The following is a 72,089-nucleotide window of genomic DNA, read 5'->3' on the forward strand; positions in this document are numbered from 1 at the left end:
TTTTCACTTTAAAGAGGGCAGCTTTACATACTTTACTAATATAAGGGCAGGCGCCTTTAAAGGGGTGGTAAAGTTTCCTGTTTTTTCACCTTAATGCATCCTATGCTTGCTTTTCAGAGGGTAAGCGCTGCTGCCTGTCTGAAAAAGACCTAAGGGTTTTTATTTTTTTCCCACATGTGGATTATTTAAGTTTTTTTTTTTTCATATTATGACAAGTTTATTTTATTTTTTTAACCTCACTAACAAGTTAACTACTTCTTATTAAAAGCAATTGCATGTTATTTTGCTGAATATTGTTATAAAGCTAAAATAATATAGGTGCTTCAATTCGTATTATTGATAATGGGCTAGTCCTAAGTTTTCAAACTGTGTGCTTTTTTTTTTGGTGAAGCATGTTTGAAAACTGAAGGAAATAAGGACTACGTGGACAAGCGCCACAGTTGTGTACATCAGCTATTTATCAAATAACGAACAGCGATTAGCAAAATGTTGAACTACATGTGCATTTTCAGGATAGCTGTATGAGGCTGACATTAAGAGATACATGATCTCCTCTCTGGTTCTCTCTGGCCTTTGTCCAGTGGAAGTTTATGTTAAAGAGCAGAATATATTGCCCAGATACATAAACACAAATTGCACAGTGTCATTGGTGTATCTTTCTAGTTTGTCAAATGTGGTTAATTAGCATGATAGATGAATTAATGCATTAGGCTACCCATTTCTCTTCTTCTCTTTTCCTCATTATGGATATTACTAAAAAACATAAGGAAAAAATACTTTTTTTTGTATAGTCTGCCAAGAAGGAAAGTTTTGCTTTTCCATAGTAGAAAAAGAAAGCAAGTACATCAAACTGTAAAATATTTGGAATTGAATATCTAATTATTGGATATAAACCAAATAAAGGAAAGTACTGAGATAAATATGTAGGGTGTCAATGCTGGCCTTTCCTTCTGAATATTATAGATGTTTGGCTCTCATGCTGATCCACTAGAAATTGTACATTCTGAATAGACATGTGCACCGCCGAAAAAAAAAAAATGTTTTTGTTTCATTAGTTTTTTTGCTTTTTTCGGAAATTCGGGAAATTCGAAAATTCGGAATTTGGAAATTTGGAGATTTGGAATTTCAAATTTCCGATTTAGGAATTTCCGATTTTCGAATTAACGATTTTCGAATTTTCAAATTTCAAAATTCGGATATTTCCGAATTTCGGAAAAATTCGGAAATTTCGGAATTAACTAAATAGCGAATTCGGAACTAAACAAATTGCACATGTGTAAATTCTGAAAGACACTGGTCTGAACAAGCGTAAAGATCAGGAGGTTTGACTCACTCTGGCCTTACTTGCTGCATTTGTTTCAGGTCAGTGTCTCAATGTGTTGAAGACAGAGGCAGCCAGGCCACTAGCATTTTTAAGAGGAGGTCAATGATAAAAACATACATGTTTCCCTTACTTTAAACTTTTAAATTCTATGCTAATTCTATATTATGAATGTGTCTGACTTATGCCACGTACACACGATCGGTTAAACCGATGAGAATGGTCTGATGGACCGTTTTTATCGTTTAAAATCGATCGTGTGTGTGTGCCATCGGTTATTTAACCATCGGTTAAAAAAAGCCAACTTGTTTTAAATTTAACCAATGGATTCCTAACCGATAGTAAAAAAACGATCGTTAGTAGGCACGACCATCGGTTAAAAATCCACGCATGCTCAGAATAAAGTCGACGCATGCTTGGAAGCATTGAGGTTCGTTTTTTTCAGCACGTCGTTGTGTTTTACGTCACCGCGTTCTGACACGGTCGTTTTTTTAACCGATGTGGTGTAGGCGCGACGGACCATCAGTCAGCTTCATCGGTTAACTGATGAAAGCAGTCCATCGGTCCGTTCTGATCGGATGGACTGATCGTGTGTACGCGGCATAATACACCTTACTAACTCATCTGTGACTGCTGCTCCTCTCTGCCGATCCCTTCACTGGCTTCTCCTACCCCACCGTATAAAATTCTAAATGCTAACCACAACATACAAGGCCTAGGCAAGAATTAAAGCGGAACTTCAGGAATTTTTTCATCTTTCCATCTATTAAATCTTCTGCGCTTGTTGTTTTAACTTTGGATAGTAAAACATTATTTTCTGCCAGTAAATACCTTATACAGCCCACTTCCTATTTCTTCTCTGGTAAAAAGCCTTCGCTTATGACATCATCCACAGCTCTCTCTCTCACTCTTGTGAGAGTTTGCCAGAAAGGGAAGGGACGGGTGAGTCATAAGAGGGCCAATGAGAGCTGCAAAGCTGGAGGTGTGTCTGTGTAAATTCAGGAAGTGATTAGGCAGCAGTTTTAGCTGCCCACAGTTAAAATGATTGCAGCCAGACTTAGTGGAGGGGGATTTCTGCAGCATATTTGGCAAGTACAGAATCACAGTATATATAAAATAATATGCAAAGTGGTTGGAGGGAAGCTTCAGAATGGCAAAGATGTTTTTATTACAATGTATGTGAGCAGACTGCAGTTCCTCTTTAAGTTTGTACAAGAACAAATAGACAAATACTCCCAGAACCCAGTGGTCTTATCAGAGGGACCGCTAAAACAGTGACACATGCACAGTCCAATGCCAGATGGATGTAGCCCTCCTCAGATAGGGGTATCCAGTGTGGAACTACTAAAACAGGGAAGGCACAAGCACCTAGTGCATTACCCAATTAAAAAGGTATTTATTAAAATGAGAAAAAAAAAACACAATAAAATGCATACTCACAAAAGTGCAAAGGTTTACAGCATATAGATGGAAGGATGCCATGAGGTAGAAAGTGCAAGTGCTTCTACAACCTCGCATTAAGCATGCTGACGTGCTTTGGGGCGCATCCCCTTCTTCAGAGCTGGGCTCTGAACAATGAAGTTTGTGTCCCCCCCCTCCCAGATTCTGCATGTGCACCGATGTGCCGCAGGGAGTGAGCCGTGCATCACAGCTGTGCAGGCATGAGTTTCCCCACACATGCGCAAAGACTGCTATTATAAAAGTTACAAAACTTTTGATGTTTGTGCATGGGCAGGAAATCTCCTGCACGTGCATAGATGTGTTTAGGAGCTGTGCGAGGACCCGAAGGCTGGGTAGAGCCCTTTGGCACATCTGTGCACATGCCATATTGGCGGCCCTGGAAGGGAGGCAGAGCCACTAAACAGAAAATCCCACTTAGGGCTAGTTTACACTTGCTTCAAAACAAGACTTTGGACACGCTTTCTTAAAGCTCTCTGAATGCCAGTCAAAGCCCCTGTCACTAAATAAAATGGTTAGCTTACAGTCCTGTTTAACCACTTAAGCCCTGGACCATTTTGTTGCTAAAGGACCAGGCCACTTTTTGCGATTTGGCACTGCGCTGCTTTAACTGACAATTGCGTGGTCGTGCGACGTGGCTTCCAAACAAAATGTACGCCTTTTCCCCCCCACAAATAGAGCTTTCTTTTGGTGGTATTTGATCACCTCTGCGGTTTTTATTTTTTGCGCTATAAACAAAAATAGAGCGTCAATTTTGAAAAAAATACAATATTTTTTACTTTTTGCTTTGATAAATATCCCCAAAAATATATAAAAACATTTTTTTTCCCCAGTTTAGGCCGATACGTATTCTTGTTCATATTTTTGGTAAAAAAAAAAGGCAATAAGCTTTTATTGATTGGTTTGTGCAAAAGTTTTATGGTATTTTTATTAATAATTTTTTTTTACTAGTAATGGCGGCGATTATCGATTTTTATCATGACTGCGACATTATGGCGGGCAAATTTGACACCATTTTGGGACCATTGTAGTTTTTACAGCGAACAGTGCTATACAAATGCACTGTTTACTGTGAAAATGACAGTGGCAATGAAGGGGTTAACCTGTAGGGGGCGCTGCAAGAATTATGTGTTCCCTAAGAAGTTATTCTTACTGTGTGGGGGCATGGCTTGGCGTGTGACGTCACTGATCGTCGTTCCCTATGACAGGGAACAGACGATCAGTGACACTCTCACTATGAAGAACGGGGGAAGGTTTGTTTACACTTACACTTAGCTCTGTGACCCAATCGCGGGACACCGGCGACGATCAGGTCCGCGGGTCAAACGGGCGTGGTCACGGAGCTCAGGACCGGGTCGCGAGCGCGCCACCGGTGGCACTCGCGACCCACGGCTGGGCATCTTAAAGGGGACGTTCCTGTACGTCATTTTGCCCAGCCGTGCCATTCTGCCAACGTATATCGGCGTTTACGGTCCTTAAGTGGTAAAACCTTGCTTTTGCTTTGCTTTGCTTTGGCTTCCGTTTAAAAATGATACCCCATGTGTTTCAAAGGGTCTTCAAATCCTCCATAGAAGTATACGACAATGCTCCCTTGAAGCACCTGAAGCTTTTGAGGGGCTTTAATTCAGCATTAGCTTCACTTTGCTCTGGAGTTGTTGCAGGTATGAGATATGAAAACACACACAAGGCATCTGCCAAAGCTTCAAAAGAAAATCACCAAAGCATCATCTAGGCATCATTGAAGCCTCATTGAAGCACCATCGAAGCATTATTGATGCACCACCGAAGCATCATTGAAGCCTCAAAAACACATTAAAAAAGCATGTTAAAGTGGTAGGTGCTTTAATGTGTAATAAAGTTGAAGCTGTGAAAAATTGATCCCTTAGGGCTAGTTTACACTTGCTTCAAAACATGGCTTTGGACACGCTTTGTTAAAGCTCTCTGAATGCCAGTCAAAGCCCCTGTCACTAAATAAAATGGTTAGCTTACAGTCCTGTTTACACTTTTGCTTTGCTTTGGCTTCACTTCAAAAATGATACGTCGCTTTAGTGGTGCTTCAAAGCATCTTCAAAGCCTCCATAGAACTTTATGACAAAGCTCACTTGAAGCTCGCTTGAAGCACCTGCGGCTTTTGAGAGGCTTTAATTCAGCTTTAGCTTTGCTTTGTTTTGGAGAAATTGCAGGTATGAGATATCAACACACACACACCCAGGGCATCTGCTTCAACAAAACTTCAAAAGAGCACCCCCAAAGCATCGAAAACACATCATAAAGTCATGATGAAGCAGAAGGCGCTTTAATGCATGATGAAGCCGAAGCAAGCCCTTAAAAGAGTTGAGAATCTGCATTCAATAAGTTGTCCAATTGTGGGGAAAACAAATCCTTGTTTATTTACTTCATATGCACATAAGTGGGTATTGAAAGTGAACACAGCTACAATGTATTAGGTGAAGATGAATTTGTATAACCTAAAGTCAAAAAGTTTTTTTAGTTTTAGGTAGAGTGAAGAGGGATTAGCACACCTGTCAGTTTTCTATCACTGTATTCACCCTCTCTATGTGTCCTGTTTACAATCATGAACAAAAGTGAAAGTAACAGAAAATAGGACATTTTGGGATGACCTCAGAACAGAATTAGTAGAGATATTTTCCAATGGTGACAACAGTCATAGTGACCCTGGTGACAACCAGGGATACTCTCATTCTAGGAGGATTTTTTCTCACTTCCTGTTTGGCTATGGGACAGGAAGTGAAGAGAAATCTTCCCAACTGGACACAGATGGCAAAAATAAACCTGACAGGGGTTATAGCCCTCCCTTACTATATCTGAATTGAAAAATGTTTTCGCTTTTAGTTCTACATTAAATCAACACTAAAGCTAAGACCATGTGTGGCTGAACCTAACCAAAAGCTTTATGCCAAGTGCTTAGAAAACAACAATATTAGGAGAGAATGGTAATCAGTCTGAAAATGGTTTATCATACACAGGTTGTCTGCCAGCTAATTTGCCTGCTCTGGCATTTAGTCTTTCGCCCTCCTCCCTTTCCCTCCCTTCATAATTATTTTTCTTTTAAAGGAAAACTATACTTGGATTTCAGAACATTTTAGTTTAGTTTGTTTTTAAGTTCTTAAACTGGTGTTTTATACTTTTTATTTACTATGTATACACTGTAAAATCATTATTTTCAAGATAACCATTATTGCAGGATGGTATTACAGCGCACTCAAGAGCATACAGAACACAAGGAAGCGGTTTGCTACTAGACTATCTGTCTCTCCAAGAGAACATTTTGGGGGAGTCACCCAGAGTCGGGGGGTAGAGGAGGTCGCTCTTCAATCTTCATTCAGTGGTGAATGCATGCCATCTGAGCTTGAGCAATGGTTTTCAGCAAAGCGGTTAAAGCAGTAATAAACCCAAAACCAAAAATGTTATATATTGCAGCTTACTAATCATTAGATGTGGTGGCTGTATCAGTTTTCTCCTGGTGATCTGGCCAGAGATAGTGCCCCCAGTCTCGATGAATGAACACAAGGGGCACCTTTGGACAGCGGCATTGTCAGTCTTGGGGAAGGAAGTGTTAGATGGACTAGCAGTTTTAAATACACTAGCAAACTGAAACCAAATTTTAGCGAATACTTTATAAGCAGTTACAGCAAACAGTTTTTTCCTTTTGAGATAAATGTAAAAAAAAAATGTGATCATTGTAAGCACCCCTACCAGTGTTAAATGGCTTGTCTCGTCCCTGTAACTGATATATTATGGTGGAAAGCTTTTTCTTTTGACTTAGGCCCCTTTCACACGTGCGGACCGTATGTCCGCTTTTTCATCTATCCGTTTGTGGATGAAAAAGGGACATACATTGATCCCTATGAGATTTTTCCTTCCGTCTGCGGATCGGATTGGGTGAACACGGACATACGGTCCTTGTTCATCCGATCCCCCCATAGGGGAGAGCCGAGAAAAGACAGGGCGGTCCCTGCACAGAGTGCGGGGACCGCCCTGTCATCCGCCAGGTCAGCGGGGATTAATGGAGCGATCCCCGCTGAGCAAACGGAGCATACGGAGGCGGATCATTACTGATCCGCCCCGTGTCAAAGGGGCCATACTGGCTGGATGACCAGATGAAAATCTAAGAAATGGTAAGTTGCAATATAATAAATATACTGTATGTAAATATGTGAAAAGCTCCACATGCTGGCTGTAAAGAATAAATATGATGTTTACAGAGCGATTCTCTGTAACAGCGCTGACCAATCTGATTCGCTCTGATCCATCCCGGAATCACTGCAAAATGAAGGAGGAGGAGAAGATTTCAAATCCCCAGAATGATACTCTGCCTGCATGGGCACTGACAACTCATCACCCATGGAGGTACAGCAAAAAATACCCAATCATGTGCAAGGAAAATAAATAAAAAAGGCCAAATTTGTGCTTTTACATAAATGGATGATTAAAGTCAGCACAGCTTCACTTTATTCACTAAGCTAAGTGCTCCAATCACATCTGCATGATTTGAGATTGCGATTTGACAAGCCAAATCACAGCCTATTGCCAGCAACGGCACTGTCCCAATCAGTGTGACGCCGACTTTGCGGCACTGCAACGATTTCCAAAAGTAGTTCCCACACTACTTTTGGCAACTTCGGGGCAATTTCAAAAGACATCTGGGCATGAACCCTCCCAGATGTCTTTCAAATCGCCCCCGAACTTGCACTGAAATGCGGGTTTAAAATTGTGCAAGTTCAGCTGAACTCACACGATTTCAAACCCGTGTTCAGTGTGAGCGTGCTCTAAAACCTCAAAATTTGTTAGTGATTTGCACTGCACATATCTTAGTGTTTCCACGACTGGTGCATTACTAGTGTCCTTGCTGCATAATAACCCTCTACAAACCCATATATAATCTTACCACTAAATTAACCACATGACACCTTCTGGATTAATGGCCAACAAAGGCCCCTTTATTAATTCCAAAAGATAACATATAAAATAAACTTTATAAAAATAACCATTTTTAATAAATATATATATATCTTTAAATAAATATATATATTTAACCATAACAAATTTTTTAACCCAAACAAACCATTATTCTCAACTGCTGCGTAATAGGTTCCTGAGAGAAGGTAAAGAATGCTATGTCATCGGCTGTCCTCCATCACAAAAGTATTCTGGCCTCTAGCCGTGATCCCACCAGCTCCGAGACAATGACTTGATCCTTCATTTCACTCTTCAGCCCGATTGACCAATAGCCCGCTTAACCAGATAGGGAAGGTGCCCATCCCGAGACAGGCCCCAACTCCTACCAACCATCTCTGATATATACATATAATATATATCTACCAACCACCAACCGACCCTCAGGAACCCCAGACCCATGCCAACGCCACCTGAAACAAAAAGACACATGAAAAACAAATACCCATAACAGACAACTTCCAACAGGGAGGGAGGGAAAATCAGTCTGTGTGTTACCTCTTCCTCAGATGGCGCCAGACTATCGGGAACAATTCCAGCAGCATCAAATTCCTAATCAACGCCGACCCTGCCAATTCCTCAGGCCACTGACCAGCGCACCAACTTCCCCTGAAAGAAACCTACCAATCCAGCTAAAAAGTAAAAAGTAAAAGCTCCAACTCACTCACCTGCACCACCGGACCCAGCCACAACGATTTACCATTGTACTGCTCTAAAAACGAGTCCCACACCTTCAAGTCCTCCCTGTGCTCCCGGCCCAAACGCACAAAGTGATGTGGGGCCTTGACCCCTGCCATGGCCACTGCCAACCGTCTGCAAAAAACTCTCCCCATCGGCATGATGCGACAGGCAAAGTTGAGCTTTCCCAAAGGACTGCAAGTCCCGCAACTTCACTTTTGCACCCCGCGGCGCCAACGCCACTGACTCGCGCAAATCCTCCAGCTTGTCCGTTGGAAGCTGGCATTCCATCCTCTCTGTATCAATGATGATCCCCAAAAATTTCAACTCCGTCACCGGACCTTCTGTTTTGTCCTGCGCAAGTGGAACGCCGAACACTTTGAAAACATGCTGAATGGTGGACAACAAAATAAGGCAAGTCCGGTCATTTGGCGGACCTATCACCAAGAAATCTTCCAGATAATGCAAAATTGAAGCCAAACCCGACAAATCCCGGACCACCCATACCAAAAACGAACCGAACAATTCAGCAGCAAGAGCCTCCGAACTTACAGAAACCCTCATTAAACTGCCAACAGAACCCCTTCTGCTTTCCGGCCGTTGGTGAAGAGGCTTGGGCACCCCTGGCCCCACCCAGAAAGGGCTGCGGCACTACCCTGGCCTGAGTCATGAGCCTCATCCACAAGCCAATGTCCTTCTGGTCCCATCTCATAGATGGTCTCACCACCTTCCGCTGTCTAAACTGCTCATCATAACGCAGCCACGCCCCCCCAATACACCCTCTGCGCCTCACTGATGGCGTCTATATAGCAAAACAAACCTGTACAATTCTCCGGTGCCTTTTCCCCAATGACACCCGCCAAAATGTAAAAGGTCTGTGCCCAATTGGCAAACGTCTGTCGAATAAGGCAAAACCGCTTCTCCTCCTCCTCCTTCTTGCTCTCCTCAGGCTTCACCTTATCCAAGTTGAACTTCTCGAGAGGAAGCAACGAGAATATCTCAACAAACTCCCCCTTCCAAATTCTCTCCTTCACTTCCGACTTCAAGTGAGACCCCAGGGGTGCTTCGTAGCAAATATAAACCTCACACCGAGCCGTGTCAGCCAACCTAACACGGTCCACAGTAAGTCCTGACGCTGCACCCGTAACCGTACTCACCTGAGATGTTCTCGGCACTGCCGGTGAAACAACACTCGCCCCGACACTCCCTGAAGCCTTGGACGCCACCGGGGGGGGGAAGGGGGACATCTCCTGGCTACTCGTACTCACCTGGAAAGCCACCGGGGGGAACCACACTCGCCGCCACACTCACAGGAGCTGTGGACGGCACAGGAGGGATCGACACCGCCTGGCTAACCCCACTCAACTGGGAAATGCCTCCCACGACCGGATTCAGCACACTAACCGACCCTGAAGAAGCAGGCCCCGCTGTGGGAGGAGCCAACCACGCTGCCACGGGTGGTACCGTGGTGGCGGGAGGCACGCCTGCCCCCCTGCTCGCCATGGCCGTGTGAAATCCATCAGACTTTAGTCCAAAGTACAAGCACGCATGCTCAGAACCAATGTTAAAACCAACTAGCAATAGCAGAAGTTGACCAAAGGTTGACAGTAGAGAGCAGAAAAGAGCTGAAAAAACACATGATTTTGGGAAAGTTTGTTGAAAAAGTCCTGCCATGTGTATGCATACCAAGTTCACAAACAAACGCCCTTCAAACAAAAATCCACAGAAAAGTTTGTTTGAAGTCCGACCGCGTGTATGAGGCTTTACCCTAAGCTTAGGGAGCAATTTGCATGAAGCATATGGACTCTGTAAAGCCCCATACACAAGATCTGACTTTTTGCCAACAAACTTCAAAATGAGCAAGTTTTCAAAAGAATCCAACCGTGTGTACGCTCCATCGAACAAACTTTTTTGGTTTTCATCGGACAAAAGTTTGCTCTTGTCAGGTCACCCGTAGCCAGATGACAAGTGCACCCCGTAGGGGTCAGGGATGCACCACAGGGTGGTGAATCCTATGGCCGACTACTGCTAGCAGAGACGAAGCGTGAACCTAAGATCACCCAGGGCGCGGAGTCTAAGACCCAGTATTGTATTCACCAGAGCCTTTGATGGTAAGGATGGTCTTGGCCGCTACTGGGTCCAGGTCGCATCCCCGAGATTCCTCAAGTCACACTCCGCAGGGAGAAGGGGGAAGCAGCCAGCAGAACAAACAGTGGTGATGGACAGGCCGAGGTCAGGGCAACAGGCAGACAAGGATAACCGTGGAACATGCAAATAGTCAGGGGCACAGGCAGACAGGGAAGTCGGGGACAAGCCAAAACGGTACACGGAAGATGATCGTAGCACTCTGCAACCAGGAACTAGCAATACACTGCAGACAGGAACTGAGCATTGGAACACTGTTGAACAGCACTGCAGACCTGTAGAGCAACGGTTAATATAGGCTTCCTGGGATGGACTAGGGTGGAGCCATACAGGAAGAGGAAGTGATAAAAAGGGGAACCAGAGCAGGATCTGCCTCTAATGAACACATGGAGATCAGGTAGGCAGACAGGCTTGATGCATATTCATGACAGTACCCTCCCTCTTAAGGCCCCTCCCCCTCCCCCTCCCCAGCCTGGAGCCAGGGCTAAAGGGGAATCCCAGAAGAAACCTCTTCGACAAATGGGGCGCAAAGATCTCAGATGCAGAAATCCAAGACGCCTCCTCAGGACCAAATCCTCTCCAAAGCACAAGGTACTGAAGAACGCCTCTGCGGAGACGAGAATCCAGATATGCCGAGACCGAATGAGAAGAAGCACCAAAACGAAGGGACACAGGAAGAAAAAGACGAGAAGGTGAAGGAGATATTTCTGGATCCAATACTCCACCTTCCAGATGTATTGAACCCGAGCGTTTCTCGGGGCGAAGAGGGCAAGTGTCACGAAAATGACTTTTGCCCCCACAGTATAGACACAGGCCTAGAGTTCTGCGCCTGGCACGTTCCTCAGGGGATAGCCTGGTCCGACCCAGCTGCATGGGTTCCTCAGTTGGCAAGGGATGCTCCACGGGTCGAAGAGAGGGGAGCTCAGGCTGACTAAGGGCCAAGGAATGTTGGCGTCGCTTTTCTAGGGTCCTTTCCTGAAAGCGAATATCGATCTGATTACACAAGGAGATCACTCCGCAGGGAGAAGGGGGAAGCAGCCAGCAGAACAAACAGTGGTGATGGACAGGCCGAGGTCAGGGCAACAGGCAGACAAGGATAACCGTGGAACATGCAAATAGTCAGGGGCACAGGCAGACAGGGAAGTCGGGGACAAGCCAAAACGGTACACGGAAGATGATCGTAGCACTCTGCAACCAGGAACTAGCAATACACTGCAGACAGGAACTGAGCATTGGAACACTGTTGAACAGCACTGCAGACCTGTAGAGCAACGGTTAATATAGGCTTCCTGGGATGGACTAGGGTGGAGCCATACAGGAAGAGGAAGTGATAAAAAGGGGAACCAGAGCAGGATCTGCCTCTAATGAACACATGGAGATCAGGTAGGCAGACAGGCTTGATGCATATTCATGACAGCTCTGCAAACGGACAAACTTTTCGGCCCACCTATGGTTTAAAGACCTATCGTGTGTACAGAAATCCATCGGATTTTTGTCCGAAGTACAAATACGCATGCCCAGAACCAGTGTTAAAATCAAGCAACAATAGCAGAAGTTGACCAAAGGGTGGTGGTATAGAGCAGAAAAACCACGTGATGTTGGGAAAGTTTGCAGAAAAGTCCTGCCGTGGGTGTGCCCGGCCAACTCCCTTTGGACAAAAATCCACAGAAAAGTTTGTTTGAAGTCCGACCGTGTGTACGAGGTTTAAGATGGGAAGCGGGGGCGGTAAAAAGAGGTACAGTAGCTGAGTTTTACAGCGCGCCCCCCCCAACCCTCCAGATGCTCACCCAAATTGTAACAATACACACAGACAGGGCTGTACACATGGTGTGGCAATGCTTTGCTTCATGGCCACAACATTTTTATCTCAGAGGTTTGAAAGGCACCCACTGATTTAGATAGGGCTACATTGCAACCAAAATGTAAAATTAATGTTTGACAATTATTAATAATAATAATAATAATAATAATAATAAAGCAATCAGGATGCAACAATAGCGCCTCCTGAACGTCTATCATCCCCTGTTATACAGCCCTTTGAAAAACAATCTACAGCACACTGTATTTCAGAGGGCTGTATGATGTAAAAGAAAGAAGTCTAAAAAGGTCTTCTGAACAACAGGGTTTAGGACCGGTGATCTGCCGATATGGTTCCGGCTAACGAGAAAGTTCCTTCAAGGACTGCGCAGGCGCAATCCTTGCCGACGGAAATCTCTGAACCTCGGCCGGCATCCAGGGCGACGTGGAATTTGAGGAAAGTGGCCAGTCGGCCTCACGTCCTCGCTTCGCTCGGATGGCTCGCTCCGTTCGCTCGGCCTCCTGGCTCTTTTTTTTACATCCTCCAATCCACGGGGATGTTAAAGAATGAGCCTGGATGCCGGCCGAGGTTCTGAGATTTCTGTCGGCCAGGATTGCGCCTGCGCAGTCCTTAAAGGAACTTTCTCGTTAGGGGAACCTTAACGACAAGTCACCGGCATGTATTTACATCACATTATAATTATAGAAATAAATAGGACATACAGTAGCTTGCAAATAACACAACACAGCCATTGCATAGTCTGTAATCAGATGGCTTGACCATTATCTTTATATACTCTAAAATGAATTTGCCAAGGTTAAAGCTACTGTTGTTGAATCAATAAAAAACAAGATTATGTTACACAATACATAATCCAATAGGCAAAAGATTGAATTGCAACACAGTAAGTGGGAACATGAGTTACCCTTACAAACGCATACACATACATATACATCAATTACAATACATTCCTTTACTTAGTACATGACAAGCAATTCCACTGAAAATTCTCTCTGAGATGTTATAGAAACATCAGTCATTTCTTATGGCAAACAGTCTTTCCTCCCACTGACCACAGCAGTTTGGCATTAAAAGCATTAGAACATTAACCCTTGCTGACCTCATTTTTTACATTGTACATTAGACTTTTCTAAGTGGTTTTAATCTGTGAGATATACAGTGGTGGTGTTCAGTGGCAAAGTAATTGTCATAAGGATTGAGTGAAGTACATGGATGAGTGATAAGATGTAATATGCAAGAGATGGAAATTCATCATCATGTAGTTAGAGATGTTACATTAGGCTATGTATCGTAACATGTATCGTGGGTTCTCATTGCTGAACTGTCAAGCTGTTGCCAAAACAATTGGGGAAATACAACTTTTTTCAACTCAAGAAAAAAAGCTAAACTTATCAATGAAAGGCTGTCATTACAAAACAGTAAACACAATATGGATTGATAATCTCAAAACCCCTTTTTTATCATTTTTTTTATTATTTTTGGTTGTTATTATTTATATATATTTTTTGCTATTGGAATTTTCTCCTGTTGTGGTACGATAAGAGTTTTTAAGCTGTGAACTTGTCAATTTGATATTGAAAAAAGGCAAATGACCTGTTGTCAATTTGATATGTTAAGTGTCTATTAAGCCTCATATACACGGTAGGACTTCAAACAAACTTTTCTTGTGGATTCTTGTTTGAAGGGAGTTGGCTGGGCACAACCATAGCATACACACGGCAGGACTTTTCTGCAAACTTTATAAAAACTTTCCCAACCTCACGTGGTTTTTCTGCTCTTTTCTGCTCTCTACCGCCACCCTTTGGTCAACTTCTGCTATTGTTGGTTGAATTTAACATTGGTTCTGAGCATGCGTGTTTGTACTTCGGAAAAAAGTCTGATGGATTGCTGTACACAGGATAGGACTTTGCACCGTAGGACTTTTGTGGCCGAAAAGTTTGTCCGTTTGCAGAGCGAACTTTTGTCCGATGAAAACCGAAAACGTTTGTCCAATGGAGCGTACACACGGTCGGATTTTGAAGTTTGTTGTCAAAAAGTCCTACCGTGTGTATGGGGCTTTAGTCTATGGAAGGTATTGGAGGGAGGTTCATTTTATTTTATAATATTGGCTTTGTTGCTTACTGATAGATGTTTTTATAATTAGTTTGGTATAATAAAATGTATTGCTTTTATTTGTTTGTTCTTGCTGGCCACTTAAAAGTCCATTTTGCTCTCCTCTTTTTTGACTATGTTTTGCTGAGAGAATGTTGAATTTTCTAACAATAGAAATGTTAGGGGTAATTTATTTTAGTAGAACTATAGGCAAAACTTATTTTTTCCATTTTGGATAGAACAAGGGAAGGTTATAACACTTGTCAGATTTTTTGTTTAGCCATCTTTGTCTTATTGTTTCATAACCAAACAGGAAGTGAGAGGAAATCCCTGTAAATTAAGAACATTTCTAGGGGGCCCTCAGGTCACCAGAATTAGTGTCAACATTACAGTGGCGGCTGGTGCTCAAAATTTTTGAGGGCGCAAACAAACTGAAAAATTATGAAATCCCTTAAATCCCTTTAGTAAATCCCTTAAATCCTTTTGGTAAATATGAATAAAAGGAAGTGAAAATGAAGTAAATTCTGAAATACTGTATAACCACTAGTCAGCTGGAGGAATAGGTTAATTATGCGAATATGAATATGATTATGTTATTATAATGATGTACGGAAAATGTCTTGAGATTTACCTTCCTTTTTTTGTTACCTTTTTCATCTTGTTGAAATAAAGAAAAGTTTAAAAAAATTATTCTGAAACCCCATCAATTGCAGCCTCACGATGCCTTCAAACGCAGCCATTGTGCCATCAAACACAACCACTGTGCCCATCAAACGCAGCCACTTTGCCCATCAAACGCAGCCACCGTGCCATCAAATGCAGCCACTGTGCCCATCAAACGCTGCCACTTTGCCCATCAAACGCAGCCACTGTGCCCATCAAACGCAGCCACTGTGCCCATCAAATGCAGCCACTGTGCCCATCAAACGCCGCCACTGTGGCCATCAAACGCTGCCACTGTGCCCATCAAACGCCGCCACTTTGCCCATCAAACGCAGCCACTGTGCCCATCAAACGCTGCCACTGTGCCCATCAAACGCGGCCACTGTGCCCATCAAATGCTGCCACTGTGCCCATCAAATGCTGCCATTGTGCCCATCAAATGCTGCCACTGTGTCCATCAAATGCTGCCATTGTGCCCATCAAATGCTGCCACTGTGTCCATCAAATGCAGCCACTGTGCCCATAAAAAACCACCACTGTGCCTATCAAATGCCGCCACTTTGCCCATCAAACACAGCCACTGTGCCACTGTGTTAAAATAAATCCGCGCAAGTATATTTAAAAACATCAGTGACAGCAAAAGTATTTGGTATGGTTGAAGGTGATCAGTGGACAGCTGCCTCTACTAATTGCTTCCAAAGTCTGATGCCTGGAAACGATGTGACGTTCGTAGCGTGTTCTACCGGTTTCGACGTGTGACTTCATCTGGAACACAACGAAAACCAGATGAAGTCACACGACGAAACCGGTAGAACACGCTACGAACGTCACATCGTTTCCAGGCTTCAGACTTTTGTCAACATTATATGCCATACTGTTTTTGTCTACATGTGAGTACCCATTTTTTGTTTATTTAAATAAAGTATAAAACGATACTACACTATCTGGGGCTCCTTTCACACCTATGTATGGGCTATTACTGGACTAACATCATCAGCGCAGGGGGACGAGTAAAGGCCAGAGGGCTACAAAGTGGCCTATACTGTGAAGGCACTAGACCCTAAGAAGGGGTGAAAAAGTTGGCGAGTGCGGGGTGTATAAGAGCACGGATTGCAGTGATCACGGCATACAACAAGAGCACGAAGCACTTTTAGAATCACTCAGCACTTGGCAATTGGATTTGTTTACTGCCAATAAGGACATTATATTGCACTGAAAAAAATAAAATACAATTTTTGTTTATCAGCACATCTTTTAAAGGGTTAATATAGGTACCCTGATGGTACAGGAATTTTAAATTTTGCACATTTTCTTTACCTAGCAGTGTTTACATAGGCACAATAGCACTTTAATTAACACAGCACTGTGATATATATTTTATGTAAGTTTTTTATTTATTTTCATAGCTGCATTTATGATATATACTGTGGAATCATTCTAGTAGTTTACATAGGCACTTGGCACTTTGGATCGTTTAGCACTTTGTGTATATTTTGCACACTGCACCTTACACTAGGAGCCTCTTTTATGGAGCATTTGGCTCCGTAGGACCAGAGCCAACTCTACTTTATGTTTCTTCTCAACACTGTGCCCATCAAACGCTGCCACTGTGCCCATCAAAGACTCCCACTGTGCCTATCAAACGCTGCCACTGTGCCCCATCAAATGCTCCCACTGTGCCATCAAATGCTCCCACTGTGCCCATTGAATGCTGCCATTGTGTTCCCCCCGCCTGCCGTCTACCAGGCACTTATCCTGTCTCGGTGGGGCAGCGGGTGATGGCAGTGGGCGACGAGCGGTGTGTTCAGTGCTCCTCCATGTCCTCGATGTCTTCTCCCATTCCTCTCCTATGATTGGACGCCTGATAGGCATCCAATCTAAGCGCCTGTAGTTTCAGCCAATCAGGTGACAGGTACCAGACCTGAGCACCTGACTGGCGGATAGAGGCAGTTCGGTGTTAGGAAAGTGAATAGTCATTCACTTTTCTAACACAGCTGGGTGAACTGCGAGCGCCAAGCATGGCGCTCGCTGTTTACCTTTTTTACGCCAATCATAGCCTATGGCTCTAATCAGGTGCTTCAGAAACACCCCCCGCCGCTGTAATTCAGGCTCCCGAAAAGGAATAGGGGGTGGCATTGGCGGCCATAGATAGATTTATGCTATGCATGAATCTATCTATTGGTGATAGAGAGGGTGGCTGGAGAGAGGGGGTGGCGCCCGTGCGCCCTATTGGTTACAACGAACTTCAACATTGGAAGATTTCCCTCTATTACTTTTCTGGGGATAATCAAAATTTTGGGATTTTCTTTTACTTTCACTTTTAATGATAATGGTAAACAGAATAGAGAAGGGGAATCTCCTTAACAGTGGCAGAAAACAGCAATAAAAACTGACAGGTGACATCTCCACTCTATCCAAAACAGCAAAAAAATGTTTTGCCTTTAGTTATACTTTAAGTAACAATTGGGGATGGTTTACATATTGCTATGCTACAAATAAAAGGCATCATCAGTCCAGAACAGCTACAGAATCCCAAGTCTCTGTTGTTCTAATTAATGAAAAAGATAAAGATAAGACAAGTGATTAGGAGAAATAATTTCTAGTTACCACACCTGGAATATTCATATGATGTTTCAAAAAAAAAATGAGGCGTTTTACTGATTTTTGCCAGTTCTCCACAGAAAAGCAAATAGGTTTCTACTAAAAAAATGTGTTGGGTCCAAAGAAAGTGGTCAAGCATGGTTCTATTTCCTAATGCCTAGGGGTCTGTGCTGAGGTCTAAAATGACCAAAATGTCACAAATATACATCAAATGAGCAGAATCGGGTAACAATCATCTAACGCAGCAGTCCCTGACCTGTGGCTTGTGGGCTAATAGTCACTGGTTGTCTTAAGTTGTCCCATGCAATGAGAAGGCTCTGCATGCAGAGCTTGCTCATTGCAAGCCAGAGGGATTGCCATTCTGACCATTGATACCAATAATGAGGCAGCATACTGACCGCTGACACCAAAGATGGGGCACTATACCTCCCACTAACACATATAATGGGACAGCATTCTTTCCAGTGACACCAATGATGGGCGCCCTTCCTCCCAGTGACCACTGACACCATGACACCGAGGCCAGGGCATTTATTACTCCCACGGACCAATGATGCCGAGTCATTTCCTACTTCAGCTGATGTTGGGGCATTTATTACTTGAATTGATGCCAAGGCTATTATTGTCAGTGTCAAATTAAGAAAAAAAAATATTTTTTTCTTAAAATGTAATGTTGGTAATATATTCAAATAATATCTGTAATAGTGTTACAGCCAATAGAGTTTACATATTTTTTTTTATATTTTAAATTTGCACTTCTGTTTGTCAAAAATCTATATTTTTGTTTGTTTATGAAACTTGGTTTTATTTATAAAGATATAATATATCACAATGGCTAAATCTGTGTCTGTAGTGCAAGTTCAAGCCCTAATGCCATAAATAATATGTTATTAGATTTTTTACTCCAGTAGTATATAATGAGTTTGACAATTCTAGAGAAACGCTTAAATAATAGATTACAATTTAACTAAACCCATTCGATTTTAGTCAACTAAAATGTAGGAGATTATAGTGAACTAAAATGTACTGGAGATTTTAGTCGACTAACATACGACTATAACTAAAACAATTCAAAAAACTAAAATACGACTAGAACTAAAATGGCATTTTAGTGAAAAGACTAAAATTACGACTAAAATTAAAAATGGCATTTTAGTGAAAAGACTAAAATTACGACTAAAATTAAAAATGGCATTTTAGTAAAAAAACTATGACTAAAACTAAATCTAAATTTGATGTAAAAATGAACACTATTATTCTTATTGACCATAGAGGGAGGCATCTATTACTCCCATTGGCCATTGACACATGGGCATTTGGTTTTACTCCTACTGACTACTTATTTCTGGGGCTTTTATTATTTGAACTGACCTCTGATTGCAGGACGTGTTATGCTCCACTGACATAGGTGTATTTTTTCTTACAACGTAGGGGTGTTTTTACTCTCACTGACCTCTGATACCGGGGCATTTTTACTTCTACTGGCCACAGTCTGGTTGCCAAACAGTATGACTGACAGTGAATTATGCCTTTGTTTAAAAAGTCTAAGGACCCCTGATCTAATGTCTATGTTTACCTTAAGAGGCATCATTAGTTGGTGTCTCGTACATAATCGTTAAACAGTACATTACGAATAAGCTTATTTTTTTAAGTTTACTTAACAAACTACTGACAAAGAAAGAGGCGTCAGGTCCGCAGCAGCTGAAGTGGAGGATGTTTACTGTAAAATAGGCAAACTGTAGATAAGAAGACAGATCAACTGATCCCTTCCACAACTTATCAAGAGGGGCGTTTGCTTAGATAAGCCATGATTACCTTAGGTCAAGGATGAACCAAGAGCAAACAAAAAGCTTATGCCGGTGGGCTACTGGACAGCATACATACTGACAGACAGAATGTTGAAACAGATAGACTTATTAAATAATAAAAGTAATGGTAGCCATCGGTGTAATTCTTTTTAAAGATTTGAACAATACTCGCAAATATCTTAAAATAAGTACTGGTAAATTAAAAAAAAAGCTTGTTAAAGTAATGAAAATTCAAATGTGAAGCATTTACAGCAGGTATGAATATTTCTTTCACTCAAAGGATAAGTTCACCTTTGTAAAATAAATATCGTATATACTCGAGTATAAGCCAACCCGAATATAAGCCGAGGCACCTAATTTTACCACAAAAAACGTATTGACTCGAGTATAAGCCTAGGGTGTCCATCTGCATGCCTCACTGTGCCTCACTGTGCCTCACTGTGTCCATGTGCATGCCTCACTGTGCCTCACTGTGTCCATGCCTCACTGTGCCTCACTGTATCTATGCCTCACTGTGCCCAATCTCCCTACCTGATCTAACGGCACTATGTCCATCTGCAGCCTTACGATCTCCCGACGCTGTGACATATTCAGTTAAGTCGACGGCCATGCAGTGTAACAAAGTGCCGCCTCCTCCTCGTCCTCGTCCTTGACGGAACACTGACTCGGTTTCCCAGCAATGAGTCGGTGTTCTGCCTATCACGGACGAGGAGGAGGCGGGGCTTTGTTACACTACACGGCCGTCGACTAGACTGATGTCACAGTGCCGGAAGATCAGGCGCACAAAACTGAAGATGGACACAGACTTGAGTATAAGCCGAGGGGGCATTTTCAGCACAAAAAAAATTGCTGAAAAACTCGGCCTTTACTCAAGTATATACAGTGCCGATCCTGACCTCCCTGGGGCCCTAAGCAAAATGACATGTCACATTAAAGTTGAAAAGCGCAGGGGGGGGGGCTGCCGTAAAATAACATGTCACATTAAAGTTGAGAAGTGGGGGGAGGGGGTGTTCTGCTGTCGAAAATTACATCTTACATTAAGGTGAAAAGCGGGGGGTGCTAACTTCTTACCTTTTCTCCCATGCAGCCAGCGAGTTGAGAAGCGGGGTGAGGGGCCAAAAATGACTTCTCACCAGGCAGGGCCTCTAGTAATTTGAGGGGCCCTCCGCAGCTTTGCGGGGCCCTAAGCGGCTTTAATCATCTCTAGTATGTCATTGACTGATAATCAGATTTTCTCAATTTTTTTCTTTGGCTATCCAAATATTGCTTGTTTTTGTTTTTGCTTATGTTTGTGAGTGTTTTTGGTTTTGTTTTCTATCTATCTATTCCATTGTTCATTATGACCAACTATTGTGGTAACGCATTTGAAGGCCTTATGGAGAAGATCCACAAGTCCCAAAATGCGGCATGAGGGGGTCTCATGCGCTAATGAAATAGAGAGAACAAATGGTTCTACTCTGAGAAATTAACAAACCAAAAAACCTGTGAGGTAATTCGATAAACATTCTAAAACAAAAGCGGCATAGACCTAAATACAGTGCAATTTGTGTGGCTATGAAATCGCAAGTCACAACTTGCAAAAAGTGACTGCGAAAATATGCAAATAATTCGTAAAGTCATAAGATTATTTTAAGTGCAATATTGAAGTGACATTAAATCCTGTAATAAGAAAATTATTGCGAATATACAGCACATGTGTAAGTGATATTGACTTTGAAAACTAATGAGAACATTTTTTTTTGCAACAAAGTTCCAAAAAAATTAAAACTAGGGATAACCCCAAATGGGTTAAACCATAATGAGAGTCCGACAAATTAATTAGTTAAAAGCAGACAACAGTTGGATAGTCCATATAGGCGTCTAAATCCCCATAAACGTGGGAAGATGGTACGTTGCAGTAATCAAAACGCAAGATGATCTTGCGAATAGATGTGCAGCATGTATTATCATCTGGGAGTGCCTTCACTTTGGATAGTAGGGGGAGAAATTAATACTCTTACCAGCAACTGTGGACCCAATCTCACCATACAGTGGTGGGTCAATCAGGCTTGTATTCACTGATCGTGAACCTGGGAGTGCAGATCTTTAAATCTCCTCCTCTCTCAGCTTGTAGTGCGTCCAAAGGGATAGATGGCTCCAAGGAATGGATCCAAGTTATGGATCAATCACTGAGTGTTGGATGATCGTATACTCAGGCTGCGACTTCAACCGGTATTAAAATATAAAAGAAAAGAAAAAGAGAGGGCCTCCACATAGTGTAAATCCAAAAAGAGTATTTTGGGTTTTATTGGAATTTTTTTTTTTATTATTCAAACAAATGAATGAATTAAAAAAGTTAAATTGAACAATTTAAAAAGTGCAATGTAGGGCAGCTTAGGCCAGTGTGTATACCCGACACGTTTCGTCTACAGAGACTTCAACTGACGTACCCCAGTTGCTTCAATGTTACAACTGATTTTGTGATAAGAATACAAAGTCGACTCAAGTTTTTTAACATTTATATTTTGTAATAAAAATTTCTACATTTTACATGTTGTACTAGTGGTTTTATACCCCTTGATAAAACCTCTAGTCCCTTAAATTGTGTCTATATTTATTGGGATGTGGTGTTTAATTTGACTCCTCTTTCTTATTCCGCTTTATCTTTTACATGAGTGAAATATTTGTTGCTGTTTTTATCATTAATTTACTACACTGAATCATTGGCGCTCTCTCTCCCTTTTTTTTTTATTTACATATTTAGTCAATGTGCACATTGTGGCATTTATATTTTTATTTTAAAGCAGCATTTAGGGGCATAAAAAGAATGCCCCAAACCAGCATTCATAGAGAGAAATGTACTGGCATAATGTACACAAAAGCATACATAACCATGCGTGTATGGGTGTCATTTCCTCCTAGCGGATGGAACAAATGAATATCTTAGCTAATAAAATTAAGTTGCATGCATATGGCTTACACACATGAACACGCGTCCATATGGGCATCAACATGCACCAGACTGAGCATTTTTTACACTAAATCTGCTAGCTACTTACTACCTCGTGCACACTGGGCATAAAATGCTGCTTATACAGAGGATTGGCATTTTTTTTTAGCCTGTAGAAGCAACTAGACATGTGCAATTTATTTCATTCTGAATTATTATTTATTTTTTATTATTACGTTAATATTAATATTAATTGTCCCATTCGTTTAAATGCGGCATTCGTTTTTTTTTTATAAATCGAAACTTCGTATAAATTCGTATTTGTTACGTTCACTAACAGCAAATTTTAAAAGGAAATTCCAATACCTACTGTATAATTTAATAGTTAGTTATTCTTAGTTAGTTAGCTAGTTAGTTAGTTAGTTAGTTAGTTATTTTTTTTTTTTTTTCAAATCTTCAAATTTCAGAATTTCAGAATTTTCTAATTTTTGGATTTTCTAATTTTTTATTTTTTTATTTACTGATTTCTGAATATCCGAAATTTCGAATTTCAGAATTTTCTAATTTATTCAAAATAACGAATTTCATTCATGACTCGAAAAATGAAAAAATAAATAAAAATGAAATGAAAACGAAAACAATATTTTTTTTTTTGGCAGTGCACATGGCTAGAAGCAACTCTATGTTAGCCTATGTGTCTATGTAAATTTGGCCGTTTACAGACATATTTGTAGCGAAGCGTTTACTGGCTGAAAAAAATCTATCCCAAGTGCGGTTTTTAGAGGAGCTTTGGGGCAGAAAAAACGTTTGACGCACAAGACACGCCTAAATTTGCTATTTAGACATGCCAAACGTTTTTAAGTGTACATTTTTCTAGAGTTTTGGGGAAAAACATGCGAGCAAATGCGCCTAAACAGGTAAACAATATGCTCCATATAAGCATTTTTCTGCTGCTTTTTTTCTGCCAGCGGTTCTGGCACTATTTCTGATGCCTACTGTAGTGTGCATGGACCCTGAAAGATACATTGTCATATTTTAACCACTTGCAGTCTGCCCTATAGCACTTTGTGCACCAGATCATGTATATATACAAGTACATCCCAACTTTTTGAGATGGAACGAGGGGCACCTATTAGCAAATGTATGGCATAGGACCAGGGCTTTTTTTCAGGGGGAACTTGGGGGAACTCAGTTCCACCACCTCTGGCTCAGACCCTTTGGTGCCCGCTCACCACAATTACTTGTAAACACAGAAGTCTGGTTTCTGTGTTTACAAGCAACAGCTCTGCACTCTGTGTGTAACCCCCTGAACTCTGTACTCTGTATGTAATGCAATCCTGGTATTAAATGCCCCTTTAAGACCCTTCTACTGTTTGTGAAATCTGAACGGGTCGTGGTTAAGTTCCTGCACCTATTTTCTGAGAAAAAAAGCTCTGGATAGGACACACACCCTGCCATACCCCCTTAAAGGACAATTATACAAAATAAAGATTAAGTGCTTCTTTTACCACTACTATTACTTTATATTGGCATTTAAAATCTACAAATGCAGCCATTTAGAAATTGAATGAAAGGTTTAGCACTGAGAAACACTTTTTGAAAGACAAATAGTGTGTTCTATATACAACTATATAGATCAGACCGAAATAAGGTGCAAATGGGAAAGAGGGGCAGAGGGACTTTGTTCCAAATCAGTGACAGTTCTTTTGAAATCAGGGACAGTTGGGAGCTATGCATACGTGACTCCACACTTCTGGGTAGGGGGCACGCTTGCACGCCGGGGGGCGGATCGCTTTCACTGTGATTACACGGTACTCGATGTCCGCCGACACCAGACGATTGTAAGACAGAGACACAGAACTGCGACCTGCCTATGTTAACAAGACAGATAGTCCCTGATTTCGAGGAACTGTCCCTGATTTGGAACAAAGTCTCTCTGTCTCTCATTCCTCCTCATTTATCCCTCATTTTGGTCTGCTCTATAAAGTTGTATATAAAATGCCTTTTTATCTTTCAAAAAGTGTTTCCCAGTGCTAAACCTTCCATTTGATTTCTAAATTGCTACATTTCTAAATTTTAAAAGCCAATATAAAGGAATAGTAGTGGTAAAAAAAGCACCAATCATTTTTCTTTTGTATAATTCCCCTTTAAGAGGGTGTGACAGGGAGTGTGTTTGATGTCTACATACTTTTGCTAATAGGTGCCCCTCATTCCCATCTCAAAAAGTTTGGAGGTATGGGAAAGGGATGGATTTTGTGTCCCTGCAAAGCAGGGAAAACATTCCATCTCTTCTCCTAGTAAAAGCACCTCACACCGTTTACATAAACACTGGTTAGGCACACAGTTAAGCCTTTGATTGCCCCTGATGTTAACCCCTTCCAAGCCAGTGTCATTAGTACAGTGACAGTGCATATTTTTAGCACTGATCACTTTATTAGTGTAAGGCCCCTTTCACACTGACACGTTTTTCAGGCGGTTTAGCGCTAAAAATCGTGCCCTGCAATCTTCAATGTGAAAGCCCGAAGTCTTTCACACTGAAGCGGTGTGCTAGCAGGACCGCTTCAAAAGTCCTGCTAGCCGCATCTTTGGAGCGGTATAGGAGCGGGGTGTTTACCGCTCCTATACCGCTTCTTCCCATTGAAATCAATGGGAAACCATGGTAATACCGCTAGAGGCGCATTTCCGGCGGTATTAACCCTTTTTCGGTCACTAGCGGGGGTAAAACCGCACCACTAGCGGCCGAATATCACGGTAAATACGACGGTATATCGGCACTAAAAATCGCGCCGCTATACCACCACCGCACCTCCGCTGCCCTGGGTGAAAGGGGCCTTACTGGTTCCCACAAAGTGTCAAAAGTGTCAGAATGTCCACCGCAGTCCCGCTATAAGTCGGCAAGCGAAAACCTGTCCTCTGGGGATCACAACACAATGATGTCAGGACGCCACTCCTCCCTCATCGTGTTGTGATCCCTAGAGGATGGGTTTTCGCTAGCCAGCCGGCTTTTAACTTTGATGCTCTATTATTCACCTTCTGTGTAAGTGTAACCTTTGATTTTTAATAAACTTGTGTTATAAGATTTGCCTGGTCCATGACCACGATCACTGAACAGTCAAGTCTTCCTGGTTGATTGGCCCATATCATGATAAGCACCTGTCTTTGAGCTGTCATCTCAACACCCCATGGATAAGCTGCAAGCTTATGATAGCTTGTATTTTCCCGTAAGCACGCACTTTATGTGGTGGAGGTTCACGAGTGTTTGAGAGCTGTTTCAAGATTTTGAACAACTATGCAAATTCACTTGTGGTTTATGGACTTATTTATACACCAATTCAATCATTAATATTATTCATCTAATAATCTTTCACTGGTATATTTTGTCCAGCGCGGCTTTCTTTTAATATTTTTTGATTTTTTAAGTATCTCATTTTGAACTGCTGCTTATTTGTGTAACTTATATAATCACCTAGCACGGTATTTTCCATTTTTTATATTTTATAGCAGCAAGTAAAAAAAAAAAATATATATATATATATATATATATATATATATATATATATATATATATAAAATTATTGTTATTTTTTTTTTTAATTGTCGCTCTTTTTTGGTCCATAGCACAAAAAAATAAAAGGAGGTGATCAAATGCCAACAAAAGAAAGCTCTATTTGTGGAGGAAAAAGGACGTCAATGTCGCACAATCACACAATTGTTAGTTAAAGTAACGCAGTGCCGTATCGCAAAAAATGGCCTGGTCATTAAGGGTGGGTACATATTTCAGAGGTCAAGTAGTTAATATGCCTGTGTGCATACAATATAGCCTTCTCATGTAAATGCAGCTGGACCGAATGCTAGCTTATGGACATCCAGTGTGTAATCACTTAGAAAAGCATGACATGACGTTCTAGACGCTATACCGCTACAGACCACTAGGCGGCGCACAACATCTACCACAATACTGTACTGTATACAGAAAACGGCTTCTACTCCCGACTTCAAGTGCTGTATAAAACTCAAGTAAAATACACATAAGTGCATTTCTTGTTCCAGGTTGATGTTAATTGGCCTGAACTCTTTAGGTTTCTATTCCTCCCTCCGTGGAACGTTTCAAGGGAAAATGCCATTAAGAAATATGGCCGCATGTGTCATGTACGTCATTATAATGCTACCAATCAGGGATTTGGGTTGTGATATCCGGTCAATGGCAGCGGAAGTTGGCGGCACTGTTGGAGCGCAGAGAAGGATTTGACAGGTAACGGCTGGAAATGGGTTTTCAGTTTGTTTTCATGCAGAAAGTGTTGTGTATGGTCAGGTAGTGGTGAGAGATGAGGAGGAGGTTCTATTGGCAGTGTGTTCGGTGCTCGGTCTGCTTTGTATGTAGGGGATTTCTAAGCATTGCTACCCGGTATATGTCCTCAGGTCTACATGGCATGTTAGGCAGACACGACATCATGAGCATGGCAGGGGGAAAATGAAGGGAGCCGATGGGAAGAGGGAAACAAGACTAGTCGGGAACAAGGGGGTCAGGTACAAGGGAGTACGGTACAGCAGGAACAGGATAATCACTAACATTATGTGACCGCAAGCAAAACTCTGGAGCAAGAGTAAAAAGGGGGGCGGGGTCTTGGCGTCCGGGCAGCGGCCGGGGGAACCGGCAAAGCCAGGCAGGGGGACCCAGCAAAGCCAGTCCGGGCAGCAGCCAGGGGAACCGGCAGAGTCCGTCCGGGCAGCGGCCGGGGGGAACCGGCAGAGTCCGTCCGGGCAGCGGCCGGGGGAACCGGCAGAGTCCGTCCGGGCAGCGGCCGGGGGAACCGGCAGAGTCCGTCCGGGCAGCGGCAAAGCCAGTCCGGGCAGCGGCCGGGGGAACCGGCAAAGCCAGTCCGGGCAGCGGCCGGGGGAACCGGCAAAGCCAGTCCGGGCAGCGGCCGGGGGAACCGGCAAAGCCAGTCCGGGCAGCGGCCGCGGGAACCGGCAAAGCCAGTCCGGGCAGCGGCCGGGGGAACCGGCAAAGCCAGTCCGGGCAGCGGCCGCGGGAACCGGCAAAGCCAGTCCGGGCAGCGGCCGGGGGAACCGGCAAAGCCAGTCCGGGCAGCGGCCGGGGGAACCGGCAAAGCCAGTCCGGGCAGCGGCCGGGGGAACCGGCAAAGCCAGTCCGGGCAGCGGCCGGGGGAACCGGCAAAGCCAGTCCGGGCAGCGGCCGCGGGAACCGGCAAAGCCAGTCCGGGCAGCGGCAACTAACTTGACAGCTGGCAGCGGATCCTCTGAGGCCAACTTGACAGCGGACCACCAGACGCAGGCTTGGTAGCATGGCACAGGGTCTGTACAATGGAACCGTTCTAATAGGAGCGACTTAAGGCGCTCCAACTTAGATGACGGTTCCTGTACTACTTTGGGGGCGAATTCAGAGCGGCTTGCATTGACTTCTATACAGCAGTTGTTTTGCAAGCCGCGCTGTACGGGGCAGCTTCAGAGTCGGTCGACTTTAAAGCCGCCCCTGTGTGAACCAGCTCTGAGGGAGGCACAATTTTTCAGTCGGCATTTGGTGCTTGGAGCTATTTGTCTTCCCTTCTTTTGTAAATAGACGCTCTCACGGGTCGTCTGGTAGAATACAGCCCAACAAGGCCACGAAGTTGTGCAACTCAGAAGGAGCCATATCTGCTATGCGCATTCTGGGAGCGGAAAATGGGCATTTGGACTTTCTAGGTCACCAGTAACTGATGCCAGGGGAATGGTTGCTCTGACGTTGTTGGGGGACACTGTACATGGTCCTTCTGGTGTCCGGGTTCAACGACAAACACAGACAGCTTTGTGTCCAGAACAAGCTATTCTCTAGAATTGGCAGTGGATGCCAAACTGACTCTGTGGGATCAATTCAATCTGTTTTATGCGTTCCCCCCACTTCGGTTTTTTCCGCATCTGCTTTGAATGATTGAGGTGGAGCGATTTATAGATTTTTGGACATTCTTCACATTTTTGTGGAACCACCCTGATCTTCTGTCATGGGGTCCCTTTTAACATCCTCCTCAGTCGGTGGCTTTGTAATGGCATGGTTGTTGAGGCTCAGATCTTAAGGGAAATCTGTGATTTCCGTGCTTCTTAAGGCAAGAAAGGCTGCTTCCTGCAAGGTGTACTATTCTAGGAAGGCATATTTCTATTGGTGTGAACAGAAGATCTTCCAGCTCCCCCATTATTCTATGGGTCACTTGCTTTTCTTTCTACAGTCAAAAAACAAAAATTGGCCTTTTGAGTACCCTGAAAGCCATGACTAAGCACTGACGCCAGTGCGAAACGTTGGCCATACTGATTTTTGTGGGCTTGCAGTGACTGTATGCACAGTTGAAATAAAGACATCTCTTTTAAAGAAAATTTTGGAGTGCGGCTGTCCAGCTTTTGTTCTTTTGTTTTTTGCCAGGTCTCGGCCATTTTGTTCTAGAGACCTCTAGCCTCTAACTCATTGATGAAGGCCTTTGTTCAAAGGGTTGCTCACATAGTCCTGTCTCGTCAGGCGCTAGTGACACTGTGAGACCTGTCCATGATAGTTTCGGTCCTCCAAAAGCTGCATTTGAACCAATCCAGGAAATTCACTTGGTGTATTTTACCCATAAGGTGGCTATTCTGGTGGCTGTTACCTCAGTCAGATGGGTTTCAAAGCTTTGAGTGGCTTTGCCAGTGTCCAATCACCTGAAGGTGGAGCATAACCCACTCATGATTACAAGCCTGTGTCCTGCGCTATACTGCAAGAAAAAATATTTTACAGCTACATAAACAAATCCAATTTTTATGTTTATAGCTACAGTGTTTTCTATTATGTTATTTTTCATTTTGTCCTTTGCAGCTATGACGTGCACTATAGACAAGATCTTACAAGATGCCAAAACGTTGTTGGAGAGACTGAAAGATCATGACAATGCTGCAGAGTCCTTAATTGAGCAGTCAAGCTCTCTGCATAAGCGGGTGGAATCCATGAAAGAGGTTGGGACAACTCTACCAGAAAAGGTAGGCATTTTTATTTATTTTTTCCATTTCTTTTGCTGGCTGAGATTCAAACTAACAATAGACAGTCTGAATGTACCAAGTTAAGCAATCGCTCAACTTGGGTAGAAGCAGCCTGCCGGATTCTCTTGTGCTTATCACTAGCTTCTGCTATAACTGCTAGCGATAATCACTGTCGTCTCCCAGCAGGGACAACTTCCCCTGCTCTCCCCGGCCGGGAGAAGACAATGGCCCGGCAGGAGGGATTTCCACATCAACGCTGTCTGTGTTAATGGGGGAATCAAACGAAGATTGCAAGAAAGAAATGTGCATTGCATACTAGCACATTACGGTAAACTTAACTTAAAACAAATCTGATCCCTGCACATGCTTCATTTAAAGTCCCGCTCTCTCTTTCTTTTTTATTAAAACAAAGCTCTTCGAGTGCCAAGATGTCAGCGCCACAGTTGGGGCTCTCTCTCCACGGGGTCCCGGCTCTTGATTGGATAGATTGATAGCAGCGCAGCCACTGGCTCTCGCTGCTGTCAATCAAATCCAGTGATGTGGGGGCGGCGCCGAGTTTTACTATTGGCGTCTATGGACGCCGAATGATGGACTCAGGAACGCGCCCGCAAGGTAACACAATTGGGTTTTTGTTGCAAAGTGAGTTTTCACCGTATTTCTTCACCACTCGAAGACCAGGCCTTCTGACTCTGAGGCCCTGTACACACGATCGAACATGTCTGCTGAAACTGGTCCGCGGACCAGTTTCAGCAGACTGATCCGACCGTGTGTACAGCCTAGCAGACAGCTGGAAACGCGTCCGTCCGACATGTCCGCTGGTTAGTACACCTAACCAGCGGACAGAAATCTCCTGCATGCGTCGAATGGATTCGACGCATGCGTGGAAGTATTGTACTTCCTGGTTTGGTGACGTGGCGGCGTCAACGTCACCGCCACGTCACAGCGCTGTCTGTCCGCGGGGATTTCGGTTTGATGGTGTGTACAGCCATCAGACCGAAATCTCCGAGCGGATATGTCAGATGAAAACGGTCCGCGGACCGTTTTCATCGGACATGTCTCCTCGTCTGTACGAGGCCTTACTCTGTATTATTATTTTGATTTTTTTGCTAGAAAGTTACTTGGAACCTCCAAACATAATTTTTTTCCTGGCAGAGGCCCTAAAGAATAAAATAGCGGTCATAAAAGCGTTTTTTCAAGCTCGTTTTGTTTGGGGAAGAAAAATACACTTTATTGAATTTTAATGCAAAGAACACAATATATAACCAGATTTTTGGTAAAACATAAAATATGTTACGCCGAGTAAGTAAATGCCTAACAAGTCGCACTTTAAAATTGCGTATGCTTGTGGAATGACGACAAACTACGATACTTTAAAATTTCCATAGGAGACGCTTTAAACATTTTTACAAGTTACGAAGAAGTTCTAGCGCTAGAATAATTTCCCTCGCTATAACATTCGCTAGACCCAACATGTGGTGTAAACGCCGTTTTACATATGAACGCGGGACCTACATATGTGATTGCCTCTGTGTACGGGGCGACGGGGGTACTTTAAAAAAAAATGTATTTATTTTATTTTAAAACATTTATTTTTACACTGTCCCCTTTTTTTTTATTTTTTTCGTAATTTTTATTCCTATCACAAGAAACATAAACATCCCTTGCAATATAAATAAAGCATGACAGGTTCTCTTTATAGAGACATCTGGGGATCTCTTCTCTACCCTACGCATCAGATAAAAAAAAAAAAAAGCCCATTGATCTCATGTTTTCCAAAAAAGAAATAAAATGCAGTGTCTAAATCTGACCTAACCGCAAGTGAGGAAAATGTTTCTTGCTTCTGGTCTCCTAGACCAGTGGTTCTCAACCCTGTCCTCAAGTACCCCCAACAAGCCATGTTTGCACGGGTGCTTTTAAATCAGATAAAATAGCTGTCCAAAATACCAAGCCATTTACTCTGATTTAAAAGCACCCGTGCAACATAATGGAAAATCTGCAAACATGGCCTGTTTGGGGGGACTTGAGGACACGGTTGAGAACCACTGTCCTAGACCATAGAGGCAATCTGAGATGATCTGGCCTCCGGTCGCCTCTATTGTAAGCCAGCACAACCATTAGCCTGGATGCCAGGGTTCCTTACCAGGACAGGAGAGGCACCAGAAAGTGGTGGGGTGACCCCCTTCTGCTGCCTGTCAAAGCAGTCCAGTGGCTAATTGGCTGCTAGGATTGCTTTTACTTTGTAGAGCATTGCTGGCTGTAAAAAAAACAAGACCAGGGATATGGCTGACGGTTGCAGCCACAATCCTCGTATAACCACTTGCAGTCAATCGCGTACATGTACGTGATTTGGCGGCAAGTGGTTAATGAAGGGAAAATGTACTTGCAAAGTGAACATCCTTTCTGCCTTTTGTAAATCGACTTCTATGAGTCCTTGAAGACCGTGAACACCCTTGGGTGGTTTTACACTTTTGTTTTTTGCAAACTGCTGATAAAAAAAAAAAAAAATAGTGTGATCCCATTTTAGGCTGGGTTTTCATATGCGCATTTGATGCATTTTTAACTGCATCCATTCGCATAACATGCAAATGTGACTGGTTCCCCATGGAAACCTATTCACACATGTCTGGGGTGGCCCCGGTGTAGTTTTCAAAAGGGTCCTGTGCGTTTTTGGGTCCGGTTTAGGTGCAAATTCAGGCACAAATTTGTACCTGAACCAGTAAACGGAAACGCAAACCGCAGCCAGATGTGTGAACCCAGTTTGATCCCTGTAGTAGTGCAAATATGTAGTGTGTAGTTATATCTAAGCCACATAAACTGTAGGCAGATTTATTTATTTATTTTCCCATTTTGAATAGTGTAGGTTTAGGAGAATGTTAAAATATCTCTCAAGTTTGTATTGCTGTTACTTGCTCTGTGTCCAAGTTTTATTCCTGACATTGCTATTTCTTTAAAGGAGTTGTAAAGATCTATGCATTAAGGTGAAAAAACATCGGATCCTGCCGCCCAACCCCCCCGAGCCCCAGTTTTACTTACCTGACCCCTCGAAAGTCCCGCACGGTCCCGAGATCCTCTTTGACGCTCAGCCTGGCCGCTGATTGGCTAGAGCGGATGGATTGAGAGCATCGCAGCCATTGACTGGCGCTGCTGTCAATCACATCCAGTGACGCGGCGCGCCGAGGGGCGGGGCCGAGTGATACTGTGAGCGGCTATGGCCACTCACTGTATCAAGGGAGCGCGCGCGCAATTACTGACCACCATGCGAGCGCTCGCATGACTGCGGTGAGTAATTGCGGGGAGGACCAGAGACAGAAACTGCACAGTGGAGGTAAGTATAACATGTTTGTTATTTTAAATGAAAAAAACATTTTCCTTTACTAACGCTTTAACTAGTGATGTGCTAATTAATCTGTCTTATGAATTATGGTTTCTAGTGGATCAGTGAGACAGCTGAAAGTGGTACACAGCTAAACTGAAATTGTAAAATGATTATGTATTTATTTTTCCTTCCTACAGTATCAAGAAGACTTGGCAGAGTTGAAGGATGCTTCAAAGTACAAACCACATGTGCTTTTATGTCAAGAAAATACTCAAATAAGAGATCTTCAACAAGAAAATAAAGGTAATATAAAGGTTTCCGAGTTCACACTTCCCTGGTGTTCTTAACCACCTAAGGATCGCCGCACGACGATATACATCGACAGAATGGCACGGCTGGGCACATGGACGAATATACATGTCTTATTTAAGAGCCCAGCCGTGGGTCGCAGGTTGCGCCGCCGGCAGCACGCTCACGACCCGGTCCGAAGCTCCGTGACCGCGCCTGCGGGACCCGATCGCCGCAGATGTCCCGCGATCGGGTCACAGGAGCTGAACAACGGTGAGAGGCGAGTGTAAACAAACCTCCCCCATTCTTCTCTGTGGCAATGTCAGTGATCGTCTGTTCCCTGATATAGGGAACGACGATCAGTGACGTCATACATCCAGCCCCACCCCCCTACAGTTAGAAACACACATGAGGTCACACTTAACCCGTACAGCACCCCCTAGTGGTTAACCTCTCCACTGCCATTGTAATTTTTACAGTAATCCGTGCATTTTTATAGCACTTTTCGCTGTGAAAATGACAATGGACGCAAAAATGTGTCAAAAGCGTTCGATGTGTTCGCCATAATGTCACAGCCATTACTAGTAAAACAAAATATATTACTAAAAATGCCATAAAACTATCCCCTCTTTTGTAAACGCTATAAATTTTGCGCAAACCAATCGATAAACGCTTATTGCGTTTTTTTTTTTTTTACCAAAAATAGGTAGAATATGTATCGGCCTAAACTGAGGAAAAAACATGTTTTTTTTATATCTCTTTTGGGGGATATTTATTATAGTAAAAACTAAAAAATATAGAATTTTTTTTTCAAAATTGTCGCTCTATTTTTGTTTATAGCGCAAAAAATAAAAACCGCAGAGGTGATCAAATACCACCAAAAGAAAGCTCTATTTGTGGGGGGAGAAGGATGCCAATTTTGTTTGGGAGCCACGTCGCACGACCGCACAATTGTCAGTTAAAGCGACGCAGTGCCGAATCACAAAAAGGGGCCAGGTCCTTAACCTGCATAATGGTCCGGGTCTTAACCGGTTAATATATCAATTCATAATTTCTACTATCACCAATGGGTTTGCATGCTTTGAGCCTTAGGGATTGTTCACACCAGGTCTGTTGAGCTGCATGGTTACGTTTTTGTAATGTTTGTTGTGAACAGGGCAAACTGTTTTCTTTGTGTTCGCACCATACACGTGCGATGGTGTGCAAAAAAATTGTGTTTTGTTTTTTTGACCCAGCACATTGCATTAAGCTGCTCTGTTTATCATTTACAGTCTGTAGATATGAGGGGGACATGCAAGGAAAATAAAAAAACACATTTTAGCTTCCACATGATTGGATGATAGTCATAAAGCTTCCCCTCATTTCAGATCTTCCCCTCAGATCTACAGCGGCTGCACTTCCAAGTGCACTTTTTCAATTCCTTGCCTTTAGTAAATCCGCCCCATTGTTTATTCGTTTGAGAATGTGATAAATGAACATTTTAGATTTTCAAGTAAAAAGTTTGTGGTTGTGAACAAGTTGAATTCAAGCTATCACACCTACCCAGGACAGTGGGTTGATTTACTAAAGGCAGTTGCTGCAGAGCTTAGGAAATGAGGTGAAGCTTCACTTTGCAAAGAATACCCAAACACGTGCAGGGAAAAAAAAACCAGCATTTTTGCTTGCACTTGATTGGATGATGGAAGTCCAGTAGAGCTTCTGCTCATTTACTAAGCTTTGGAGCAACTGCACATTCTAGTTGCCTTTAGTAAATCAACCCCACAGTGTTTCATGACCACCTTCTCCTAAGGCCCGTACACACGAGTAGACTTTTTGACAACAAACCTCCGACGGACCTGTTTTTGCAGACAATTCGACCGTGTGTACGCTCCGTCGGAAAAACTTTTTTTTTTTTTGCTTTTTCATTGGCCAAATGTTCGCTGTGTGAACAGACAAACTTTCCGGCAACAAATGTCTTATGTTGGCTAATCCAATCGTGTGTACACAAGTCCATCGGACTAATGTCCAAAGTACAAACACGCATTCTCAGAACCAATGCTAAAGATCAGACAATAATAGCAGAAGTTGCCCAAAGGGAGGCGGTAAAGAGCAGAAAAATCACGTAGTGCATCTATTGCGTCACAACATTTGTGTTTGTTGGCTGAAAAAGTCCTACCGTTTATGCATACCAAGTTCACGGACAACGCCCTTCAGAGCAAAATCCACGGAAAGGTCCGTTGGAAGTCTGATCGTGTGTATGAGGCTTTAGAGTCCTTTGCACTGTGGCCCACACAAATTGTAGCATGCAAAAATAACTGGCACAACAAAGAACCATTTCACTGCAGTCTGGAAGCAGTGTGAGAATCTGCAAGGTTTTATAAAACCCAAATAAATGCAAATTGAGTGACCAATTTGATTTAGTGGCAGTACTTTTTATATTTAGCTTTAGCAAGTTGCTGATTGTACGCATTACCTTGGGTAATATTATTATTATTATTATTATTATTATTATTATTATTATTATATTTATTTTATCCACATTCTATGCATTGCAGAGTTATGGCTGTCTTTGGAGGAGCATCAGTATGCACTGGAGCTGATCATGAGCAAGTACAGGAGACAAATGCTGCAGCTAATAGCAAACAAAAAGCCTGCACCTACAGAGCCAGTTCTAGAAGCTCACGAAACATATTCTTCTGTAAGCTCTATGTATAAAGTAATGTATTGTTTTACTTGTATACAGAAGCATTCATTTAATATAGCCAATATTATGTGCTTACTCGATGTTCTCCAACTCTACTGATTATGTTATAGTATGTGTGCTATAATCTTTACTGATCACTCTTGAGTGTCTGTGCACGTATTCTTGAAATTACTCCATTCATGAAGAGGCACACACATTTGCAACTCCTATATGTAATATATTTTAAAGTGGTTCTAAAGGCAGGAGTTTTTTTTTTACTTTCATGCATTCTCTTCATTAAAGGATATCTAAAGGTTCCTTTAAAAAAAAAAAAAAAGTCATACTTGCCTTCTCTGTGCAGTTGGGTTTTGCACAGTGTGGCCCCGATCTGCCACTTCTGGGGTCCCTCAGTTGTGCTCCTACCTCCTCCTCTTCTTGAGTGCCCTGTTGGAGAGCCGCTCTCCCTCGGGGCACTCGTGCGGGTGCACTCCCGTGTCCTGCGGAGTCCATTGACACAGACTGCATGATTAGGCCCGGCCCCATGTCATTGAATTTGATTGCCCGTAGCGGGAGCCAATAGCTGCGCTGCTATCAATTTATTCAATCAGGACCCGAAATACTGTCTGGAGCTGGTGTGCTCGTTCACCGTCGCTGGAAAGACCGTGTTCAGGTAAGTAAAAGGTGGGGGGGGCTCTGGGGGGCTGCTGTATCACAGGAGGTTTTTCACCTTGATGCAAAGAATGCAGCAGCTCTCTCCACTTTCTTCCTCTCTTTCTCCTTGCTGGACAAAGAGGCAGATGCAGGAGTTATTGGCTCCTGCTGCTGTCAGTCACAGGCGGCTGGTGGGGCCAGGCCATGCTCTGTGTATCTGAACACACAGAGTGCAGCTCGGGATCGAGCCTGCACGAGTGCCCCCATGGCAAGCGGCTTGCTATGGGGTACACTCAACGGGAGGAAGGAGATCTCGGCTGCTCTGTGCAAAATCATTGCACAGAGCAGATAAGTATAACATGTTTGTTATTTAAAAAAAATAGTTTTACAATCGCTTAATGGGGCAGTTCCACTTTAAGACCTCCCGCTCCTCTAAGTTCGGCATTTTTTTTTTTTTTGCTAAGGGGCGAGTGGATACTTGTTTTTGAAGCCTTGCGTAAAAGCTCTCCTTACCCCATCTCTTCCTGCAGTCTTCTGGGACACGTCAAGTCCCAGAACACTACGGGACTGTTCACAATGTGCAGCAGGCACCCGACTGTGAAGCCACTAGATATCACAGCTGGGTGCCCACAGTTTAGTTGCTAGGGACTGTCTTTGGTCCCCGGTGCCACCTAGAGCAAGCACAGTGCTGGATCCTGGGACAGGTAAGTGTCAATTAAAAGTCTGCAGCTGCAGTTTTTATAGCTGCATAAACAGGAAGAAGGGTAGCAGCGCTCACATCAGGGACCTAATAAATTCAAGTCTGGAGTCCTGCATATATTGGTGCTCAGGCTTTCAGTGTCTTCTTAAATCACTTGCACCAAATGCAGATATAGGATGCTGGCAACTCAAAACATTTGTGTTGAATCTTTATTTGCTGTGAGGTGATAACAGATGAGCTTACGTGTTTCGGTCAATGGCCTTACACATAGCATAGCATAGTATTGGGGGGGGGGGGGGCGGGCGGGCTTGCTTGCTGATTTCATGATTGAGCCCTGCCAACTCTCTTTTGCCTCTTCCATGAGTCTACCCTTGTGTCCAGTAAGGGCATTTTAATTGTAAAGGCATAAATCAAAGAGGGGCACAGAAGAAGCTTTGTTGGTTTATAAAGGTAATCGTAGCGCCAGCTTTTAGGCAGAACTTTTACTTTTAAGGCCTTTTTTTCACACCAAGAGGTGCATCCAAGCGCATGCGCTTTTTCAGTGGTCTGCCCTATGCTTAAGGATGCTGGCACAATTTTAAAAATTGAAATTAAAACGCATGGCACTGCGGTACTATGTGCTGTGGTGGATGCAAACGCATGCACATTTACTGGATGAGTAGGGGTATCATACCTGAGTGTGTCTGAAAAAAGGCAGTGCATCTGGCGTGAATGACCCTAAAAGTTCTGCAGCTATTGCAGAAGAAAGATGCTTGATTTAATCTTTTCTCCAGCTAACCTGTGTGCTAAATACCGTATTTATCCCTGAAAATAGAGGGTAAACTGTGCCTGCCTGTTATACGCCGATATCTGTTATTTTTGTTTGTTTTTTTTTTAACCAACGGAGGGGGGCAGGGATCGGGCCAGTTTCCCCCCCGGGTGCCACCCATTGTTAAGGTGTCAAGCCAGTCGCCCCGCCTCTCCTGACCCTGGGACAATGCTGCCAGTAAAAAAAAATATATGTTACTGCTAGCCCTTTGTCATACAGGCGGCTGTGCGTTGTGCAAGGGTCTGTGTACTATGCAGGGGGCTGTGCGTTGTGCAAGGGTCTGTGTACCATGCAGGGGACTGTGCGTTGTGCAAGGGTCTGTGTACCATGCAGGGGGCTGTGCGTTGTGCAAGGGTCTGTGTACCATGCAGGGGACTGTGCGTTGTGCAAGGGTCTGTGTACCATGCAGGGGGCTGTGGAACATTGTTTTCCTGAAACTTCCCTCTTAAAGTTAAGGTGCGTGTTATACGCCGATAAATGTTTTTTTTTTTTTTTTTTTTTGAAGGAATATCACACAGTTGTAAAAAAACAAACTATGTTCTTTTTCTGCTAAAGGAAATAGAGACACACATTGACAGGATATGTACTATGGGAGAAGTCATGAGGCAAGCCATCCAAATCGATGAGGATCAGGCATACAGTGTTCAAGAAAGACTTGCCCAATTAGAGGTAATAAGTGTTTGTTTTTGTGTGTTTAGTCAAGGCAAAATAAAAAAACAAATAATCTCTCTATGCTTTTATCCCTTTAAAGCAATGGTAAACCGCAGTTTTTTTTTTTCTTAAACCCTGCAAGATAATATCATAATGTGACGCTTACCTTAGAACAAATTCCTCCAGAGGCGTGCTGTCACTGCTGAAGGGGCTTCCATCTTCACCTGGTCTTTCTTCCGGCATTGCGGACTCCGGAACCGCAGTGACGTCACTCCCGCACAGGCGCCTGGGAGCTGCCATTTATGGCACAGGACGCATTCCTTCAGCACGCATGCGCCAGTGACGTCACTGGTTGCATGTACAGTAAATATCTCCTGAACGGTATATATTTTGCAACTTGTGATTGGAACAATATCTGGTTTGCAGCCAGATGACCCTGTTGATTGGCAGATGATTGTCCCTGTTAAGGGATGCAAATACAGAAACTCTAACAGATCAAAAACATCATCATAAGAATCATATAAAGAACAGATTGAATACAAAATAAAAATGGAATTACATTTTTAGAAAAAGTTTGAAAAATGTCTTTCCTGGATGTGAATTTATCAAGTGAAGTGAATCCGATTGTATCTGGACTTCACAGAAAGCCAACAGCTGGAAATGCAGTGATCAGAGCCAATTTGATATAATAGGGCTGTTACTGATCAAAATTTGTGTTCGATTAATCGACTAATTTCGATTAATTATAACGCACATACAGATCCAACTACTTTTAGCTGATCTCCTCCTTGCAGGCTGATTCCCAGTGCAGCTACCAACCACTGGAAAAATGGATAGCAGGATACAAAAAACACACAAAGGCAGCGCTCGATGGGAATGGCATTAAAATTTTTATAGTCTATAGTATAGTAGGTAACAAAATAAATATTGCACTGGAGATAAAATCGATGTAGCTGCATAAACTGTAAAAATGGTGCGAGTAATACCAAACGGTAGCAAAAGCTGTCATAAAAACATGTAGCCTAGTATGATACTGGTATAAAAATGTGTACAACGATGCCACTGCTGAATCCAGATGAGGAGAAGTTAACATCAGTCCGTCGGCATTTAGATGTCCCGTGAAGGGAACTATCACAACTCCCAGTGGATGGTTGATAGAGGGAAGTAATAGAGGGAAGTGTAACAGCCCTTGCGTGTGGCAGATAGTAAGGTCCCGCCGACATGCAGATATGAAGGCACAGCAAAGGAGCCCTTCAGATGGACACGGCACCGGATCTCCGACGGAACTCCCTGAAGCCGGCGGAGAGGTGAGTACAAATCAAAATAATTTTGATTGATCAAAAAAAATTGATCGATCAAAAAAATTAAAGATTAATCGATGAATTAATAGTTAAAGGGGTGTTCCACTAATTTTTTATGTTTATTAAATGTCAGCAGCTACAAAAAGTGTAGCTGCTGGCTTTTAATAAACATACACTTACCTGCTCCACCGTCCAGCACCGCGCCGCACGGAGCTCTGCTCCTCTTCCCCCCCCCCACTCCGCCGGCGTCTCCATCCTAACTGTGGGCACCCGGCCATGACAGCTTTCGGCTTCATGGCCGGGCACTCGCGCATGCGGCGAGCAGCGCTGCGCCATCTGATTGGACAGGCTATCGCCTGGGACCTGTCACGTGTCCCAGACGATCGCCTACAGGAGGGGCTGCCAAAAGGCGATTAGACTATTCGCCTTTGCAGCCCCTCGGAGGAAGTGGGACAGGAATTCCCACTCCTCCTGAAGCCCCCACTCCACCCCCCCCCCCAAAAAAAAATTACATGCCAAATGTGGCATGTAAGGGGGCGAGGAGTGGATTAAGCGGAAGTTCCACTTTTGGGTGGAACTCCCCTTTAATTTCCACAGCCTTAATATATATATATAAAAAAAAAAAAAAAAAAATCCAAAGTTTGGTGCTTTTTTTTTATTTTTTAACCACTTAACTTTCAAAAGATCTTGCTACTTTGTCAAACAGATCCAATAAAAAATCGAATTGCTTCATGAATTTAGGCCAAAATGTATTTTGCGTCATGTCTTTGGTGTTTATTTGTAATATACACTTATTCACCAATCATGTTCTAAATAGCACTTGTAACATAGAACAATTAGTAAATATAATGAATGCTACCACAAATAATTTAAAATTTGTATTAAGTGCTCAGTCCATAATAAGGTAATATCTGTGTACAATAATCCACAAATAAAGTTGACAGTCCAAAGAGAAGTGAAGATGACACTTATATCTTGACACCAAAAATCATCCCTTGGTGCTTTATATAAATCAATCCACACTCACCGGATAGTAATAACCTTGTTTTACAAGAGAAGTCAAAAATGCTTTGTGGTCACTCAAAAACCAGATCATAACACTGGATGTCTGAGGTGGGTGTCCTCTCCTCGTTGACAAACTGATCAGTATTCCATTGACTCAAGTGACGGGGACCAAAAAAAAAAATAAGAGAAAAGAGGGATCCTCCCATAGTTTATAAAAACCATTGAATTATTTGTAAAAAAAAATAGCATGCAGAGGCTGACTCCAAAAATTATACAGAGTAACACATACCCAATCTACCCGGCCTATTGGGAAGCTGCCTAGCAATTTGCATGCGTTTATACTAAGACCGGAAATGACGTAGCGGGAGTTCCACTTTGCACGTTTTGTCATCACGTGACGTCCTCGCAAGCAGGAAATCGCGTAACCGGTTTTCTAGGTAAATATTTATTTTTTCTAAAAGGTGCTATTGACACGAGATGTTCACCACATCAGTAACAACAAAATGCAATCCATACATACAAAGAAACCAAAACAAATTAAGTTCAGAAATTGTTGTGTAATAAATGGAATGACACAGGGAAAAGGTATTGAACACATTAAGAAAGAGAGGTGCAAAGAGGCATGGAAAGCCAAGACAACAGCCTCAATCTATCAGTAATTGCAAAGCAATCCTGCCCCTTTTCAGTGCAAATTAATATTGATTGGTTCAGTCAGTGAACACTGTTGGGGCCATAATCCGAAAGTGGAATAAACATAATTTCACCATAACCCAGCCACGACCAGGTGCTCCTCGCAAGATTTGTGATAGAGGAGTGAAAAGAATTATCAGAAGAGTTGTCAAAGACCACTTGTAGAGCACTTCAGAAAGGTATGAAATTATCAGGTACAATTGTTTCAAAGAAAACCAAGTAATGCACGTAACCGCCATGGCCTGTATGCACACTCACCATGCAAGTCTCCTTTCCTGAAGAAAAAGAACGTTGAAGCTTGTTTAAAGCTTCCTGCACAACATTTAGACAAGCCTGTGAAATACTGGGAGAATATAGTCTGGTCAGATGAGACCAAAATTGAACTCTTTGGATGCCATAATACACACCATGTTTGGATGTCAAATGGCACTGCACATCACCAAAAACACCCCCATACATACAGTGAAGTTTGGCAGTGGGAACATCATGTTGTGTTTTTTTTCCCAGTATACGGTACTGGCAAACTTCATATCATTAAAGGAAGGATGAATGGAAAAATGTACCACATTCTTGATAAAAATCTGCTGCTATCTACAAGAATGATGATAAAATGAGAGTGGACATGTCAGCAAGACAATGATCCCAAACACAAAGCCAAGGAAACTCAATTGGTTTCAAAGAAAGAAGAAAAAAAAAAAAGCTGCTAGAATTGCCCAAACAATCACCTGACTTGAATCCAATATAAAATGTTTGAAAAGAACTAATGGTCAGAGTATATTGGAGAGGCCCACAGAACCTTCAGGATTTGAAGACTGTTTGTGTGGAAGAATGGGCCAAAATCACTCTGGAGCAATGCATGGGACTAGATTCTCCATGCAGGAGACGTCTTAAAGCTGTCTTTACCAACAAAGGATTTTGTAGGAAGTAATACATTTCAGTTATCGTGTTTAATACTTTTTCCCTGTGTCATTCTATTTAATTACACATAACCTAATTTCTAAACGTATTTGTTTGGGTTGTGTGGATTGTATGGGTTGTTACCGACATGTGGTGAAAATGTCATGTCAATAGCACCTTTAGAAATCTACCTAGAATAATGGTGACGTGTTCAATAGTTATTTTACATTGTAAAATGTACAATAACAAGATAATTAGGGAGTACAACATATCACTACTACAACCTAGCAGCTAACCCTAAATAAATGGTTTACGCCTTGATGAAATTATTAAATGGCATGCCGTGAGGTTACAAATTCCACCTATATCGCCATCTTGTGGGCAAAGGACTAAATGCAAGTCCAAAAAAGATGCCGTGGCAAAACGTGTGTGTGTGTGTATATATGTATATATAAAATATGTGTGTGTGTGTGTGTGTGTGTGTGTGTATGTGTATATATATGTATATGTGTGTATATATATATATATATATATATATATATATATATATATATATATATATATAAATTTAATGCTGCCAGCTAGAACTAATGACTTTTTTCTAAAAAAATTGGAAAGTAAAAAGATGACTCCATAGTTGTCACCTCCATATATTAAAAACACCCCATTTAAAAATGAGCGATAATCCAGTTTGTCTTATCAAAGTTCAACCCTTCTGGCTTTACAGAGCATAATTCATATATTTAGCCTGTTTCATTTTTTAAAACTGCCTTACTCATGTCTGTGCCCCTCCAATTTCTTCTCTATGCCACAGAAGGTTAGGAGACTAGGATATTTATTATGGTATATCCTAAAATGGTTGGAGAGATTGTATTCTCTAAATCCCCCTCTTTTTTATTTCTTTATTATATTTTATTATTCTGTTATATAAATGTTCCCCTAATCTAGTGCTTGTTTGGCCACAAGGGCACGAAAATAGGTAACATGAGTACTTTGGCATGTCATTTATTTTCTTTTACCTCATGAGTCCTTTTGAGTAACATTAGATTTAAACAATATAATTTTTCTTGGCCTATTTTATACCGTCCTACAGGGTTTGCATCTATCACAGGAATAAAACCCCTTTCTAGTCCACGAATGTGCCCAGTTTAATGGGGTGATCCAGCACATTTTGGACCATTTTGTCCCTCCAAGTTATAATATTTGCTAGTATCTTATCCCTTGGTAAAATGGGCCAATGTTCAAACTTTTTATATTGATTGTTCAAATCTATATTGAAAGTTGTACCAAAATCTCCATCTTCCCTGGGGTTATCCCTAAGCAGTGCATTCCTATCCAGGAACACTACTTGTTTGGTATCTATAAGTTGCTTTTGCTTATACCCTTTGGCTACAAATCTATCAATAAGCAGTTCGGCTTGATTTATGAACTCATCCACATACTTAAAATTACAGCGAAGTCCAAAAAATTTATTTATTGCCATTTCCAACCTCCTGTGAAAGAGCATATGAAATTAAACAAAACAAAAAAGCGTACAACCGCCCTAGTGTAATCCAATTTATTGATATAAAAACTGTAGAAGAATGCATTCACATGGTAGCAGATAAATTGGGCATGTCTCTCATGACCACAACTCTCCTCGATGGCGCCTGTAAGGTCAGAGTGTACTGAAGCTCTTCAGTAGAACCTGCAGATAGCTGGATACCACAAACCACGGTCCTCAGAGTGCCATTGCTACTGCGCAACAGGACATGCCTCTGCATCCCCTCCCTCCCTCATTTGTGTAGGTCTCCTGGCAACCTAGTGCAACGCAGGCTGGTCTGCACGTGCAGTGGCATCGGCATCCCGAGGACCGTGGTTTGTGGTATCCAGCTGTCTGTAGTCTTTATTGAAGAGCCCTGGGGATTACTGGAAAGCAGAAAAGCCATCTAGTCTTACCATTTCCAAGTACAAAGAACTTTTTCTCCCTTGTTGATGTCTAGGCCTTGATTTCTAGCCCAGCATGAGAGACTTCATTGTTTTTGTCTTAATTATTTATGTTTGAAGGTGTATGTAAACCTGCGCAGCGGCTAGTTTTTCTTCTTTCTCTTCCAAAAACTCCAAGCTATTTTGTCCGCCCCTCCACAAGATGATTACGTCATCGATTATATCTTTTGTATGTGCCAGCTCCAGTCTGGGCTTGCCAAATATCTTCCTTATGTTCCCATCTGCTGAGGAAAATATTCACCACACTTGGCGCATATGTAACACCCATGGCAACTCCTTTTTATACTGGCGATTAAAAGGTCTTCTTATGCCAAAAATAAGTAATGCTCATAGCGCGTTCTAGGGTCTCCAAAACAAAGGCTTGTTAATCCTGCGCTAAGCAGCATTAAAGCAGAGGTTCACCCTCAAAATGAACTTTCTCAAATCGCCTTTCAGGACAACCTTGGAGAGAGCGCAGCTCCGCCTCTTCTGTAGGAAACACCCACAGGCTTTAAATCCCTCCTCTTCCACCATGGCTTCAGTTATTGTGTTTCCTCCGCCATGGTGGAAGCATCAGGTTGGAGCCAGGGAGCTGCGTTCTCTCCAAGGCTGGAGACAGGCTTTTCCCTCATTGTTTTACCTTTTTTGTAAGGTTGTGACTGAACCATCCCAGCTCCTCCACTGTACCTTTAAGGGGGGATGCTCCGGAGTCCTCTGGTCTCGCCTGCTCACGGGAGCTTTAGGATCCATAGGGGACGCTGCGTCTGGTGCCCGGAGTCCGCAGGTTTTGACCCCGGTGGTCGGGCAGGTACCGTTTCTTTCAAGAAACATGTCCTGCATGTCGGTTCCGGGTCCCGGTCTGGCGGGTGACGTCACGCCGGCGACGCGGCGTTTCCTGTGGAGGCGTGGCGCTCGGCGCCTGGAACGCAGGGACTGGAGGGCGGGTTCTCTGACCGGCGCTTCCGTTTCCGGCTCCTATTGATGACGCGGAGCCCGGGAAACTCAAAAGCCCAGCGTTTTCCTCTACAGCTGTCTCTCTGCAATGGAGGAAAGAGTTACAGCGATGGCGGATGCAGGCGCCGTCAGCACCGGTCAGGCCCAGGTAAGAGGGGTACAATGGTGCCTTTATTCTTATCCTTATGGGCTTACTATTGTGTTTGGTTGTTTTCCTCCTTATGGGAGCCTGCTCTGCTCTGATGGAAGCCTATGCTGGGCCATCTAGCAGAAACTCTGGTGGTTGCTATGTTTTATCCTTCTTCTTAAAGGGGACATTTTTCACTCTGGTGGTGGTATTAGCACGGTGGTGGTTTCCCTTGCTTAGCTAATAGAGCTTTGATTTAAATCAGTTTAATTTCTCGTTTCAGGAGAAAACTGCTAGTAAATCTAAACCAGCAAATCCACCAAGCCAAAGGAAATGTCCTTCCTGTAAAAACCCTTTGAGAGACTCTTGGCAGAAAGCCATGTGTAGATCATGTATTAAAGACCTAGTTGAAGAGGAATCTTCTCAACAAATTAAAGAATTATTTTCATCTGTCAAGGAACTCTCGGACTCACTTAGTTCAGTGAAATCCATGCTAGTACAGAGTGCGGTCCATACTGAGCCCCAGCAACCACCAGCAAGCCCAAGAGCTTCCACCTCCAGGCCAGTAGTGGTGGACTCTGGGGATGAGGGGACAAGTACTCTTCCCTCACTTGTAGACTCTGAGGAAGAGGAAGAAGAGGATGCAGGCAGAACCTCTAAATATAAATTATCCCTGGAGGATGTGGATGAACTTTTAGGTGCAATCTACACTACCCTTGATATTCAGGAGGAAAGAGTACAACTATCAGTCCATGATAAAATGTACCAGGGTATGGATGACTCCAAACATAGAGTTTTTCCTGTTCATAAAGTGTTATCTGACACCGTTAAGAAAGAATGGAAAGACCCGGAAAAAGGTCCCTTCCTTCCTAAATCTCTTAAGAGAAGATTTCCCTTTGAAAACAAAGAAACTGAGGTTTGGAATAAGAAACCCAGAGTGGATGCTGCCTTTTCACAGGTTTCTAGAAGGACAGATCTGGCCTTTGAAGACATGGGGGTCTTGAAAGATGCGATGGACAAAAGAGCAGATGCTCTCCTTAAAAAAGCTTGGGACTCCGCATCCGCCAGCCTTAAACCAGCCATGGCTTCCACGGTGGTAGCAAGAAACCTGGAATGCTGGGTAGAGAAACTGAAGGGCCACATTGAAGCAGGCACCCATAGGAAAGACCTTTTAGACTCCTTTCCTCTAATCCTTAATGCAATTAAATACATGGCTGATGCATCAGCCGAATCAATTAAAATGGCAGCCAGATCCTCAGCACTTGTCAATTCAGCTAGGCGTGCAGTCTGGCTAAAAACGCGGTCAGGGGATACAGCCTCAAAGATTAAACTTTGTGGCATCCCTTTTTCAGGGGATTTTCTTTTTGGGCCAGACCTGGAAACAGTCTTAGATAGAACGGCCGATAAAAAGAAGGCTTTCCCAGCCAAGAAGAAACAGACGTTTAAAAAGAATTTTCGTGCTGTTCAACAACCCTACAAAAATAGAGAAGATGTCAACAAAAAACGTTGGATTCCTCAAAAGGGTAGGGGAAGAGGTGGGGTTCTCTTCAGATCTCCTCCAGATCAAACCCCTAAAGACAAATGACGAAACTACTCCAGTAGGGGGAAGACTGTCATCCTTTCTCCCTCAGTGGAGTCAAATATCCACAAGTCCTTTCGTGAAGAACATCATTTCACAAGGTTACAAACTGGAATTCTCGGAATGTCCGCCAAGCAGGTTTTACATTACAGCCCTTCCAAGAGACCAAGAAAAGACTTCGGCCATGATGAACCTTTTACAGGATCTGATTCAACAAGAAGTCATTGTCCAGGTCCCGAAACAGCAGGAGGGTCGGGGGTTTTATTCCCATATATTTCTTGTAAAAAAACCTTCAGGCAAATACCGGTTGATTCTGAATCTAAAGATCCTGAACAGATCAATACGGTACAAACACTTCCGTATGGACACAATTTACTCCATCACAAAACTGTTGTCTCCAGGCTGCTTCATGGCATCCCTGGACCTAAGGGATGCCTATTTACATGTGCCAATAGCACCAGCCTCCCAAAAGTTCCTTCGCCTGGCCATCAATCTGGGAACATCAGTATGGCATCTCCAATTCAGGGCCCTACCATTTGGCCTGTCATCTTCCCCCAGAGTTTTCACAAAGATTATGGCGGAAGCCCTGGAGCCTCTAAAACTGAGAGGGATCTCGGTCGTGCCATACCTGGACGACCTATTATTCTTCGCAGATTCCAGGGATCAGCTTGTGACGAACCTCCAAACGTCACAGACTCATCTCAAAAATCTAGGTTGGATTTTGAACTTAGAAAAATCGCATCTAGATCCCTCTCGGGAGATGAGGTTTCTGGGCTACACCCTAAACTCAGTAGTGCAAAAAGTGTTCCTGCCTCAGGAAAAGATACACAAAATCCTTTCAGCAGTGGGTCAGATCCAGACGAACCTTTCAGTACCAGTCAGAACAGTTATGTCAGTTCTGGGCCTTCTGACAGCTACAATTCCGGCAGTCCAGTGGGCAAGACTGCACTCCAGACCACTTCAGAAAAACATCTTGCAGGTCTGGTCACACCAGGTGCCGTTCGAAAAACGTTTCAGACTATCTGCGAAAGTGAAACGAGCACTATGGTGGTGGAGGGACCCTTCCAATCTAACGAAAGGTCTCCCATGGATTTTTCCCCTGGACAAGCGTCTAACAACCGATGCAAGCTCCTGGGGTTGGGGAGCCCATCTGGAGGGTCAAACCGCTCAAGGCACGTGGTCAAAAATAGAGGCAAAAAAATCGTCAAATTGGCGAGAATTGAAAGCCATTCATTTGGGTCTGATAGCTTTTCAACAGGAGGTCAAAGGACATCATGTACAGATTCTGTCAGACAATACGACAGCAGTGGTCTATGTGTTAAAGCAAGGGGGAACCAGGAGCCAAGGGCTCATGGACTTAGCAAATCAACTTCTGTCATGGGCGGAAATAAATGTGGCCTCCCTATCGGCAGTCCACCTGAAGGGATCACAAAATCTCCTAGCAGATCTGCTAAGCAGAAAAAGAGTGGTGGAAGCAGAATGGAGTCTGAACCAGGAGGTGTTCGATATAATATCGGAGGAATGGGGACATCCCCAAGTGGACCTGTTTTCAAGTCAACAAAATGCGAAGGTCCAGGAATACTTTTCGATTCACAGAATGGATCAGGCAGTGGGGATAGATGCCCTGGCACACCCATGGAATTACCGGCTGTGTTACGCCTTTCCCCCTTTTCCACTAATCCCTCTGGTCCTAAGGAAATTCAGGGAGGAAAACACCAACTTGCTCCTGATCGCTCCTTTTTGGCCAAAAAGGCCTTGGTTTGCAACACTTTTGAACCTGGCCTCAAAACCTCCCTGGAGATTACCATACAGGAAGGATCTATTGACACAGGGCTCTGTGTGCCATCCGGAAGCAAGCAGGCTACATCTAACTGCTTGGTTTCTGAAGAAGACCTTCTAAAATCTAAAGGACTTTCTGATAAAGTAGTTAAAACTCTACTATCAAGTAGAAAAGAGGTAACTAGGTCCATCTACCTCAAGGTATGGAAGAAATTTAACTCTTGGTGTTCTTCCAAAAGTTTCGAAATCAAGAGTACTATTTCAGTTCTGGAATTTCTCCATGAAGGAATGGAGAAAGGTCTAGCCGCCAGCACCCTGAAAACACAGGTATCGGCTCTCTCAGTTTATCTTGAAAGATCTTTATCCAAAGAAACTTTAATTTCTAGATTTTTTAGGGCTCTGGCTCGAAATAGACCGATAGCCCTCAAAGTTTTCCCTTGTTGGGACTTATCTATTGTTTTGCAAGGTCTCACGGGAGCTCCGTTTGAACCTTTACAGAGTGCATCATTAAAAAATTTAGTTCTCAAAACAATTTTTTTAGTTGCCATTACATCAGCAAGGAGAATCAGTGAGCTCCAAGCTCTAGCAATTAAGGAACCCTTCCTTAGAGTTTTGCCAGACCGAGTGGTCCTTCAAACGGATCCAGCCTTCCTACCGAAAGTAGCCTCAACTTTCCATAGGTCGCAAGAAATAATTCTACCAACATTTTCCTCAGTTCCGGCTAATGCAGGAGAAGAAGCTTTCCATTCACTAGATGTAAGGAGATGTCTGTTACAGTTCCTTTCCGTCACCACGGAGTTCAGGAAATCAAACGCTCTTTTTGTGGTATTCTCTGGTTCCCGTAAAGGGGAAAAAGCTTCTAAGAGTACGCTCGGTAGATGGCTTAGACAAGCAATTTCTGAAGCCTATCAAGCAAAAGGAGAAGTTCCTCCTTCTGGGATCGCTGCTCACTCTACAAGGTCAACCGCAGTTTCCTGGGCCGAAAGGGCCGGTGCTACGCCTGATAAGATCTGTAAGGCTGCTACTTGGTCCAGTTTCTCAACTTTTATTCGGCACTACAGGTTGGACTTGCTGTCGGCCGCAGATCAAGCCTTCGGCAGGAAGGTACTGCAGGCAGTAGTCCCACCCTAGGGTAAGTTACTTGGTTATCCTCTCCAAGGTTGTCCTGAAAGGCGATTTGAGAAAGGCCTAGTTAGACTTACCGGTGACGGTATTTCTAAGAGCCTTTCAGGACAACAGCTATTTCCCTCCCTAAATGTGTATAAAAAAGTAAAGTATGTATCTATCATGGTGTTGTTCTCTGTGCTTTGTTTTCCAGTGCCGGAGGCCACACAATAACTGAAGCCATGGTGGAAGAGGAGGGATTTAAAGCCTGTGGGTGTTTCCTACAGAAGAGGCGGAGCTGCGCTCTCTCCAAGGTTGTCCTGAAAGGCTCTTAGAAATACCGTCACCGGTAAGTCTAACTAGGCCTTTCCAGCATCCTTAAAGCGGAAGTAAACCCATCAATTTAACAGTTTGAAAAAGCAGTTACATTCCTGGCATGCCGGGAATGCTAACTGTCACATTGGTTGTGCTCTCAACCAAACTGTCAAACCATCCAATGGCTGGTGTCATAACTGATCACATGTGCAGCATCATGGCAGTTGAAGATTAAACAGAGGCCAAGACACGCCTTAGCAGCCGTCAATCAACTCCTCTTCGCTTAGAAACGCCCATTCCCTGCAGGATTCCCCGCTCGGAGCCGGAAAACAAGGGCTCATATAACGATAAGTACAAGTAAAAAAAAAAAAAAAAAAACAGCATACTGCAGATGTTAGCAGTATGCTACAGCTAATGTCAAAAAGTGGATTTTTGGGTGAACCTCCGCTTTAACACCCTCAGTGGGAGTTGCACTAACTGGCATAAACGGTAACACTAATACAGTTATCAACTATAATATTGTACACTGTATTAATGACACTGGCTAGGAAGGGTTTAACATCAAGAGGCAAGCAAGGGGTTAAATGTGTGCCTAACAAATGTAACATATGCTCCCTTTACTAACAGATCTGATTGCAAATCTGTGTACAGAGCCCTGTGTGTATGTAAACGCAGGACTCTGTGCTGGGATTGGCTACAGCTGATCAGCAGGTCTCGGACATACAGTGGGGATCGAAAGTTTGGGCACCCCAGGTAAAAACTTGTATTAATGTGCATAACGAAGCCAAGGAAAGATGGAAAAATCTCCAAAAGGCATCAAATTACAGATTAGACATTCTTATAACATGTCAAAAAAAGTTAGATTTTATTTCCATCATTTACACTTTCAAAATTACAGAAAACAATAAAATGGCATCTGCAAAAGTTTGGGCACCCTGCAGAATTTATAGCATGCACTGCCCCCTTTGCAAAGCTGAGACCTGCCAGTGTCATGGATTGTTCTCAATCATCGTCTGGGAAGACCAGGTGATGTCAATCTCAAAGGTTTTAAATGCCCAGACTCATCTGACCTTGCCCCAACAATCAGCACCATGGGTTCTTCTAAGCAGTTGTCTAGAAAACTGAAAATAGTTGACGCTCACAAAGCTGGAGAAGGCTATAAGAAGATAGCAAAGCGTTTTCACATGTCAATATCCTCTGTTCGGAATGTAATTAAGAAATGGCAGTCATCAGGAACAGTGGAAGTTAAAGCAAGATCTGGAAGACCAAGAAAAATATCAGACTGAACAGCTCGCAGGATTGTGAGAAAAGCAATTCAAAACCCACGTTTGACTGCACGATCCCTCCAGAAAGATCTGGCAGACACTGGAGTTGTGGTACACTATTCCACTATAAAGAGATACTTTTACAAATATGGTCTTCATGGAAGGGTCATCAGAAGAAAACCTCTTCTATGTCCTCACCACAAAAATCTGCGTTTGAACTTTGCAAATGAACATATAGACAAGCCTGATGCATTTTGGAAACAAGTTCTGTGGACCGATGAGGTTAAAATAGAACTTTTTGGCCGGAATGAGCAAAGGTACGTTTGGAGAAGAAAGGGCACAGAATTTAATGAAAATAACCTCTGTCCAACTGTTAAGCATGAGGGGGAACAATCATGCTTTGGGGTTGTATTGCAGCCAGTGGCACAGGGAACATTTCACGAGTAGAATGAAAAATGGATTCAATAAAATTTCAGCAAATTTTGGATGGTAACTTGATGCCATCTGTGAAAAAGCAGAAGTTAAAGAGGATGGCTTCTACAAATGGATAATGATCCTAAACACACCTCAAAATCCACAGGGGATTGCATCAAGAGGCGTAAACTGAAGGTTTTGCCATGGCCTTCACAATCTCCTGACCTCAACATAATTGAAAATCTATGGATAGACCTTAAAAGAGCAGTGCGTGACAGACAGCCCAGAAATTTCAAAGAACTGGAAGACTTTTGTAAGGAAGAATGGGCAAAGATACTTCAAACAAAAATTGAAAGACTCTTGGCTGGCTACAAAAAGCCTTTACAAGCTGTGATACTTTTGCAGACGCCATTTTTTTGTTTTCTGTAATTTTGAAAGTGTAAATGATGGAAATAAAATCTAACTTTTTTTGACATGTTATAAGAATGTCTAATCTGTAATTTGATGCCTTTTGGAGATTTTTCCAGCTTTCCTTGGCTTCGTTATGCACATTAATACAAATTTTTACCTGGGGTGCCCAAACTTTCGATCCCCACTGTAAATCATTGGTGGGGACCTGTTCTGTTCATAATATCCTACTGTAGCCAGTGACAGCGTAGGTTAGCAGTGGGCGCACGCAAGCACACCCCTAATCCGGAGCAGGCTAGATGATGTACATGTATGTGATCCAGCTTGCCTGTGCCACCCACCCGCAGTAAATGTAGTGTGGGCAGGCAGGAGCTGGTTAATAATGTACTCTAATAATTGCAATACAGAACTACACTTAAAGAGGATCTTCACCCTGGAGAAAAAAATTAGGTCAGCAGCTACAAATACTGTAGCTGCTGACTTTTAATAAAATGACACTTGCGTGTCTATGGATCCAGTGCTGTTCTCACCTGGCCGGTTTGTCGCTGGTCTTCGGGTCCCGGCGCCGCCATGTTTACTGTGGGATGCCAACTGTGACTACTTGCGGCTTCATAAACAGCTTTCCACTGAGCATGTTCTGCTTTAAGGTACTGCAGATGAGCACTGTCACTTTCAGGGTGCAATGCTGATCTGCAGCACATTGGGTGTAATGCTCAGTTCCCTTTGGTAATCGGGAACCATTTTGCTTGCTTGGGATCCTGGCTGATTAGTTCCTAATCATAAGTGGGGACCCCCTGCTGCACTAAGTGTTGGCTGATTGCTCTCAAAGAAAAAATGTTTGTTTTATTATTTTTATTTTCCCATGTTGCTTTGCTTTTAATCAGCATTTTTTTATGCTGTTCTGCAAGGCAAACAGTGTTCAGCCAACCTGATTTTAGCCAGTATTACTAGACAGTGAAAGAGAACAAGTTAAAGTACAGTTTCACACTCTCGATAAACATTGACTATTTTTAATCCTTATGCTGCTCACATTAGTAAATAGATAGGAAAGTGCCTAATATTTACTTGTTTTAAAACGTTTTTACATTTCTTCATATACTTCCTGGTTTCCAAGCCTAGGCAAATGATATCGTACATCCCAGGAGTCTTCGGGAAGGTTTTTCTCAGATACGCCTACCCACTTGCATGCATGCCCGAGCTAAGGGCTGATGATTCATGTGGCATTTACTTCCTGGAATCCATCTATTACTCAAGATAGCCAAGGGCTAGGGCAGGGGTGCCCAACATTTTGAAGAGCGAGGGCCACTTAAGCGACTTGGTAACCAGTCACGGGCCACAATGAGCAGATGATAGGTCTGCAACCACTCTGCGTATGCAAAGTGGACACAGACGCAGGCCTTCTCTGGGGGCCTCTCATCTGATCAAATGGAAGGGGATGGATCCACTTCTGCTTTTTTTAGCAGATCAGATTGGAAGGAGGCATGTGTAAAGGGACACAAGTCTGTTTACATTTGCCGCTCCATAGAGGTGAATGGAGGGTCCGATTGGGTTAGGCTAAGGGGCCTAAGGCTACTTTTTACACTGGTGGTCTGCGTTCTACCCACACCATGGATGCAGCGCAGTGCACCTGTGGCTTTTCTGCAGGTTAGCTGTACTTTTCCATAGAATTCTATCATATCCTGCAGGTGTGGTGCACTTTCTGAAAGTGCACCAAACCCACTGGTAAAACCAGGCTCTCCGCTGAACAGGTAGACTCCAATGGAGTCAGCCCTATGTGGAAGGAGCCTTAATCATAACTGGTGTGGTGACCTTTGTGGTGATTTTTATCATCAAAATCAGTCGAAAATCAATAATGCTCCAGTGACAACCCAAGATGTTGGACTTTTCATTTTTAGTCCCTGCTAAAATGGCCTTGTACAAAGCACTCAGGGTGAGTGAATCTCTTTGGCAGGGACCGCAATAAAAACCTTGCAGGGTTTCTAAACCTTAACCACACTAATAAAAACTGGAAAAAAAATTGACCCCCAAAAAACATGCATTTTTTGAGTTCAGTTGTGTATAAAATATTTTCCTTGCATTTGTATTTCAAAATAAATAATATTTGCTAAACAAATTCTAATTTTGCATTGCTTTAAATAGTTTGTATAACGTTGTTTGTTTTTTGTTTTTTTCCCTTATACCATACCATACCATATCAGTTGGAAAACAAGGAACTTCGGGAAATCTTGTCTGTTAGCAAGGAGTCACTGCATTCAGGAAAAAAGGAATCGGACTGGAATTCATTAGAAAAAACTCAGTGATACCTTTCAGACCACATCCTTTCAAAATACATTCACTGGACATACAACAGTAATAGGAAGCATTTCTATTGTCCTCCAAACCCCAGCCTATACTGTCCTGTGTACGGCACTGCAGTGAAAGTGAATATTTGCAGTGGAAAGTATGAAGATGTTAATGGTGGTTTGCTGCCTTCAGTGTATGTGTCTTTGTTTCAGAATTGCAGTACTTCAAGAGAAAAGGTCCACAGCCTGCTCTGAAATCACTTGGACTTTGCTGTCAGTTTTGTCTAATGGGAAAATTATAAATGTAGATGTATTATTTAAATAAGTTAAAAAATAGAAATATATGTATGAATAAAAAATCATCACGTGAAATTCTTTTCATGTTCACAACTTGGCAACCCTCTTCTTTGTGTTCTAGTATATACAATATGTCGTCCTGTAAAGATTTGTAACTGTTGCCTACTGTTAACTATTACAGCACACATTTCCAGTACAATTTGAGGACAGGGGAACATGGGCAAGCCGACATGAAACTGCACACACATTTGGTCTTTGAAAATAGTAACATAGTCTTTGTTCAGGTTTCCCAAATAAGGTAGTCGTAATTTTTTTTTTTTTTTTTAAAGTGTAGCTTTTTAAAAACTAACAATACCTATTCTTCCCCCAGTATAAATATTATTATTAATCCGTAAATCTATATTACTGTTGATATTATGCCAATATAATCGTGCCTGTCTATGGGGAAACGTGGGCTCTTCCACAATCAGTGGGATTAGGAGGATGTGATTATTTTAAATGGTAAAGCCACTCAATCCACAGAGACTAAAATTCTGGAAATCTTCCAATCGAAGGAAATGAGGAAAATGCAGGCTGGATAGGCAGATAAGGGCGGAATGGATATGGGAGTAGCTGGCTGTATCTTGAATAGGGTCTATGGATAAACAGCAGAACCAGACACATAGGTTGTTATAAGTCAGCCCCACAACAGGAGATTCATAGCCAAATGTCACTGGATATATATAGACTGGTGAAGATTTAACACACAAGTCCCATATAGCATTTACTGGGCAGGATATAGCCGCTGTACATCAGTATGCTCACCACCTCATGTCTCACAGAAGGGGGGGTTGTTGCAAATCCTCATGCTGTGTGCAGTCCATGCTTGCCAGCACCTATTCCATAGTCTAATAGCCCAGAGAGATTAAAGTCCTACAAAGCCAGCCTGCTTCCCAAAAGTTGGCCGGGGTGGGAGGGTGAGTCAGGCAGGGTCACCAGAGTTGCATGGTGACATCACGCTGACCGGTTTCGTCTGCCTATCGGTGAACTTCTTCGGAGCAAGGAGGGGCCAATGGGTCGGGTCTTTAAATATCCCACCTTGAACTGACATCTTCATTTACAACCACTGGGTGTCCTCAGTGTACACTTTTCTCGCTGACGCTCACCACCATTCACATTACATATACAAAGTGATTGTAAAGAGCGATCCACACAATCTCAATAGGTTATAAAGGCACATGAATACAAAAATTGGATGAAAGACTTTTACCAGTCTGATTAGACCATCCAAACAGCCCTAGCCAAAAAAGGCATAAGGAAAAGCAAGCAAAAAAAATGTAATTAATAAAATGAAAAAATAACACAAATGACAGAAAATAACAAAAAACAGCATAGATATCCAAAAATATCAGGTTTGATAGATAGTTTGGTAAGCCAGTTGGTGGTGGGGGTCCTTCAGAATTTCGAATAGACCAAACTATCTTGTAAATTTCTGGCAGGTTGTGCCACCAAGGGGCAGGGACCGACTATCTCCTTTTAATTGTGGAGTCTTGGTTAAAGTGTCAATGCCTGGTCAGGATTTCCCTGACCTACTCCCAGATCTGAACTTGGTGATCATTCTCATTGGAGCATTCGGGGGTGGAGCATTCACAGATGGTTTAATACAATAAGTATTCCCTCCGGTCACAGGCTCTAGCTCTAATTTTTATCGTCCGATATTTTGGTGGGAGTATCCTCTCTCCCTGAACTGTGCATACATTTCAACCGCCTCCTGTTGGAACTGTGGAGTGGAAGCACAGTGCCGCTGGATGCGCATGAACTGCCCTAACAGTATGCCACAGATCAGGGAGAGAGGATGATGACTATTGGCCTGCATCAACGTATTCGCCGCAGTTGCCTTCCGGTAAGTGTTCGTGTCAAGTCTGTCTCCTTTTAGGGTAATTTGGAGGTCCAGGAAAGGCAAGGTGTGAGCATGGAAAAGTTAAGTCAGTTTGATGTTCCTATCGTTCTCATTCAAGATTTCCATGAATTCAATAAGTTGGTCACTTAAGTTCCCCCACAACATCATCGATGTACCTTATCCACAGAAGACTATGCCTAAAGCCCCATACACACTATCAGTTTTCCTGCAGGTTTACCAAAACCATCTAATATGAGGGCAAACCTCAAAAGTTTCAATTTGTATGCAATCAGGCAAACCTGAAGAGAAAAACCTGCAGGAAAACGGATAGTGTGTATGGGGTTTAAGTCACATTGGGGACGCGTAAACAATCTTCTCCTCTCATAATCCTAGGTGGAGGCATGCATATGCATGTTTTAATTGTTGATAACTGGTGCTCAAAAATTGGAAGAAGTTGTGGTTAAGCATAAATTCTAATGTCTCCACCACAAATTCATTATGGGCCCCAAGGAGTGGAAACTTCTTACCCAGAAAGTGCGCCAACGCCGGAAGGCCCCACTCATGGGGTGTCGATGTGTACAGTAATGCAATAGATTTAATAGACTGCAGCTTGGCAATCCTTATTTGTGGCTGCGCTCATTTACTTTTTCACTACAGGTTCACCTAGTAATCCTGGAAACAACACATTTCTGTCCTAGAGTGGCTTGTACATTAAGCATGTCTTCTTATTTTCATCTCTGTTATGTAGGATGTAGGGGAAATGCTAGTTTATAAAAGATTGTTTGAAGGAAAGATTTCATTGTAATTTCAGTTCAGTTCAATCGATATTTACAAAAAAATGAAATTACTGGCGAGATCAACAGGTAATCTTGTACTTGCTGAAAATGTTATCATCCTAAAATCTAATGCAGCCTCCACATCTAAGAACTGATAAGCTGCAATATATTGCATTTTTTGGGGATTTGGATGTTTTTTAAGCCCTCACCAAAAAAGTCCACAGTCAGTGTACTCCCAGGTCCCTTTTTAATCAGACAGTGAGTTAACCCTCTTCTCTTCCTTTTAAAGAGTGTTGTACTCTGGGGGGCCCTCCCATCAAGGTCGACACTCGAACTATTTTATCTTGGCCCGTTTCAGCCCACTTCGCTGTTATGAGTCTGGTTTCTGAGCAGGACAGAAACTATGTCTCTATAAACAAGTTAGTCCCTGGTGCGATCCCTCAGCCTCTTCAGGTGACTGGGTTGTTTCTTCTCCCCATATCTGAGAGGCTCTGCTCATTGGTGAACTATCAACTGGACTACTGTCCACAGAACAGTTGGTTCCTTCTATGTCAGGAAATCCTGCCTTGGGCAGATTTTCTGGTTTGGACTCTGTTGGATGCCCTGTAGACGTTGTTGTGCATTAATGTGACAGGGGTGGTAGTCTGATACCTACATTGGACCACGCCGAGATCCACAACCTCACTTTCCCTTAAGGATAATGCCTTGGAAACTGGTTCTTCTCAATCTGTAGCCTCTGCACTGGGAGGAGATGTTCACACACCTGGATATACAGTACCTCGGAACAGGAATAGCGAGTACAGATAGATCATCACTGTATGGAATGGAATACAGTTTCCTGCTGCAGGTATGCTTTGCCAAGGAGAAAGTGACTTTGTGTGACCTCTCCACCTGGTTGGGTCTCCCTCCCTTGGCAGATCTGCAGCATTTTTTCTTTGGATAACTAAACTTATGTCCTTAATAAAGTTGAATGCTCTTAGCTGTACTATGCTTCACAGCAATCGATGCTTAAATCTTGGGAATCAGGAGTTTTCTAAGCCCAATAGCTCCAGGTCAGGGATAGGCAGAGTGGTTATTTTGCAGGATCCTTCACCTATTTCACCAGTCCGAGGCTAAGGTCTCACCTACATTCCTGTCTGCTTTTTTTCTGTATCCATTTTGTCACATTGACTTAAAGGATCACTAAAGGAAAAAATGTTTTAGCTAAATATCTTCCTTTACCTTACTGCAGTACTGGTTTCATGTCCTCATTGTTCATTTTTGCTTTGAAGTGGCTGTAATTCTGCTGTGATCTCCACACTTCCTGCTCGTCTGGCTCCTTATGAAAAATCTCATGGCAGCTTTTCACTGTGGTCCAAGCTCTGTGTCTAAAACTCCTCAGAACCAATCAGATTCATTTTAAAAACAAAACACTGCCTTGGATTTGTTTGTTTTTGTTCTGTGGGTCTCTCTACTTCACAGAAACATGAAACCAGTTTAAAAACGAAAGTGAAACTGCAGGCACATTATATGATTGATTTTTATCTATTTTTAATCATTTTTAAAAGGAATCGGTTAACTTTTATGTCTCTATACCCTGTAAACAGTCATTTCAGCAAAAAAAATGTTTTCCTTTAGTGACCCTTTAAGCCTGGTACACATTATCAATATCACACTACCAGCGGGCTGAACGAAAAAAAAAACTGAGTAGCATGGGAAGCGATCGCTGTACTAACCCCCTCACTGAGCTATTGTGTTCTGACAGGTGGACAGCCCCCTTCCAGAACACACCAATCAGTGCTCGCAGCTGTTGGCTGAGATTGCTGATTGGATAGCGATCGGCCATTTTGTTTTTGGCATGCCCCTTCGACAGAAGCTGGATGGAAGCCTTACACACAGGGGAATGTTGAACGGTTTCTGTTGAACCAGCCGATATTCGGCCCGTGTGTACCAGGCTTTAGAGAGATTGAACCCCTGAGTCCTCTAGGAGAGTCAGAGTCAGTTCACATTCATTGTGTGCTGCGATGCTTGTAGATAAGAGCACTAAAGTCTTTGGTTTGAAGGACCAGGATCCTTGGTTTCAAACCAGGACACTGCTTGCATAGAGTTGGCATGTTCTCTCTTTGCTTGCTTGCTTGGGTTTCCTCTGGGTTCTCCAGCTTTGCTCACACATGCCAAAGATGTGCTGGTAGGTTAAGTGTCTCCTATCTAAATTGGCCCCAATATGTACAGTCCCTTGAAATTTCCCCCATTTTGTCATGTTACAACCAAAAACGTAAATGTATTTTATTGTGATTTTATGTGATAGACCAACACAGAGTGGCACATACCGTAATTGTGAAGTGAACGGAAAATGATAAATGGGTTTTCAATATGTTTTACAATTAAATATCTGAAAAGTGTGGCATGCATTTGTATTCAGCCCCCCTGAGTCAATAGTTTGTAGAACCACCTTTCCCTGAAACTACAGCTGCAAGTTTTATGGGGATGTCTCTACCAGCTTTGCACATCTAGAGAGTGACATTTTTACCCATTCTTCTTTGCAAAATAGCTCAAGATTTGTCAGATTGGATGGAGAGCGTCTGTGAACAGCAGTTTTCAAGTCTTGCCCCAGGGCCTCAATTGGGCTTTCACTGGGCCATTCTAACACATGAATATTCTTTGATCTAAACCATTCCATTGTAGGTCCCGCTTTATGTTTAGGGTTTTTGTCCTGGTGGAAGGGGAACCTTCGCCCCAATCTCAAGTCTTTTGCAGACTATAACAGGTTTTCTTCTAAGCCCTGTATTTGGTTCCATCCATTTTACCATAAACTCTGACCAGCTTCCCTGTCCCTGATGAAGAAAAGCATCCTCACAACATGATGTTTCACGGTGGGGATGGTGTGTTCAGAGTGATGTGCAGTGTTTGTTTTCCGCCACACATAGCGTTTTGCTTTTAGGCCAAAAAGCTCAATTTTGGTCCCACCCTTTTTTTTTACGTCATTAAAGCCCACACACGACCATTTTTTAGGACGTTAAAAATTACGTGAAAAATTAGAGCATGTTCAAAAAATTTTATGCCCATTTTTTACATTGTGAAAAATGCTCTGGAGCCCACACACGATCGTTTTTTATGACATGAAAAAAAAAGTCATTTTTTACAACCCGTAAAATGGTCGTGTGTACGCGGCATTATGGCTTTTTTTCAACAATGGCTTTCTTCTTGCCGCTTTTCCACAAAGGCCAGATTTGTGAAGTGCATGGCCAATAGTTGTCCTGTGGACAGATTCACTCACAGTTTAGGTGGATGGCCCAAAAAAATAAAGATTAAAAAAAAGTGGATATTTTTTTTTTTTAATGCCCCTGTCTCCGGTAGCTCGCATTCAGAAGCGAACGCACACGTAAGTCCCGCCCACATATGTAAACGCGTTCAAACCACATATGTGAGTAATCGCCGCGTGCGTTAGAGCGCGTGCAACAATTTTAGCACTAGACCTCCTCTGTAACTCTAAACTGGTAACCTGTAAAAAAATTCAAAGCGTCCCCTATGGAGATTTTTAAGTACCAAAGTTTGGTGCCATTCCATGAGTGTGCGCAATTTTTAAGCGTGACATGTTAGGTATCTATTTACTCGGCGTAAAATAATTTTTCATATTTTACAAAGAAATTGGGCTAACTTTACTGTTTTTTGTTATTTGTTATTTTTTGATTCATGAAACCATTTTTTTTCCAAAAAAAAGGCGTTTGAAAAATTATTGCGCAAATACTGTGCAAGATAAAAAGTTGCAATGACCATCATTTTATTTCCTAGCGTGTCTGCTAAAAAAACATATATAATGTTTGGGGGTTCTGAGTAATTTTCTAGCAAAAGAATGATGATTTGTACATGTAGGAGAGAAGTGCCAGAATAGGCCCGGTATTGAGGTGGTATAAAAAGCCCTATATTGAAGTGGTTAATATACCGTATTTTCCGGCGTATAAGACGACTTTCTAACCCCTTAAAATCTTCTTAAAAGTCGGGGGTCGTCTTATACGCCGGTAACCTAACATCTTACCTTACCAGAATCGCGGCCGTACGATTTTTCAAAAGCCGCGCCTCCGACGTCTTCTGTTCCGTGATAGGCGGAAACAATCGGCTTCCCAGGAGGCACTGTGTTCAGTGTCCGCCTATCACGGAGGGCCTCTTGTCCTGTGTTTAGTGTCCGCCTATCACGGAGGCCCTCTCGTCCTCGGACGAGAGGGCCTCCGTGATAGGCGAACACTGAACACAGTGCCTCCTGGGAAGCTGAATGTTCCGCCTATCACGGAACAGAAGACGTCGGAGGCGCGGCTTTTGAAAAATCGTATGGCCGCAATTCTGGTAAGGTAAGATGTTAGGTTACACGGCCGCGATTCGCATGGGATAAGGTAAGGGCACGGTCTGGTCATGTAATGGGGCAGGTCTGGTCATGTAATGGGGCAGGTCTGGCATGTAATGGGGCACAGTCTGGTCATGTAATGGGGCAGGTCTGGCATGTAATGGGGCACAGTCTGGTCATGTAATGGGGCACAGTCTGGCATTTAATGGGGCACAGTCTGGCATGTAATGGGGCACATTCTGGCATGTAGTGGCATAGTCTGGCATGTAATGGTGGCACCGTGAGGCGAGGCATGACTAGTAGGAAAGGGGGTAGTCTTATACGGTGAGTATATCCCAAAACCAACATTTTGGCTGGAAAATTAGGGGGTCGTCTTATACGCCGGAAAATACGGTATACAGTTCTGCTCATAAGTTTAACCACTTGACCACTGGGCACGTAAACCCCCTTAATAACCAGACCAATTTTTCGCTTTCGGTGCTCTCACAATTTGAATGACAATTACTCAGTCATACAACACTGTACCCAAATGAAATTTTCGTCCTTTTTTTCACACAAATAGAGCTTTCTTTTGGTGGTATTTAATCACCGTTGGGTTTTTTATTTTTTGCGCTATAAGAGAAAAAAGACTGAAAATTCTGTAAAAAAAAATAATTTTTCTTTTGTTTCTGTTATAAAATTTGGCAAATTTAGTATTTTTTCTTCATTCTTTTGCATAAATGTGAAAGATGAAGTTACGCCGAGTAAATAGATACCCAACATGTCACCCTTCAAAATTGCACACGCTCGTGGAATGGCGCCAAACTTCGCTACTTAAAAATCCCCATAGACGACGTTGCAGGGTATTGTGGGGTATTGCGGAGTATTGTGGGGTATTGCGGAGTATTGTGGGGTATTGCAGGGTATTGCGGGGTACTTGCGGAGTATTGTGGGGTATTGCGGGGTATTGCGGAGTATTGCGGGGTACTGCGGGGTATTGCGGAGTATTGCGGGGTATTGCAGGGTATTGCGGAGTATTGTGGGGCATTGCGGAGTATTGCGGGGCATTGCGGAGTATTGCGGGGCATTGCAGAGTATTTTGGGGTATTGCAGAGTATGGGGGCATTGCAGAGTATGGGGGCATTGCAGAGTATTTTGGGGTATTGCAGAGTATGGGGGCATTGCAGAGTATGGGGGCATTGCAGAGTATGGGGGCATTGCAGAGTATGGGGACATTGCAGAGTATTGCACAGGGAGGGATGGATGGCTGGATCTGTGACTGCATGTGTCACAGATCCAGCCCGCAGCAGCAGCAGCAGCTTCCGCTCTCTCCCCTCTCCTCTCTCACACTGTACCGTTCGGTACAGAGAGGAGAGGGAGGAACCGGTGTCATCACATGACGCCGGTTTGTTTACTAGTGATCGCTCCGTCATTGCACGGAGCGATCACGTGGTAAACCGCCGCTATCAGCGGCGATTTACCGTGATCCGTGATCAGCCGTGTCCGGAGGACCCGGCGGTCACGGAGACTCCCGTGTGCGCGCCCCACAGGGCGCGCGGGAGCGCGATTCTGGGAGGACGTACATTGACGCCCTCCCAGAGTTAAGCAACCGCCTTGTAGACGTATTTCGTCTATAGGGCGGTTGTTAAGTGGTTAAATACCCTGGCAGAATTTATGATTTCTTGGTCATTTTTGAGAGAATATGAAAGATAACACAAACATTTTCTTTCACTCATGGTTAGTGTTTGGCTGAAGCCATTTATTATAAATCAACTGTTTTTACACTTTTTAAATCACAATCACAACAGAAACTACCCAAATGGCCCTGATCAAAGGTTTACATACCACAGTTCTTAATACCTTGTATTTCCCCCTTTAACATCAATGACAGCTTGATGTCTTTTGTGGAATTTTGGATGAGCCTCTTTATCTTCTCAGATGGTAAAGCTGCCCATTCCTTTTGGCAAAAAGCCGCCAGTTCCTGTAAATTCTTGGGCTGTCTTGCATGAACTGCACATATGAGATCTCCCCAGAGTGGCCCAATGATATTGAGGTCAGGACACTTAGATTGCCACTCCAGAACTTTCACTTTATTCTGCTGTAGCCAATGGCAGGTCGACTTGGCCTTGTGATTTGGATCATTGCCATGTTGGAATGTCCAAGTATGTCCCATGCACAGCTTCCTGGCTGATGAATGCAAATGTTCCTTCAGTATCTTTTTATAACGTACTACAGCCATGGCCAAAAGTATTGAGAATGACACAAATACTAATTTTCACAAAGTCTGCTGCCTCAGTTTTTGAGATGGGAAATTGCATATACTCCAGAATGTTATGAAGAGTGATCAGACGAATTGCAATTAATTGCAAAGTTCCTCTTTGCCATGAAAATTAACTTAATCCCATAAAAAAAACATTTCCACTGCATTTGTGAAGAAGGCTTCAGGGTGCCCAAGAAAGTCCAGCAACCGCCAGGACGTCTCCTAAAGAGGATTCAGCTGCGGGATCGGGATGCCACCAGTGCAGAGCTTGCTCAGGAATGGCAGCAGGCAGGTGTGAGCGCATCTGCACGCACAGTGAGGCGAAGACTTTTGGAAGATGGCCTGGTGTCAAGAAGGGCAGCAAAGAAGCCACTTCTCTCCAAAAAAAAACATCAGGGACAGATTGATCTTCTGCAGAAAATATGGTGAATGGACTGCTGAGGACTGGGGCAAAGTCATATTCTCCGATGAAGCCTCTTTCCAATTGTTTGGGGCATCAGGAAAAAGGCTTGTCCGGAGAAGAAAAGGTGAGCGCTACCATCAGTCCTGTGTCATGCCAACAGTAAAGCATCCTGAGACCATTCATGTGTGGGGTTGCTTCTCATCCAAGGGTGTGGGCTCACTCACAATTTTGCCCAAAAATACAGCCATGAATAAAGAATGGTACCAAAACACCCTCCAACAGCAACTTCTTCCAACAATCCAACAACAGTTTGGTGAAGACCAATGCATTTTCCAGAACGATGGAGCACCGTGCCATAAGGCAAAAGTGATAACTAAGTGGCTCGGGGACCAAAACATTGACATTTTGGGTCCATGGCCTGGAAACTCCCCAGATCTTAATCCCATTGAGAACTTGTGGTCAATCCTCAAGAGGCGGGTGGACAAACAAAAACCCACTAATTCTGACAAACTCCAAGAAGTGGTTATGAAAGAATGGGTTGCTATCAGTCAGGAATTGGCCCAGAAGTTGATTGAGAGCATGCCCAGTCGAATTGCAGAGGTCCTGAAAAAGAAGAGCCAACACTGCAAATACTGACTCTTTGCATAAATGACATGTAATTGTCGATAAAAGCCTTTGAAACTTATGAAGTGTGTGTAATTATATTTCACTACATTACAGAAACAACTGAAACAAATATCTAAAAGCAGTTTAGCAGCAAACTTTGTGAAAACTAATATTTGTGTCATTCTCAAAACTTTTGGCCACAACTGTACATTCATCTTGCCAACAATTTTGACCAAATTTCCTGTGCCTTTGTAGCTCACACATCCCCAAAACATCAGAGATCCACCTTCGTGTTTCACAGTAGGAATGGTATACCTTTCATCACATGCCTTGTTGACTCCCCTCCAAATGTAGCATTCATGGTTGTGGCGAAATTTTGATCTCATCACTCCAAATGACTTTGTGCCAGAAGGTTTAAAGTCTTGTCTCTTTGCTGTTTGATGTATTTTAAGCGGGATACTTTGTGGCATTTGCGTAGTAATGGCTTTCTTCTAGCGACTCGACCATGCAGCCCATCTTTCTTCAAGTGCCTCCTTATTGTGCATCTTGAAACAGCCACACCACATATTTTTGAGTCCTGAAGTTATTTGTGGATTTTTTTTTGCATCCCGAACAATATTCCTGGAAGTTGTGGCTGTAATTTTAGTTGGTATACCTGTCCGTGGTTTGGTTCCAACAGAACCCCTAATTTTCCACTTCTTGATTAGAGTTTGAACACTGCTGATTGGCATTCTCAATTCCTTGGATATCTTTTTATATCCCTTACCTGTTTTATAGAGTTCAACTACCTTTTCGCGCAGATCCTTTGACAATTCGTTAGCTTTCCTCATGACTCAGAATCCAGAAACGTCAGTGCAGCACTGGATGAAAGATGCAAGGGTCTGTCAGGAGTCCAGAAACTCATTGACCTTTTATACACACTGTGACGAAACGTTCCACACTCCGCTTGAGTGCTTTCATTATATACCACTTTCTCCCAGTCTAAACCTAGATATCAGATGTTCCAACCGCTATCAACATCAAACAACACGATACTTGCTGATTGCTGAACATGAACTGTTTATTAGAACTAGAATACAAGTCTTATATACAGTTAAACAGCAGGTAACCAGAACATAAATAAATGTAAATGAGCTAATTAACTAATACCTTAAAGCAGCCTGGTCATTTTTATGATAAATCAGGATTTCACTACAGGTCAGAATTGTCACAGAGCTTCACACAGTAGATTATACATTATCATAAGTACAACACAGGTGACAGAGAAGCCACACTAGAAGACAACAGACAGACAGGTGGCTGGAGGTGATGACATTAGCATCTCCTTACAGTACATGTCCCAACAGTATGAACCAGTCACTCTTTCCAATATGGCATATACAGGGTTCCCAGAGTCTGTGTGTCTTGGGTGGACATGGACCTGAATCCAAAGTAACACCACCTCAGGAGTCCCCAGGCATACAGCTCACAAAGAGCAACATTCCAATGCCATGTTCCATGATTGCAAGGCAAGAGGCTAGCATTCAGTCCCCTCCAAAAGCCTCTCCTGGCTGAGTCTGTCACACACACATAATAATTACAAGAAAACAGATCATAGGTTATGATGGTTACCTTTGATAGCCATTCAAACCCCTTTGTGTCAACTTGGGTGCATGTTATTGGGAAAAAATCACCAGGGTATGTAAACTTTTTCCCAGGGTCATTTGTATAGTTTCTGTTGTGATTATGATTTAAAAAGAGTAAACACAGTTGATTGATCATAAATGGCTGCAGCCAAACACTAACCATGAGTGAAATAAATGTTTTTGTGTTATCATTCATATTCTCTGAAAAATGGCCAAGAAATCATAAATTCTGCCAGAGTATGTAAACTTATGAGCACAACTATATATATATATATATATATATATATATATATATATATATATATATATATATATTGTACAGGACGCCAGCAAACCCAGCAAGTAAAACATTTTCTGCAAATAAATAGGGACATGTTTTCAGGGTTACCTGGGCTCACCAACATAACATTGTGACCGAGCCCAAGGAAAAAATCCGGCTTAAACCCTACCGTATCCCAGAAGCTCATAGAGGGGCAGTGTCCTGGAGAGATTAAAAGGATGCTCGAACTTGGGGTCATCGAAGAGTCGCAGAGCGAGTGGTCCAGTCCGATCGTATTGGTGCCCAAACCTAATGGTACTCTCCGCTACTGCAACGACTTTAGAAAACTTAACGAAGTCTCCAAGTTCGATGAATACCCCATGCCACGGGTAGATGAGCTGATTGAGAGATTGGGTCCTGCCAGGTACATCACCACGCTGGACCTCACAAAAGGGTACTGGCAGATTCCCCTGACCAAGGAGGCCAGGCAGAAAACAGCTTTCTCTACCCCGGAAGGCCACTTCCAGTATAAGAGAATGCCGTTTGGTCTACACTCCGCCCCCGCCACATTCCAAAGGGCCATGGACAAAACTTTGCGTCCACACCAACGGTATGCCTCCGTTTACCTAGATGACGTAGTCATTTTCAACACGGATTGGGAGTCCCATCTTCCCCGGGTTCAGGCAGTGGTAGACTCCTTGAGAACAGCAGGGTTCACCATCAATCCGGAGAAGTGTGCGGTTGGGGTGGAGGAAGCAAAGTATCTAGAATACATTGTACGTAGAGGGCTAGTGAAGCCCCAAATAAGCAAGGTAGAGGCCATACAGGGCTGGCCCCGCCCCCCCTAACAAAGAAACAGGTCAGAGCATTTTTAGGCCTAGTTGGATACTATAGGAGGTTTGTCCCCAACTTCGCCACCATTGCGGCACCGCTGACTGACCTCACCAAAGGCCGAAAGTCGGTGATGATCAAATGGAATGCTGAGGCCGAAAAAGCTTTTCAAATGCTTAAGACAGCACTGTGCCAGGATCTGGTGCTTGTAGCTCTGGATTTTGCGAAGGATTTTATAGTACAGACAGATGCTTCAAGTGAAGGGCTAGGAGCGGTTCTGTCTCAAGAAATTAACGGGGAGGAGCAGCCAATAGTTTTTCTTAGTAGGAAACTGACGCCAGCTGAGAAAAACTATGCGTTGGTGGAACGCGAATGTCTTGCGATCAAGTGAGCTTTAGACTCCCTACGGTATTTCCTCCTAGGTAGGAGGTTTCGCTTAATATCAGACCATGCTCCTCTTACATGGATGAGACAGAACAAGCACACCAATGCCAGGGTAACAAGGTGGTTTCTGTCTCTTCAGGAGTTCAACTTAATGGCTGAGCACAGACACGGGAGACAGCATCTGAATGCCGATGCCCTCTTCCGAGTCCACTGTATCATGTCAAGTGGTGCCTCCAACACCTCCGCGTGGAGGCAGAGGGGGGGGGGATATGTACAGGACGCCAGGGTTGGGTCCTGGATGGATGCTATGTTGCGCCAATATTTGGAGTGTGGTCCCTTTAAGACAATGATATGGGCCTGGATTCAGAAAGGAGTTACGTCGGCGTATCTCCAGATACGCCATCGTAACTCTGAGTGTGAGGCGTTGCATCTCTGCGGCTGATTCATAGAATCAGATACGCTTTACTGTTGCCTAGATACGAGCGGCGCAAGTCTCATACGCCGTCGTATCTTGGAGTGCATATTTACGCTGGCCGCTAGGGGCGCTTCTGTAGATTTACGCGTAGAATATGCAAATGAGCTAGATACGCCGATTCAGAAACGTATGTGCGCCCGGCGCATTGATTTATGTCATTTACGCAAGGCTTTTTCCGGCGTAAAGTTACCCCTGCTATTTGAGGTGTAGCCAATGTTAAGTATGGACGTCGGGACAGCCTAGAATTTTGCGTCGTTTGCGTAAGTCGTACGCGGATAGGGCTGTGCGTAAGTTACGTTCACGTCTAAAGCATTGACTATTTGCGGCGTAATTTGGAGCATGTGCACTAGGATACTTTCACGGACGGCGCATTCGCCGATTGTTAGGAGCGTCAATTACGTAGGGTCACGATTAATTAGCATACAACACGCCCCCTACCAGCCTATTTTGAATTAGGCAGGCTTATGCCGGCCCATATACGCTACGCCGCCGTAACTTCGGGTGCAAGTTCTTTCTGAATACGGGACTTGCCTCTCAAAGTTACGGCGGCGTAGCGTATATGAGATACGCTACGCCCGCCTAAAGATAGGCATTTCTTTCTGAATCCCGGCCATAGTGGTCAGGAGGTCACCCAGAGGGGGTGAGAAATTCCGGGCAATAAAAGTTGATCCAGAGAGGACGGGCCTACCGTCCTCTCTGTGCTTGTTAGTGTCATTTGGGGCCCGGAATTTCCGAGGCTCTAAAGTGATGTTCGGGAGGGAAAGAGCCTCCGCTCCTGACCACTGGCAGTCAAGCACACAGGGGGTTAATAACTTCCAGGAAACCAGCTTAAAAGACAGGAAGGCGATGATAGAGGGTGTGGAGGAGTATGGGAGTGCACCTGTCTGCAGAAGCTGTGTTCCGCTGAGAAGCTGATAAACGGTCAGCAAGGACTGGAAGTTCTGCCTAAAACCGTATGTGCCTTTGTTTTGATTTATTGCTGTGCTGAAGAAAAACAGACTTTTTTGTTTATGCCGGAGACAAACAGACTTTTTTTTTTTTAACAGAAACAAACAGACTTTTACTTTGATGTTTTTTCCCTGTGTGCTGAATAAAGCATTGTTTTTGGTTTGGTCACAGATAAAAACCCTTTGGCCCGGATTCACATACATTGGCGCATATTTATGCCGTCGTAGCGTATCGAATATACGCTACGCCGACGCAGCGCAGAGAGGCAAGCACAGTATTCAGGAAGCCAGTGCTCCCACTCACTCTCAAATCTACGCTGGGTTTCCTCAGCGTAAGCCAGCGTAGGTGGAAGTGGGCGTGAGCCATGCTAATGAGGCGTGACCCCATGCAAATGATGGGCCAAGCGCCATAGAAGTACTTAAAATGAACGGCGCATGCGCCATCCCGTGGCCGCATCCCAGTGCGCATGCGCAGAATCACGTCGAAACATCAGCCGAAGATACGTCGAATCACTGCCTGCGACGTGAACGTAACCTACGCTTAGCCATATTCACGTACTACATAAACAACGTAAAATACGACGGCTCTGTTCCCTGGTCCATACCTTTGCATGAGTTGCGCCTCCTTAATGGGGAATAACTTTACGCCGGACAAACGACTTACGCAAACCGCGTATATTATGCGCCGGGCGCAACTACGTTCGTGAATCTGCGTATCTCCCTCATTTGCATATGTGCATAGAAAATCAATGGGAGCGGAAAATGCGCCCAGCGTAAATATGCGCCCACGATACGACGGCGTAGGCAAGTTACGTCGGTCGTAGGAAGCCTATTTTTAGGCGTATCTCAGATTGTGTGCACGGAGCACAGATACGACGGCACATAGTTACACTTACGCGGCGTATCTCGAGATACGTCGGCATAAGTGCTTTGTGAATCTGGGCCTTTTTGTTCACCTTTATTGGTTTACGCACTTAATCCCTCAGAGCTAAACAACTCCCAAAGTTCACAATATATATATATATATATATATATATATATACACACACACAGGGCCGGATTCAGATATATTGGCGCATATCTATGCCGGCGTAGCGTATATTATTTACACTACGCCGGACCAGTGCGGAGAGGCATGTACTGTATTCAGAAAGATATTACTCACCAAGATGCGCCAGCGTAACGTATTTTCGACGGCGTAGGGCAGCGTAAGTGTAAGTGGGCGTCACCCCATGCAAATGATGGTCCGACGGTGTCGCAGTGGTTAACGTCAGGCATATCTTAAACGGCGCATGCGCTGTGACGTGGACGAATTGACTGCACTCATCTGCGCATGCTCACAACTATGCCCGGCGTAACCCCTAAGATACACCGGCCCAACGCCTACGCCCAGTGCATAAATACGCCCAGACATGCGCCCATCAAGTGCAAAAGTACACAAGCATTTTTTTGACTGCTAGTACTTTTGTTCTTTTCTTGAGGCATGTCTGCACCAGTGGCTAAGGGTCGGAGGAAGCTCAATTACTCCCCTGAGGAGAAGGCTCTTATTATTGAGGGCCTCAATAAGTATGGCCCATGCCTCTATGGGGCACTAACTGGCACTACCAGCAAGGTGGAAAAAGATCGGATCCTTCTGGAGATAACCACACAGGTGAATGCCCTTGGCGTGGAGGCTCGGACCACCAGGGATATAACTAAAAAGATGAACGATCTGCGGCGTCAAGTTAAAGAGAAGCTGGGCAAGATCCGTAGGCATGCCAGTGGCACAGGAGGTGGACCAGCCACCAACATCACCCTCACTCCTGATGAGCTGGTCATTGCCAGGTGCCTGGAGAGGGAGATGGTTGAGGGCCTGGAGGGATTTGATTCGGTTGATCAGCCCTTGAGGACAGGAAAGTGTGTTTTATCTTCTCTCTGGTGTGTAGCATGTGAGGGAACATGTGACAAGTGTGTGGGTCCACCAACATGTGAATGTTTTGTGTCATCCACAGATGTCCAGGAGGGAGCTGGGCCGTCGTCGGCTGCTGGGCGACCGACCCCATCCCTGGCCGAGAGTGACCCCACCTCACCTGTAGAGGAAGTGGAGGAGGAGCAGGTAACTATTGAGGAAGGGTTTTTCATAGTGGAGGAGAGCCCCATACCTGTACCCTCCCAAACCTCCTCCCCCATCAGGGATAGCCCCTCAAGGGCCACCCCCCCCCCCCATCAGGGATAGCCCCTCAAGGGCCACCCCATCCAGCCTGCCCCAAGCCTCTCCTGCCCCAAGGAAGGCTACACTTAAAACAAGGGGTGTTCCGGAGGCATTGGAGGAGAATTTGGCGAAGGACCAGGCACCCCAAACCCACCATATGGCTGCCTTAGTGGGGGACCTTCACCATGTGGCAGAGAGCCTGGCCTCCTCTG

General features: G+C 43.4%; 1 protein-coding gene across 1 annotated transcript; it reads left to right on the plus strand.

Annotated features, from left to right (window-relative positions):
* Positions 1-26,654: 26,654 nt before the first annotated feature.
* Positions 26,655-55,019, plus strand: SIKE1 (suppressor of IKBKE 1). Its single transcript, XM_040337420.1, has 6 exons — positions 26,655-26,742; positions 29,326-29,486; positions 33,000-33,105; positions 35,625-35,767; positions 38,467-38,580; positions 54,564-55,019. The coding sequence occupies exons 2-6, from the start codon at positions 29,328-29,330 to the stop codon at positions 54,663-54,665; spliced, it is 624 nt and encodes a 207-aa protein (XP_040193354.1). The 5' UTR covers positions 26,655-26,742; positions 29,326-29,327; the 3' UTR covers positions 54,666-55,019.
* Positions 55,020-72,089: the final 17,070 nt, after the last annotated feature.

Source organism: Rana temporaria, chromosome 2 (assembly GCF_905171775.1).
Source record: "Rana temporaria chromosome 2, aRanTem1.1, whole genome shotgun sequence".
Taxonomy (NCBI): Eukaryota; Metazoa; Chordata; class Amphibia; order Anura; family Ranidae; genus Rana; species Rana temporaria.

What these genes read in the sequence shown, in the direction of transcription:
- SIKE1 (XM_040337420.1), top strand. Translation starts at nt 29,328, where the DNA reads ATGACGTGCACTATAGACAAGATCTTACAAGATGCCAAAACGTTGTTG. An exon ending in GGACAACTCTACCAGAAAAG is followed by an intron (nt 29,487 to 32,999) that starts GTAGGCATTTTT and finishes TCCTTCCTACAG; the next exon opens with TATCAAGAAGACTTGGCAGA. An exon ending in CTCACGAAACATATTCTTCT is followed by an intron (nt 35,768 to 38,466) that starts GTAAGCTCTATG and finishes TTTCTGCTAAAG; the next exon opens with GAAATAGAGACACACATTGA.